The sequence below is a fragment of the Triticum aestivum genome, chromosome 7A (genome assembly GCF_018294505.1).
Source record: "Triticum aestivum cultivar Chinese Spring chromosome 7A, IWGSC CS RefSeq v2.1, whole genome shotgun sequence".
NCBI lineage: Eukaryota > Viridiplantae > Streptophyta > Magnoliopsida > Poales > Poaceae > Triticum > Triticum aestivum.
The window spans coordinates 526,053,140-526,123,717 of NC_057812.1; the positions used below are offsets into that span (position 1 = coordinate 526,053,140).

Here is a 70,578-nt window from a genome sequence, read left to right on the forward strand (position 1 = left end):
GTTGCTATGACTTTGCTATGCTTAATGCTTGCCACTAGGGCCCGAGTGCCATGATTTCAGATCTGAACCTATTATGTTTTCATCAATATATGAGAGTTCTTGATCCTATCTTGCAAGTCTATAGTCACCTATTATGTGTTATGATCCATTAACCCCGAAGTGACAATAATCGGGATACTTACCTGTGATGACCGTAGTTTGAGGAGTTCATGTATTCACTATGTGTTAATGCTTTGGTCCGGTACTCTATTAAAAGGAGACCTTAATATCCCTTAGTTTCCATTAGGACCCCACTGCCACGGGAGGGTAGGACAAAAGATGCCATGCAAGTTCTTTTCCATAAGCACGCGTGACTATATTCGGAATACATGCCTACATTACATTGATGAACTGGAGCTAGTTCTGTGTCACCCTAGGTTATGATTGTTACATGATGAACCACATCTGGCATAATTCTCCATCACTGATCCATTTCCTACGAGCTTTCCATATATTGTTCTTCACTTATTTACTTTTCCGTTGCTATTGTTACAATCACTACAAAATACCAAAAACATTACTTTTGTTATCATTACCTTTTGCTACCGTTACCACTACTATCATATTACTTTGCTACTGAATACTTTGCTGCAGATATTAAGTTTCTAGGTGTGGTTGAATTGACAACTCAGCTGCTAATACTTGATAATATTCTTTGGCTCCCCTTGTGTCGAATCAATAAATTTGGGTTGAATACTCTACCCTCGAAAACTGTTGTGATCCCCTATACTTGTGGGTTATCAAGACCATTTTCTGGCGCCGTTGCGGGGAGCATAGCTCTATCCTTTGAGTCACTTGGGATTTATATCTGCTTATCATTATGAAGAACTTGAAAGATCCAAGAACCAAGATTTATCCCTCAACTACGAGGGGAGGTAAGGAACTGCCATCTAGCTCTGCACTTGATTCACCTTCTCTTTTGAGTAAGCTTGTGACACCTAAACCTGCTTCTGCTATTCGTTCTGATATGTCGCATGTTATTGATGATGCCACTTCTGCTATACATGATACTTATGATGAAACTACTTCTATGCTTGATACTACTGTGCCACTTGGTGAATTTCTTGATGAACAACTTGCTAGGGTTAGAGAGAATGAAAAATATTGAATCTGATAATATTGATGAAAGTGATGATGAAGACTCATCTGTTATTCCCGAGGGTTATGTTTTTGATAAAGAAGCTTCTTTAGCTATTTTAGCTTGCAAAGATAGATACGAGCTCAAGAGGTTATTAGCTAAATGGAAGCAGCAATCTCTTAATGCTAGAATGAAACCTGACCCTGCTTTTGCTACTTCACCTATCTTTGTTACTAATAATGATTGTGAATTCTCTGTTGATCCTGATATAATTACTTTAGTTGAATCTGATCCTTTTCATGGCTATGAATCTGAAACTGTTGTGGCACATCTTACTAAATTAAATGATATAGCCACACTGTTCACTACTGATGAGAGAACTTGTTACTTTTATATCCTTAAAATATTTCCATTCTCATTAAAGGGTGATGCTAAGATATGGTTTAATTCTCTTGATCCTGGTTGTGTGCGTAGTCCCCAGGATATGATTTATTACTTCTCTGCTAAATATTTCCCTGCTCATAAGAAACAAGTTGCTTTAAGGGATATATATAATTTTGTGCAAATTGAAGAAGAGAGTCTCCCACAAGCTTGGGTGAGGCTTCTCAAGCTACTTAATGCTTTGCCTGATCATCCTCTTAAGAAAAATGAAATACTTGATATCTTTTATAATGGACTAACCTATGCTTCCAGAGATCACCTGGATAGTTGTGTTGGTTCTGTTTTCAGGGAAAGAACGCCGGATGAAGCTGAAATTCTATTGAATAATATGTTGACAAATGAAAATAATTGAACACTTCCTGGGCCAACTCCTGAGCCTATTCCTAAACCAACTCCGAAGAAGAGGGGTATTCTATTTCTTAGTCCTGAAGATATGCAAGAGGCAAAGAAATCTATGAAAGAAAAAGGTATTAAAGCTGAAGATGTTAAGAATTTACCTCCTATTGAAGAAATACACGGTCTTAATTTACCGCCTATTGAAGAAACATATGATCTTAATCCTTCTCCTATTAAAGAAATACATGGTCTTGATAACCCGACACAGGTAGTAAAGGTAAATTCTCTCTATAGATATGATAAAGCTGAAATCCCATTTACTAAGTTTGGTAGCCCATGCTTAGATGAGTTTGATAAATTTATGGTTAAGCAAGAAGATTTTAATGCTTATTTTGGCAGACAATTGAAATACAATTCAAATATGCTTGAACACTTGGGTGATTATATGGCTAATGTCAAAGATGAACTTAAACTTATTAGTAAACATGCTTCTATGGTTACCACTCAAGTAGAACAAGTACTCAAAGCTCAAAATGATTTGCTCAATGAATTGAATAGTAAGAATAATGATTATGCCGTTAGAGTGGCTACTAGAACTGGTAGAATGACTCAGGAACCTTTGTATCCTGAAGGCCATCCTAAGAGAATTGAGCGAGATTCTCAGAGAAATAATATAGATGCACCCAGTCCTTCTAAAAGGAAGAAAAAGAAAAATGATAGGACTTTGCATGCTTCTAGTGAACCTGTTATTGAAACACCTGAGAATCCAAACGATATCTCTATCCATGATGCTGAAACACAATCTGGTAATGAACCTGAAACTAGTGATAATGTTAATGATAATGTTCATGATAATGCTCAACCTAGCAATGATAATGATATAGAAATTGAACCTGCTGTTGATCTTGATAACTCACAATCAAATAATCAACGTTATGATAAGAAAGACTTTGTTGGTAGGAAACATGGTAAAGAAAGAGAACCATGGGTTCAGAAACCCATGCCTTTTCCTCCCAAACCATCCAAGAAAAAGGATGATGAGGATTTTGAGCGCTTTGCTGAAATGATTAGACCTATCTTTTTGCGTATGCGATTAACTGATGTGCTCAAAATGAATCCTTATGCTAAGTATATGAAAGATATTGTTACAAATAAAAGAAAGATACCAAAAGCTGAAATTTCCACCATGCTTGCTAATTATAATTTTAAGGGTGGGATACCAAAGAAACTTGGAGATCCAGGAGTGCCCACTATACCATGCTCCATTAAAAGAAACTATGTTAAAACTGCTTTATGTGATCTTGGAGCCGGTGTTAGTGTTATGCCTCTCTCTTTATATCATAGACTTGATTTGAATAAGTTGACACCTACTGAAATATCTTTGCAAATGGCTGATAAATCAACTGCTATATCTGTCGGTATTTGTGAGGATGTGCCTGTTGTAGTTGCAAACGTTACAATTTTAACGGACTTTGTTATTCTTGATATTCCCGAGGACGATAGTATGTCTATTATTCTTGGAAGACCCTTTTTGAATACTGCAGGGGCTGTTATTGATTGCACTAAAGGCAATGTCACTTTTCATGTTAATGGTAATGAGCATACGGTACACTTTTCGAGGAAACAACCTCAAGTTCATAGTATCAACTCTATTGGAAAAATCCCATCGATTATATTTGGAGGTTTTGAATTTCCTCTTCCTACTGTCAAGAAGAAATATGATATTCTTATTATTGGGGATGTGCATATCCCCGTTGAGGTAACATAGTGTTATTCGAAATTTCTCCAGTTCCATGTTATTCGGAATGAGTTCGTTAACAAGACTTGATCAACCTTGTTAGTGGATTCCTTTTGATGAGCATGAGATGGATGAAACTAGAAGGCACAACCTTCTGTACCCTCCTTTTACTTTCTTTTTTTATATTAAATAAAATAAAAGTAGTATTTTTCTGTCTGTTATCTGATTTATCCGTGCAATATAAAAATACCCCGAAAATAAAAGTTCTCCAAATGCCCTGAAATTTAAATATGATTTTTTCTAGAATATTTGATAATATTTGGCACTGAGAACACAGCAGGGGGGGTCATCCACCTAGCCACGAGGGTGGAGGGCGCGCCCTACCCCCCTGGGCGCGCCCCCTGCCTCGTGGGCCCACGGTGGCCCTCCTCCACTTATCCTTGCACCCACACACTCCTTATTCCTCCCACAAACACGAATATCCAGTTCATACCCGAGTCCAAGCTCATTTTGCTGCCATTTTCGATCTCCTTGCTCAAAGCACCTCTCACAAAACTGCTTGGGGAGATTGTTCCTTGGTATGTGACTCCTCCATTGGTCCAATTAGTTTTTGTTCTAGTGCTTTATTCATTACAAATTTGTGCTGCTTAGGTGACCCTATTCTTGAGCTTGCATGTCAAATTTATATGGTCAAAAGTAGTTTTGATGCATGATATAGGCTCTAGGCACTTGTAGGAGTAGTTGCTATCAATATTTTTGAGTTTGGTTCACTTTTATTTTGAAGTTACTAAAAATTTCAGAAATTTTTCAGAGGAAGAAATATGTTTAGGAAAATGTATCAAGGTGGCTCTTCAAGGAAACAAGAGCCCAGGCTCGCAATGCGTGATGCTGATGATGAGCCACCAAGAAACGCTCCAGTGCGTCCTTGTGAATGGCCTTTGGAAAATTTTATGGATCGAGCGGGAATTAAGGAAGAATTTAACGCGTATTTGCATAACACTGATCTTGTGAGCTTCGAGGAAGAGAAGTGCAGCCAGTATCACTATCTCACTAGTTCCTTTGTGCGGAGGTTTGAATTTTCATCTTCACGTAATTCTCCAACTGTCCTGTTTGATCTTTATGAAAATTCATACACTATGGACTTAGAGGATTTTACCACTGCTTGCAAACTTCCACAATGGGGTAGTATCAGGGATCCTCACAAATCTGAATTTAGAGATTTTCTTGCTAGTATAACTGTGGGGGAATCTAGAGATATAACACAAGCTACCATAGGGAGCATTCACTTTCCTGCTATACATTATTTTGCTCTCTTCATAGGTAGATGCATTAATGATAAAGATGAGGCATGTCACATGTGTGTCCCTGACCTCAGTATTCCTAGGAGTGTTGTGTTAGGAGATAAATCTTATAATTTGGGAGCCATTGTTGCACGTAGGTTGCATTTTAATAGATTTAATGGAGATTTCTTTTGTAGAATTTATGCAACCCGCATAGCTAATTTTCTTGGTGTAGCCATACGTGAAGATGATATTGAGTTGCCTCCTGCTTATTTGGATTATGAGGCTATGGTTCACCGCCAGTTTGTTGAGAGGAATGAATCACCTATCCAGTATCATGTAATCGAGTTAGTTTTGTTAGGGTTTGATCCCTAGTATCCACTATGTTCTGAGATTGATGTTGCTATGACTTTGCTATGCTTAATGCTTGTCACTAGGGCCCGAGTGCCATGATTTCAGATCTGAACCTATTATGTTTTCATCAATATATGAGAGTTCTTGATCCTATCTTGCAAGTCTATAGTCACCTATTATGTGTTATGATCCGTTAACCCCGAAGTGACAATAATCGGGATACTTACCGGTGATGACTGTAGTTTGAGGAGTTCATGTATTCACTATGTGTTAATGCTTTGGTCCGGTACTCTATTAAAAGGAGGCCTTAATATCCCTTGGTTTCATTAGGACCCCGCTGCCACGGGAGGGTAGGACAAAAGATGCCATGCAAGTTCTTTTCCATAAGCACGCATGACTATATTCGGAATACATGCCTACATTACATTGATGAACTGAAGCTAGTTCTGTGTCACCCTAGGTTATGATTGTTACACGATGAACCGCATCCGGCATAATTCTCCATCACCGATCCATTGCCTACGAGCTTTCCATATATTGTTCTTCACTTATTTACTTTTCTGTTGCTATTGTTACAATCACTACAAAATACCAAAAACATTACTTTTGTTATCATTACCTTTTGCTACCGTTACCACTACTATCATATTACTTTGCTACTAAATACTTTGCTGCAAATATTAAGTTTTCAGGTGTGGTTGAATTGACAACTCAGCTGCTAATACTTGAGAATATTCTTTGGCTCCCCTTGTGTCGGATCAATAAATTTGGGTTGAATACTTTACCCTCGAAAACTGTTGCGATCCCCTATACTTGTGGGTTATCACCCGGCCCGGCGATGGACTCCGAAGATGAGGAGGCGCTCGCGGCGTTGCTGGATGAGGAAGCTGAAGCCGACGCCCAGGAGCAGGAGCATCTTATGGTGCTCGCCGCCCTCGCCGGCCTGCTCGCGAGCAGCGAGAAGCTGCAATGAGGTGGCTCGGCGCTTAGGCGGTTGAAAGCAAAGAACCGACATCGTTTGGAAGGCTACTGCATGCTCTACTCGGACTATTTCGCCGACACTCCATTGCACGGTGAGAAAAAACATTTCGGCGCCATTATCGGATGAGCCGGAAGCTTTTCCTTTGGATTGTGAATTCCATCCGAGAGTTTGACAGCTACTTCAAGTGCAAGAAGGATTGCACCGGCACACCTGGATTCACCTCCATCCAGAAGTGCACGATAGCTATGAGGATGCTGGCATACGGAGCTCCCTGTGATTCACTCGACGACTATGGGCGCTGATACGTCTCCAACGTATCTATAATTTTTGATTGCTCCATGCTATATTATCTACTGTTTTGGACATTATTGGGCTTTATTATCCACTTTTATATTATTTTTGGGACTAACCTATTAACCAGAGGCCCACCCCAGAATTGCTGTTTTTTTGCCTGTTTTAGGGTTTCGAAGAAAAGGAATATCAAACGGAGTCCAAACGGAATGAAACCTTCGGGAACGTGATTTTCTCAACAAACAAGACCCGAGAGACTTGGACCCTACATCAAGAAAGGAAACATAAGGCCACGAGGTAGGGGGGCGCGCCCACCCCCACCAGGTGCGCCTCCACCCTCGTGGGCCCCCTGTTGCTCCACCGACGTACTCCTTCCTCCTATATATATATATATCCACGTACCCCCAAACGATCAGAAACGGAGCCAAAAACCTAATTCCACCACCGCAACTTTCTGTATCCACGAGATCCCATCTTGGGGCCTGTTCCGGAGCTCCGCCGGAGGGGGCATCGATCACGGAGGGCTTCTACATCAACACCATAGCCTCTCCGATGAAGTGTGAGTAGTTTACCTCAGACCTACGGGTCCATAGTTAGTAGCTTGATGGCTTGTTCTCTCTTTATGGATCTCAATACAATGTTCTCCCCCTCTCTTGTGGAGAACTATTCGATGTAATCTTCTTTTTGCGGTGTGTTTGTTGAGACCTATGAATTGTGGGTTTATGATCAAGTCTATCTATGAATAATATTTGAATCTTCTCTGAATTCTTTTATGCATGATTGGTTATCTTTGCAAGTCTCTTCAAATTATCAGTTTGGTTTGGCCTACTAAATTGATCTTTCTTGTAATGGGAGAAGTGCTTAGCTTTGGGTTCAATCTTGCGGTGTCCTTTCCCAGTGACAGTAGGGGCAGCAAGGCACGTATTGTATTATTGCCATCGAGGATAACAAGATGGTTGTTTCTTCATATTGCATGAGTCTATCCCTCTACATCATGTCATCTTGCTTAAGGCGTTACTCTGTTTTTAACTTAATACTCTAGATGCATGCTGGATAGCGGTCGATGAGTGGAGTAATAGTAGTAGATGCAGGCAGGAGTCGGTCTACTTGTCTCGGAGTGATGCCTATATACATGATCATACCTAGATATTCTCATAACTATGCTCAATTCTGTCAATTGCTCAACAGTAATTTGTTCACCGACCGTAGAATACTTATGCTCTCGAGAGAAGCCACTAGTGAAACTTATGGCCCCCGGGTCTATCTTTATCATATTGATCTCTTACTACTTAGTTATTTCCTTTGCTATTTCCTTTGCCTTTATTTTACTTTGCATATTTTATCATAAAAATACCAAAAATATTATCTTATCATATCTATCAGATCTCACTCTCGTAAGTGGCCTTATAGGGATTGACAACCCCTATTTGCGTTGGTTGCGAGGATTTATTTGTTTTGTGCAGGTGCGAGGGACTCGCGGGTAGCCTCCTACTGGATTGATACCTTGGTTCTCAAAAACTGAGGGAAATACTTACGCTACTTTGCTACATCATCCCTTCCTCTTCGGGGAAAACCAACGCAGTGCTCAAGAGGTAGCAGGCGCATGGCCGAGTCCACCAACATAGAGTGTTTCTACAAGTTCTGTCGGGCAGTGGTGGCAGTGTTTGGACCGCAATACTTGAGAATACCCAATGCGGAAGACACTGCTCGGATCCTAGCACAGAATGCAGCAAGAGGATTTTCTAGGATGCTCGGAAGCATCGACTGCATGCATTGGAAATGGAATAATTGCCCATTTGCTTGGCAGGGGTTGTACAAAGGCGCCAAAGGCGGTTGCAGTGTGGTGCTTGAGGCAGTGGCCACACATGACCTCTGGATTTGGCACTCTTTCTTTGGGATGCCAGGAACTCACAATGACATCAACGTCCTGCAGTGCTCCCCAGTCTTTGCCAAGCTTGTTAAAGGTCATTCTCCTCCGGTGAATTTCGAGGTCAATGAACGACAGTACAACAAGGGGTACTATCTAGCTAATGGCATCTATCCGAGATGGTCGACATTTGTGAAGACCATCTCAAACCCTGTGCCAGGAGGCAAGAACGCCTGGTTTGCAAAGATTCGGGAGGCTTGCAGGAAGGATGTCGAGCGGGCATTTGGTGTGCTCCAATCTCGATTTGCTATTGTCCGGTACCCCGCTCAGACCTGGTCGAAAGATCAAATATGGGAGATCATGACTTGTTGTGTCATCTTGCACAACATGATCATTGAGAGCGAGCAGGAAGAGCCAGTGTTTGACACTGAACCATACTACACGCAGGGCCCTCTAGCCGAAGTTGATCACTAGCTACCGGCAACCTGGACTGCCTACCTCAGTATGCGTCAGGAGATCCGAGACCCACAGATGCATCATCAGCTGCAGCAGGATCTGGTGGAGCACCTATGGAGGCTCAAGGGCGAGGCCGGGAATGATGTGTGATGAAACTTGAGTTTTTATTTGTTAAACTATATAATTTGTAGTGAACTATTTGTTGAACACGCCGAAACACGCCGAACTATGTGATGAAACACGCCGAACTATGTGATGAACTAATTGATTTCTATTTGTATGCGAAAATTCACGCTGAAACACGCCAAACCGCACCGAACATGGGCCGATTCACGCAGATATCCGGCCTTTTTGGGGCGAAAGTGGGCTGAATTCGGCGCCTGGGGGCAACCTGGGGGCGACTGGGTGCCGAACCGCCCCCAGCGCCGAGTTTATCGCCGGCGCACCCCCAGGTCGCTCTTTTTCGGTGCACTGGGGGGCCGAACGGCTGGAGATGTTCTTAGGACTTGAATCTTGGTGGGCTGGTGACACCATTGTCCTCCTAACAATCCAACCACATATTGAACAAAGAAAGAAAAAGAATAAAATAAAAAGAACCGGAAAACCAGAAAAAATCAATGGAAACCAAAGAAAAAAAGGGAAGTAACGTCGAAAACTAATGAGAAAAATCAAAAATGAAAAAAAGAAAGCAAAACTCCAAAAAAACCTGAGGAAAATGGGCTACAAACAGTGAAAAAAAACCCAAAAAGAAAATACAACAGAAAAATGAATTCACATCGCACTATAGCGTTGGGCCATCGGTACGGGCGAGACATAGCCGTAGTGGAGGAAAATGTTATGATCCTATGTTTTTTTTAGCAAAATCAACCTTTTCTCTTAAAGTTTAAAGGTCAGACCAAACGCCTTCAGGAAATTTAACAGATGTCAGTCTTTTTTATACTGAATTTACCCTTTTTGGCGTCGGGCTGGTCACAATGGGTAAGAACATAAGCTAGTAACTTACACACTTCCCTAGACTATGTTACTACCTTCATAGTGGGTAGGAACATCTATGTAGTGTCATGCAACGATGTATTTATTAGGTTATAGACTCATTGTTTCTTGGAGTGTGTGATGTTCCGGTAACTTAACTAGTTACCACAAGCACCTCTCTCTTCATTAAATATGTGCCACATAAGCAAAGTTGTATTGGAGTGTGTGATGTTACTCCTAAGTTCCTCCCCATTATGACCAGCCTCACACGCATTGGTGTCGGAAAAAGCTTGGAGTTTGCGCAAAGCAAGTATAATAATGTGAAGTAAATGGGCAAATATGGATTTAAACATTATCTTTTTGCTGAGTTGGAAGAGAGTGAAGAGAAGCGAGATATAGATTTACAGCGGGCTGTAACACATGCTCTAAGAAACTTTGTGAGGGTGGAATGTGGGTCATATGTTAGTAATTCTTTTTACGTAACTAATATACATGTTGACTATCACATTGACTATAGATAGCATGCAATATGTTATAGGCAACAACTGGTTATATTATTAACCATGCTGTCAAATAAAAATCCATAGGTCAATAGCTCGCAAAAATGTTAGTGACAAATTGAAAGAAGGTCAACATCAGCGATAGCGGCGTTGAACCAGAACAATTCATTTTGCAAAAATAAAAAACTATAACAACTCAACTCTGGTGACTATTTTCTTTTAAAACGGAGGCAAAAAATTTGCCTCATATATTAAATTTTTTTTAGAACGAAGGTTCCAGAAGAGCCCGGCTTTGAATTAACAAAGCCAACAACCGGCTAGGATTACAGAGATTACAACCACGAACCACACAAAGAAAAGAAAAAAAAACACAGCAAAGATACAAAGGCGCTGGGAGACAGCTCACATAGCACACAACCAGCTATACCAGATCAACATGAAGCTAATAGCTAGGAGATGCTAGGGACCTCTTGCACACACACAACCAAGGGGAAGGCAGCTGCCAGCTCAAGGCAAGGAAACGACGACGATGAGAGGCAAGCCATTGCCAGAACACCAGGGGCTTGTGGCGAACACAATCAGACAGTGCCATCGTCAAAGAAGGCCCCTGCCTCCTCGCCTGGCTCGAAAGGTGCCGCACCGTTGAGCGATGGACTAGTTCACCCTAGAACCTATCTGAATGGCACCCAAGGAAGCCACAGGAGCGGAACCAGGCGTTCCTCACATGTCGACGGCGACTCACCTAGAGCCAAGCAGCCCCAAAACCGAAGATCGGGCGAGAAAGAGGGTGAGCTGCCAGGATGAAGGGCAACAGCAAGGGCCAAGACCAAAACACAGAAGCTTGACACTCTCGGCGAGCTGGAGGGAAAACCACCGGAGGAGGGGAACCCTATCCCCTCCCTTCCTGGAGATCCACGGCACCGGAGGCCCTCAAAGCCGCACGAAGAGCACCACCATAACAGCACCCCGCACCAGGGAAGGCATGGCTGCCGCTGGAGACTTGCTGTCGCCGCCGCCGCACACCAAACCACACCACACCGAAGCCCGCCGCCCCACTTGTTCCCAAAAACGGCGTCTTCAAGAAGATTACGGCGCCTGGGGCATCGCCGCCGTCCAACAAAGTTTGGGTTTTCACCCAGGAAGCAAGGGGCATGGGATGGGGAGGACAGGACCTGACCGGCGCCTCCAAGGAAGTGAGCGGCGCCCACGGGCGTCGCCGCCGTCGCGCCAGCAAGGCTGGCTAGGGGTTTCCCCCGGTCCTGGAACCCCTCCATCTGCTCCCACCCACCGAAACCAGCCCCCCATGTCGAAGCAGACCGGATCTGGAGGGGGGAGGAGCACGCCGCTGGAGAGGTGGTGTGGAGGCGGCCAGATCTGACACCGCGGAAGCCGGAGCCGACGCCGAGCCCAGACCCGCATCCTTCGGAGATCTCACCGTCCTCACGGTCAAGACAGCTGGCCCACGCCCGCGCCACCAGGAGCCAAAGGGCTGGAGGCGCCACACCAGACGGGCCGCCGCCCCAGATCCCGCAGCCCCCCGCGCGCGAGGCGAGGCAGCGAGGACCCCGCCGCCACCATCATCAGTAGCACACCAAGAAGGCCCGGCGGCTGCCTCTGGTGGCGGCGAGGGGAGATCGAGGAGGAGGGAGGTGCGGCGGCGGGATTCGGATTCGCCCCTCGAGTCGCCTGAGCGGGCGACGCGAGGGAGGGGAGGGGAAGGGGAGTTCACTTTTCTTTTTTCCTCATATATTAATTAAGAGGGAAAATAGTTTTACATTCGACCCTTACAACACCGTATAGTGATTACTCACGAATCATTATTTCCCCTAGCTTCTTTGCCCACGCGGCAACCCATAACTTTACATCTTCCAAAATGTTGTTTAGAAGAATCGGTGGGGCGCGCTCTTGTGCCGGAAGATGCGGGCATTCCTTTTATTCCAAAGCGTCCAAGAGACAAGCATGATGAGTGATGCCATAGCTTTTCTCGGTGGGGTATGCGCGCCAGTTCTATTATCCTACTATTTTTTGACAGACACATCCATATGCCAAGTAGAAGTATCCACATGCGCAAGGTCAAGTTTTTCCGCCACCGAGTTCCAGAGTAGAAGGGTGTACCAACACTTGAAAAAGAGGCGTCTCTCAGTTTCTTGTTTCCTTTTGTAAAAGGGGCAAAAACCACAGTTCTCCCAACATCTCTTGGCCAAGCGGTCGGCGGTCCAAATGCTATCTTGCATGGCCGACCAAGTGAAGAACTTGATCTTCGGCGGCACCCATTTCTTCCATATTATTCGGTCCAGGGAGATAGAACGAAATCCAAAAATTGGACCTGGTAGGCGGAGGCCGCTGAATAAATGCCATCATTAGAGAGCCTCCACACAATATCGGTCCTCAGCAAGATCATCAAGGTGGAAATAAATGATGAGTCCAAAGAGTGAAGAACTCTCGATGTAGTCAGCGGACACGGTGTCCTTGGGCTTGATTCAAAAGATCCAAGCATTATCTTTAAGAGCCTCTCCCACCTTCTTGTTTCTTCTCCTCGAGACCTCAAAGATGAGCGGGCGATGTTCTTGGGCTTACGGCCAAGAAGCCAAGGGGAGTTCCAGAAAGGTGCTCTCGCACTCCGAGGACTATAGTGTTAACACTAGATTTTTAGTTTTGCTCGTGAACACGGTAGGCATTTTTTCTAAGAACAAAACATATGGCGCTGACATAGCCAAATTCAACGCAGTGAGGCTGACGCAAAAGTAGAAGTATTAGATTTGACCAAGGTTTTAAAAAGATCTGTTTAAAAATGGTCAATTTTCTCAATTCTCACACCATTTGCATACTAGCACTTTGAGGTGTACTGGTGCACTAGGGCACCAAAAAAAAGTTGTGAAGAAAATCTGATTTTTATCCCCATAAAATTCTGATTTTTATCCTCCGCTACAAATCTTCAAGCATGTATTTGAGTCACAGCTTGGTACACAAGAACATGCGTCAGCGAATGTAAATTATTTGTCACTCTTCTGTCAGCAATGCGCATTGCATCTGAGGTGTTAACATCTCTGGCATTCTTGCTGCATCTAACTTCCAGCAGGAAGCGGACAGCACCTGAGTCTTCACTCGCTGTCAGTCAAATTGTCAGCTTGTCTCACTCCTTGAGCTTGCCGGTAGGCAGTCGGTCTCACAAAATTTGGCGTGTTTCGATGTGATTATCCCTGTCCTTGTAGCATCAAGTTGCACTGCTTTCATCCGATGTTCGTCGATATCCATCTGAATCTCAAGGAACCTCTCAAAACCCAGCAATTATCGGCGCACGCGATATGCAAATGTTCAGTCAAATCTTCTGTACATGTGCAGCTTATTGAACTGCCACCTTAATAATAATTGATTTGAACTGCCGCCAGATCCTGCTCATTTTTTGTTCATTAACAAATCCTGTTGAAGTCGACAGGTCGTACGTGACCAGCTCGATAATAATCTTCATTTGAAGCCCAGGCAGCTTTCGCGACCCCGCCAAAATAGCAAACATGATACTCGTTGCATTTGGTCCTTGATTAAAATATGGCCACCCTTTGTTGCAACTAATATGCCTGTATTGACCAGGGTATTGAATGTCAAAATCGTTTCATTCTGTTGACCTGTGCACTATCGTTGAGTGTATTTTCAAAGACTAAGGAGTACTAAAAGATTCTTTTTCCCCAAAAAGGGAGACTCAAGGAGGGTGTGCAACTGCAAACCAAAGAGGCCACTACTGAAAGAAAAATCGGGTTAGCGATCGTGTGAAGTCTTTGAGAGTACGCGGCAGAATTTCAAAATACTTGGATAGTGGCCTTGTTAGTTACTAAAAAAGTTCTTCTATTGAAGGAATATCTGATAAGCGATCTCCTGCATATATATTGTCGCATATTTCTTTGGATGGAACACCGAAACAGTATACTCCCTCCATTTTCAAATATTTGAACTAGCAAAACGTCATATATTTGGGAACGGAGGGAGGGAGTACTTATTTGTCAATGATATGAACGCAAAGCTAGCTTGAAGTTATTTTTTGCCACTTGTTATTACGGTTTCTGATCTATAGTCGGCCATGCAACAAAGGTACAATGTTTCAATCAAGGTCGGAATAATTAGTAAGGAATCTTAAGAGTTGAATCAGTATTCAGGCGCAGTTCTTCCAGGTGGCCAACTGCATGAGAATCAAGACAAACACATGATCAAATCTAATAAAGAAACGAAAAAAAGACGGACATGATCGATTAAACCAAAGTACATCTCGTTCGCTGGTTGTCTTGTTTTGGCACCTTCTATGCCCGTCAAATAAAGTAGTTAGTTTAATATCTTTCATGGAAAATTAGGCATGGAAATAATACAATTAACTATTCAGTTCTCTTATGACATGATATAGCTGATTTTCTTTTGAGTAAGCGGCAGAGCTAAAAATTTCTAAGAAGGAATAACATATTAATATCTAGATGATATCTATTACACCCGGCTTCTGCAATGACACTATGTCAAGACCTAGTCAAGATATTAAGGATGCACACAGCCAAAAACGATAGAATTGATATGTTTGGGCTTCTGCTTCATGCCTGTTCAATAGCCCCCCTTTCAAAACATTGGGTGCATTCGGAGATAAAAGTTTGACCAATAATTGCTCCGGTTTAGGAGATACCAAATAACATTCGAAGATAATTTTTCTTGATACTACACTAGTATCAAAAACGCTATTATATTATGAGACGGAAAGAGTATTAGATACTTGTGAAAATGAGGCTAGGGGTGTCAATTTCATGGTCTGTAAACCATACTGTATGAGTCGGGATCAATCTTCTAGCAAAACAAAAACACACTTCGTCTTTTTTTTTCTTTTTTGAGAAAACACACACCTCGTCTTGTGATACGGAGGGAGGCGACACAGCATCAGTGACATCACGGCGCCACAAGGCCCGGATCAACCGGTCGCGCCCGCGGCAGTGTGAATTTGACCACGCAACATGGGCGATGATGACTCGTGTCTTGTTGCGCCCGGCGTCCCGTACCGCGGATTCCCTCGTGGCCGGCGATCAATCAGTTGCCCCCGAGCCGATGCTTCACGTTGCACAGCTGCTCCTACTTCAATTATTTGCGTGGCATGCTGGAAGAACTTGAATAGTCAAACGCCCGGGGCTCATCGGCGATGATGCTGAGACGGATCACTATCCTGAACCCTAATTTTGTGTGCAGGGACCCAGGCTCACGCACGCATTCTGGTTGTTTATACACTTTGGCTGAAGTGTCACAAGCGTACGGGTTTCTCCACGGAGAAAATGGGAAACCAGCGGGAGGTTCCCACGGACCGACGGGACCAGTCCCGGTGCACGTACGTACGATCGCTCCCGAATCCGTTGGGCGCGTTGCTCTACACTCGCACGTTCGTCCGCCCAATCCGCCCACCGTATTCGTGTGGTTTCTTGCACCGGAGCGGCCATGCATGGCGCGTACGGCCATCGAGACCGGATCATCAATCAAGAAATGAAGTAAGTGCCGTACGGTCGGGGAGTGTTCGGCGTGCGTGGCGACGGCGAGATGCGGCGACGGGGCGGCACGTCATTCCGAATCGGTGTTTGGTGACCGATGGTAGAGAGCTACTCCCTCCGTCCGAAAAAGCTTGTCTCTCAAATGAGTGTATCTAGCATCAAATTAGTGCTAGATACATCCATTTGAGAGACAAGATTGGAATAAGCTTTTTCGGACGAAGGAAATACTTATTTTAGGGCCAAACTTGCTTTCAGGCTGGTCCCTCCTCGATCGATGCCGCCATGTGCGTTTGGCCAGCTGCTACGATCCAGATTTGAGGCAGAATCGGACTATTTTCAAGTGATTAATTTTTGCACTGGACAAATAAGATGGTGAGACGCAGCATCGGCTATTTTTATGGAGTGCGTGGATACAACTACAATGATCCAAAAGATCATATTTAACCAATGTTTTTGTTCGGCTAATCAAGCGATTCATGTGCTAGCAAACTATGGTTATTGTAATAAGTCTTCTTATAGTTGGTTGGATGAGCCACCTGAATTTGTTGTTTGTAAGCTCACAAATGATGTAACCTTATTTTGATTTTAATATAGCTAGCTATGATGGTTTTTCCTAAAATAAATACTATTTCTCTATTAACACATAAGTATGTCATTTCAACATGTGATCATGCAGAGAAATATATCCATGTAATAAAATAATATTTACAACTAAACTATTTGTATGTATAGTTCTAGTTCTTATATTATTAGTCCAAATATTTATATTTCATACAAGCAAATTTTGTTGAAATATATTAAAATCAATTTCCGTAGAAATGAATGGAGTATCATCTAATTTATGCAGAAAGAGAGGATGAAAACAAAAACAAAAGGATTGACTTGGAGGAGGAGGAAGACACTAGAAAAATGACCACACATAGTAAATAGTGGCACACGAAAAAAGAAGTCACCACCACAATAAAAACCAATTCTAATTTGACAGGCTTAATCAATTACCATATGAATTTCTACAAGTACAAAGGTCACCAATATTTTTGGGCTCTTTTTAATCTAACAACCGTAACCAAAACTTCGGGTCCACTAAAGCTAATCACAATGAACTTTTTAATGTAACATAGCAGATTGTTTTTAGAGACCATCATACATTTTCTCATCACCAGTTACTTTTGTAGAAAATTGTTTGTGATGGTTTTTAAGACAACATGCCATCACTATATATAAAGCCTATGCCCTCAATTGTAGCCCTATGAGGGTAAAATCTATCAATTTGCCGTAACTTCTTAAGAGCAACCTTTGCAGATTCTCTAAAAAGTCAATATTTAAAACAACTTTAGTAACATTTTTAAAGGCTTTAGAACTAGCGTGCAAAATTGGATTTCCCAAAAATGGTATCCTTTATCAGTTTTCCTCTCCTATTTCCTAGGTGTGTGCACGTAACTAATTGATCTTCAGTTCCGAATAGATATAAATCACATTCTCACCGTTAAGCATCACACACTTTAACAACATTTCCTTAGCCGTCCTCTCTCGCTCAACCGACTCTCCTTGAGTTGGAACCTGCACTCCTCCATGTCAAGCTTGCTCTTCGTGTTCTCGTTCATCTCTCACCATCTCCCCAACTTCTCTTTTTGATTCTTCTCCGCGTAGTCTAGCTTTGGTTGCATAACTTCAGATGCAAAATCCTTCTTAGTCCCGATGAAGTCATCAATCCTCTCTATCAAAGTTGTTGCCTCTCCATCTATCAATTGAATCTTTTGAGGTTTCTTTGGCATATATTTGAATAGTTTTGTATGCTCTCCAATCTATTTTTCTTTTTTGGCCAATGTATTATTGCCACTAAGGATAAAATGGTTGTTTCTTTATCATACTTGGATGATAGTTTTATTGTCTATTATATCATCATGCTTATTACAATGCTCTATTTGCTATGAACTTAATACTTCAAGATGCATGTTGGATAGCAGTCTTGGAGTGGAGTATTAGTTGTAGATCCAGTTGGATAATGATCTATACAGACGTAATGCCGATATGAGATTATTCCATGAAGAATGATCATAGTCAGAAATATAATGTTGCAATTTGATCACTAACCAACTGTAATGATCCAGAGATGCCACTAGTGAACCTATGGCCCGGGGGTCTATCTTCTTATACTGAACACTTTACCAAAAATATTGTTTCCCTGTTGTACTGTTTCTTTTATTTATATTTTTATCTATATATTAGTCCCTACCATACGGTGCAATTTAATCTTGTAGTTAACCAGACAAGAAGCTTGGCAACCTTCTTGATGTGTTGGGGACAAGTTTGTCTTGTGTTTCGTGTGCATGTACCGATGGCTTTGTTTGCTGGAAGAACTCCTTCTGATTCGATAAATCTTAGTTCGCTACTGAAGGAAATACTTATTGCTAGGTTACTTCACACTTGCACTTGGGGGTTACCCAACCACTCTTACGAGAGAGCAAGCAGTGATCATCGCCGACATGGACGTGTCTGCTCCAGATGCGACCGAGTTCGCGTCCTTTCTGCCGCTGAGAAGGAAGGTGCCATCCGCCCCGGTCGTGACTGACTCTGCTCGGCCGAACGATTTTTCGGGGTTTCTGGATGGCTGGGTGCAATTAGAGGCGTTCAAGATGGTGTACGACTCATCGCAACTGTAACGAGCGGGGACAACTCTAGGAACCGCTAACTCTGAGCCTGCCCAAGTCCTATTTGGTGAAATAGCGGAGTAGGACACAATACAGTTTTTGCCCCTCTTTGCATTGATCCGTCCCCCTTTTTCCGTATGCCATCGAACCAACTTAGGGATACGTATGTCATTGAATTAATTTACCGATGCATAGAATGTTTTTGTTGCATACATCATTAATTAGTGATCATGACCATTTTAGGAGGCTATCACGATGGGCATGATCAATGACAATCAAGAGTCTATGCATTACGACTTTGGGGATATCAACTATGTATGATATTAAGCAAATATCGGCCAGTCGCAACCAGAAAAAGAAGACACCCATGTAAGAGGTCTAGAATTCTCATCCAAGGAGGATGTTTTGTTGTGTGAAGCTTTTTGACCACAAGCATTGACTCTATATGCGCAAAAGGAGCGGATGTATTAGGAGGGGAAAGGGTGAACAAAAAATTGCTGCTTTGGAAGGAGATGATTGACTTGGAGATGTATGAGCCATATGTCAAATAGGAGCTCGAGAAGGCAAAGACTTTTGCGTTAATTGAGCTCGAGAAAGAGAGTCCGCAGCCAGCCCGGGACACGGAGGCGAGGATCGTGTTGGCCGACGCTTCCCTGTTTGATCTAGAAGGCAAAAAGTGGCTTGAGGTGAAGAAGTAGATCAACACACGAATGTGAATGAGTCATTATTGTATCACCTATTTATGAATTGTCATACTTTTTTTCGGCATATGTGAAATTGTTGAATTGCGCTTGAGTTTGCTTTGTTGCATGATTGAATTGACGATGAATTTGTGCTATATGATGGACGCACATGTATTTGCATTTGGATGTGGTTGTCCCAGAGAATAAATGAGGAGCCATCCAACGCTGTCCGGGCATTCCCCCGGACGCGTCCATGGATGTTTAGGGGGGCAGATTAGGTTGTAGATGCTCTTACAACCTCAAATTTTAATTTACCCGCAAGAAAATTGATTAACTAAGCAAGTGTTACATTTATTAGGATTGAATAACTTGATTAAGGGGATCTGCTTTATTGGTTGGTTGAAGCATACTACTGCTACACCAAGCCAATCTAAAACACAATGTTTGACCTCTCCGTGTTAAAGTTGGCAGCTTTGTTGGAACCAAAAACGACCGTGGAAAGGCCTAGTCCGTGCATTTCCAGCGTCCTACGATGTGAACAAATAAACAAAAAGGGGAGTAAATGTTAGGATAGCATACGCGCGTGTACGGCTCACCCCCTGTATATATAGTAGGGCAGGCTCTTCTCTCTGATTGTCATTCACTCGTTCTGGTTCTGGACAGCCACACCACCTACCCATCCTCCCAGCCAGAGGCACGGCACAGCTAGAGGGAGGTGAGGGAGGAAGGGGGAGAGGGACGATCGAGCACTGCACTGACGGAGGGATGACCAAGGACGTGGAGATGGCGGCGCGGAACGGCGGCAACGGCGCCGTCGCCGGCGAGGCCTACTACCCCTCTCCCCCGGCGCAGGGCGGCGACGCCGACGTGGACGACGACGGCAAGCAGCGGCGCACAGGTAAGCAGCATCATGCTCAGCTCAGCTACTCACCTCCTTCAACTCGGGTCGCTGCAAAATTGCACGCCTATCATGTGCCCAGTTCAGCTTCAGCTAGCTTTTCATGGCGCCAAAACCCTACCGCCGGCCGGCGCGGTTGATTTTCTGTTCTTGTGCTATCGCCACGACACGGTCGTGCTGTGCGGCGGTCGCCGCCGTCAGTCGCCGCTGCCGAGCTGGGAAGCATGTGCTGCGCTGTCTTTGTTGGCACTATGGAGTTCGGGTGCGGATTTGCCTCCCGCCGTGGGGGACCGCACGCGAGGCTACTCTCCGCTCGTGTTCAGCGAAGGCGGAAGGCGGAGAGAAACCACCGGGAAGTTTAGGTACTACAGTAGCTGTTTTCTTGTTTGTTTTCGCGGTGGGCGGAAGAAACTATCATGCTCGCATGCCACTGCCATTGGGCCCTGGGCCTGATCGGTCAAACGTGTTTACGCACGGTCACCATGTGCCCTACTGCTCGCAAGGGTTGGACGGCTGTCGCCTCACGTCGGTCTCTTTGGTCTCGTTCCATTCCAAATCGGAGGCTTGTGACCTACACCAGATCAGATAGAGAGGAAGAAGAATGCAAAAAAGAAAAGAAAAAAAGAACAAGCATATCGTCTGACGTGCACGTCCCAGCTAGATTTGTCCCGGCACCAATATTTTTCTACCAATTATTAGCTCAAATCAAGCAGAGACGAGTCCACATGGTCGCACGCATGGGTCGCATGTGGGTCGCACGGTCAAACTCGGCCGGAGAGAAACGGCGCACCTGTTCACTGTGCATGGCTATCCTACTGCTGCTGCCCCTACCCCTACCCCTATGCACGGTGAACAGCTGTGCCTCTACTCCGTTCCCGTAACAGCAGCGTGTCTCACCGTAATAGCGCTAGCTAATCAATCAATTTACTGGGGAGAAACGTGAACTCTTTGCCGTTGTCAGCATCCGGGCGCGCGGGGAGGGTAGCGTGGATGCTCCATATGGAATTTACAGGCGCGCATCTCTGACTGACCTGCGATTGCCCTACCGCCACTTTACAGATTCCTTGACCAGCACGTGTTGGAGGAAAATTAGTATCCCCCCTCAGCTAGCTACCCTTTTTGACGAGAGGAGAGGCGCTGGTAGTAGGCCAGGACAGCGCCGCCCCTGAACGCTGAAGCCACCGGCGTACGTCGACGGTCAGACCGAACGACTGACCCCTGATTGCTCATTCTGCGTGCTAACCTGTCAATCTCACCAACTCGGCGAAAGCCCCCGTTCGGGGCCGGCACTCTTCCCGGTGGTGGTTTCTTGCCCGGCGGAATCTGTTTCCCTCACGCGATGTACTGCTGCTTAAACTGAGCCAGGCCGTATCAGTGTCGCACGGGTCAAGTTTCCCTTTCAGTCGATTCCCTTGGACAGTTCTATGTGGGAATGGAAGTAATATTACTTGCACGCATCCCATGCGAGCAACACACGGAGGCGATATGAGCTTTGACGCAAAATCTGACCCATGGCGTTTGGAAGCACGTCGTACGGCTTGGGCGTGGAGCCACGGATCATATCCTTTCGATCCCTTCAACGCAGCAGATTGTACTATGGCCTATGGGTAAGTATGGAGTAGTAGGACTAGGACTAGGACTAGGACTAGGAGCGGGAAAAAGACGGGCTTGCTTTTGTCGTTTGACTCGAGAAGCTCGTCAGAGACACGGCATGGCCGCCCGAGAGGGACGCGGAGTCTGCGCGGATGAGCTCACCGATGCGATCCGATCGATGCGCCGTAGGGCAGCCGTCTCTGACCTTCGGGCGGGCGCTCGCCTCTACGCGGCCCCGCTACCAAACCATGACTATATGTATGGCCTCTTCCTAGTTTCTACGTAGTAGCTAGGCTTTTTATGGCCTGGTTTAGAGGAATTTCATAGAAACTCTAGAAGATAGGATTCTTATAGTATTTTTTTTCTTTAGAGCCCTTTGGTTCATAGGAATGGATTCTTATTCTTACATAGGATTAGTTCCTATCCTTCACATTTCATACGAAAATAAAAAAGAGCCTAGACTCAATGAAAAAATTCTTTTGGTGTCAATCAAATGATATCTTGTTTCTTATTCCCACTCATACGATTTAAGATACATGCCATCTCATTTTCTACAAGATTCCTATTCCTATGATAACCCTATCCTATGAACCAAAAGAGGCCTTTAATATCCTCTCCTCCTAGCTACCATGAGAGAAAAAAGGAGTCAATATCGTATCCTGGAGTTGACCGGCCAAAAGCAAACGCAGATCATCAAGGGACATTCATGAGGCCCTGTCTTGACATTTTCTTGTCTCTAGGAGTAGGTTCTATGTAGTACTGCCTCCGTCCTGGTTTATTGGCCTTTATTATAATCTGTGTCAAATTTTAATCATAAATTTAACTAACAAAATATTCATGTTTGTTATAAAAAATTATGTCATTGAAAACTATGTTTAAAGACGAATCCAACGATATTATTTTTGTTGACATGCATTAAAATTTTGTCAGTTAAGTCTTTAGTTAAAAATTTGCACAAACTACAAAGGAGACTAATAAATCAAGACGGAGGTAGTAGGCTGCTATCATCTTTTGATCATATACAAATAGAAATAGGAAAGCGTAACATTATAGCGCAAAGTTACACACAATTTTACTCAGGTAGTAGTATGATGTGAGGCCTCACCTACATGCATCTTTGATTCAAAGGGATTTCGAAGTGTAATCCTTGGGTTGTTTTATTTATACCATTGAAACTCATATTTTAAAATCACTTTTGCGTGTCATTCCATAGTATTTTAAAATCACTTTATTGACTCCAACAACTCAGAAAGGTTATCCTGTTTTTGCATTGATCAATCAAACATCCTTTCAACCATGTATGATACAAGATGACACGAAACTGCAATTCTACATATCTATTGCTTGGGTTACACAACCTTGTGAACGAAAGGAGCCCTAAGTATTTTTTTATTCTTCTCAAGGTCAGGATTTCCTTTTGACATTTAAGAAGATAACATTGGAAAGTTAGACCTTTTGAAAATGTAGGCACACATGGGTTGAAGATATACACATGTCACCTCATTTGTTCTTTTAAGATCTTGTGATTGTGAGAAAATAGAATTGTTTGACTTGTTCAATTAAGTTCAACTTTGAACTTGCAAATTTTTTGGCAAGAATTTTTTTTTGTACTCTTCCCTTGAAGGGTTGTTTTTATTTTTAGACTAGTTTTAGTTTTAATTAAGGTTTATTTGTTTATTACTCGAAATTAAATCAAGGATCCTGGTGGAATTATTTTTTCTAAAATTAATACATCAATATACAAAAATAGTATTCATACTTACCATGCGCAAAATATTACTTTTTTGTAATTTTGTTTACTAGTGGTTTGGATGGATATATATTCATCCAAAAGGCCAGTCGCTAATATGCAAGTATTAGCAATATTTGACGCTTTTTTATATATAGGAGTATCACATTATGTTACTGATTGGACCCTTTATTTATGTTCTCTGTTTGATCCACACACAAGTGAATGGTTTTTCTGTCGAGGCGGAGCCATGGCCCATGGCCAGGCTACGCCAAGGGCTGCACAATTTCAGTAGCATTTACTAATAGTTTTGTGATATTCCTAAGAGATCTGTGCATAAATTTGATCCTAGGCCTGGGGTTACAACCATAGTATCCCCATGCCTCTCTTGTGCCCCGATCACAATAGGTTCATGGAAAATGTTGGTGTGTTCGTGATATCCTGCAAGAGTTTGTCCACCTCTATGTCTTGAGAATTACTCATCCCAAGATAATGTTTTGGTAGTTAAATTGCCAGAAAATGTTGAGCACGCAAATTACTAGATGAAGCATAAACATGCAAATTTCAGCTAAAATCATGTCCGTTTGTGCGCTGTTCTAGGAAACAAGTTACATACGGTTGCAATATGTTTGAGACTATCATACTATTTCCTTCATAAAGCACACAAAAATGGCACAAGTTGGGTCAAAATTGTTAGGTTCATACATCTTGCAACAATGTATACATTATTATGATTTTTTCATGACTTCTAACTGACATTTCCACACTGCTAGAATACGTTACTCTGTAGTCTGTAGTGCAAATCATCGTTATATTTTTCCTTGCGAACTTTGGTTGATTTTTGTTAGTGCTAGAAGTTATCAAAATGCAGAGTGTTTAAACTGAAACCGTAAAGTTTCAGCAGCAATTACGACGACCGAACAGTACTAGAACTTCCAAGATGGTTTCCTGCAGCAACTGACTGACAGCCAATATGTTGAGCAGGGACGGTATGGACAGCGAGCGCGCACATCATCACCGCCGTCATCGGCTCCGGCGTGCTCTCCCTCGCCTGGGCAACGGCGCAGCTGGGCTGGGTCGTCGGGCCGATCACCCTGATGCTCTTCGCGGCGATCACCTACTACACCTCCGGCCTCCTCGCGGACTGCTACCGCACCGGCGATCCGCTCACCGGGAAGAGGAACTACACCTACATGGACGCCGTCGCATCCTACTTGAGTAAGTCTCGTGTCCCTCTCCTGGAATGCAACCCAACTGACCACCGAGGAGCTTCTTCCTGAATCCAGATTTGAAGACGCATGGCAGGACTAACTGTGCTGGTGTGTGCTGCTTTGTGCGTGCAGGTCGCTGGCAAGTGTGGGCCTGTGGCGTTTTCCAGTACGTCAACTTGGTCGGGACTGCAATCGGGTACACGATCACAGCGTCCATCAGCGCGGCGTAAGTCGATTCATCATCATCTGAAAAGGTTTCAATGTCTCGTCCGAGATTTTTCGCGTGTTGAGTGACCGGATGATCCATCCACGAACAGTGCTATAAACAAGGCCAACTGCTTCCACAAGAACGGCCGGGCGGCGGACTGCGGCGTGTACGACTCCATGTACATGGTGGTGTTCGGGGTCGTCCAGATCTTCTTCTCCCAGGTGCCCAACTTCCACGACCTTTGGTGGCTCTCCATCCTCGCCGCCGTCATGTCTTTCACCTACGCCTCCATCGCCGTCGGCCTCTCCCTGGCGCAGACCATATCGGGCCCGACCGGCAAGGCCACCCTGACCGGCACCGAGGTTGGCGTGGACGTCGATTCGGCCCAGAAGATCTGGCTCGCGTTCCAGGCGCTCGGCGACATCGCCTTCGCCTACTCCTATTCCATGATCCTCATAGAAATCCAGGTGAGCAACCGCTGCATGGGGAAGTCCTCCCGAGGTTGACGATGTGCTGCTTCGGTACAAGGCTGAAAGAATGAACCTGTTGTACGTAGGACACGGTGAGGTCTCCGCCGGCGGAGAACAAGACGATGAAGAAGGCGACCCTGGTGGGGGTGTCCACCACGACGGCCTTCTACATGCTGTGCGGCTGCCTGGGCTACGCGGCGTTCGGCAACGGCGCCAAGGGGAACATCCTCACCGGCTTCGGCTTCTACGAGCCCTACTGGCTCATCGACTTCGCCAACGTGTGCATCGTGGTGCACCTGGTGGGCGCCTACCAGGTGTTCTGCCAGCCCATCTTCGCCGCTGTCGAGACCTTCGCCGCGGCCACCTGGCCCAACGCCGGGTTCATCACCCGCGAGCACCGCGTCGCCGCCGGCAACGGCAAGCGGCTCGGCTTCAACCTCAACCTCTTCAGGCTGACGTGGAGGACGGCGTTCGTGATGGTGAGCACGCTGCTGGCCATCCTCATGCCCTTCTTCAACGACATCCTCGGCTTCCTGGGCGCCATCGGCTTCTGGCCGCTCACCGTCTACTTCCCCGTGGAGATGTACATCCGGCAGCGCGGGATACCGAGGTACACGACGAGGTGGGTGGCGCTGCAGACGCTCAGCTTCCTCTGCTTCCTGGTGTCGCTCGCCGCGGCGGTCGCGTCCATCGAGGGCGTCACGGAGTCGCTCAAGAACTACGTCCCGTTCAAGACCAAGTCGTGAGGATGGGAGTTTTTGCATGCTGTCAAATAATTGGCCGTCGACAATGCTTGTTTGTGTGTGATGGGAAACCATCGTCGGCTGGGTGCGTCGGTGGGGGGTTTATCCCGTGTTACGTACGCCCGGCTGTGTTGCTCAGAAACTCGAGGAAGGGAGAGATGTATAGATCACCCTATATCCTACAGGCTGCAGATGTTGGTCCTCACTTTATGTACAGAAACTTGAGCTCACACAAAAACTGGAAATGTTTAACCGGAACGAAGACTTTATCTAACTAGTAAGGATGCACGTGCACGAACGTCTCAATAAACATGTGTATTTTGAAACAACAACATGTATGAATTTAAATGAAATGCACACAAGTATTAATTCAGTCTTTATGCGCCAAACATATAACGATGCGCTTAACATGAGTAAAGAAATATACATAGTTGGACTCAAATTCTGATAACCTGCCATTTTTTTTTGGAGCCGAAACCGTAGTAATTTTCATTAATTAACTAAATATAGTACACATATTACAAATCATGCCCAAAACTAGTGGGTCAACCGATGCCCTTTCTATGAAACATCAAAACGATTACAGGTGCCGTGTTATCCAATTACTGATCAACGTGGCCTTCTCTTGCTTAGCTATAATACTGATAATCTGTAGGCTTTCTCTCAGATAGAATTTTCAAGAATCTAGGTGTATTGGTGCCCTTCTGAAAATCTTATCGTTCCTTGTCAGCCAGATGCTCCAGCACCCCGTAATAACAATCTCCATTGCAATGTCTGCAGGTAGTTGACCCAGAGTGAGGAGTATTTCATCATAGGTAGAGATGCCTCTGTCTTTGAAGGTAGTGATTGAATTCCAACATGTCCAAGCAAACTGACAGTCCCAAAATAGCTGGATAGTAGTCTCTTCAGTGCCATCCCCACATAAGGCGCAACTGTAATCCTCAAGATACATACTTCTGCGGTGTAGCATATTTCTAGTACTAATCTTGTCATGAAGGAGCCAGAAGAAGATTTTATGTCTGAGTCTGCATGCCGTTTTCCAAAGCATCTTAAAGATGATGTGAGCTGTGCTTGGTCCCATGAGTACTTTGTAAATTTCATGGAGGAAAATTTCATAGAACTACCACTAGCAGACCAGTAATCTCTATCAGTTGTGATTGCTCTGCTCATGATGATCCCTTCAATGTCATTGAACTGGTTAAAAGCTTGTAGAGATAATGGTCTGTGGAACAGTTGACTGAGGTCTTCTAGATGTTGCACATTTCCCAGAGTGATTTCTTTGTTGATTGCAAATGAGTAGAGCTCTGGATATTGAGTTTGCAGTGGGGTGACTTGCCAATTATCTGCCCAAAATCTTATAGTGTCTCTAGTGCCAGCTTTACAAACATGTAGTTGCCTGAAAGTTGGAAGAAGCTTGAGAATTGCTTTCCACCAAAAGGATCCAATCATTCTTTCTCCACGTAATGAGTTTTGGTAGTATGTTTCCCAGATAATATTCACCCATGGAATATCAGCTCTGTTGAAGAATTTATGCAGAGATTTCATGAACAGAGTTTTATTATGGGTGTGCAAATTAAGAACTCCAAGGCCTCCATGGGATTTTGGTTTGCATACTTGTTCCCATGAGATAAGTGCAGCACCTCTGTCCTATGTACCATATTTCCTCCAGAAACATTTCATAAGGTAGGAATTTATTTGCTTAATCACAGTCTTTGGAATCATCAGAGTGCACATGAAGAAGGTTGGCATGCTGGTAAAAACTGACTTGATGAGAGTAAGTTTATCCCCAGTGGAGAGCAAAGTGGAGCATCCCAGAAGCCTGTTTTCAATCCTCTTTAACATAGGCACAAAATCTTCAATTTTTGGTTTGACAATGCAGAGAGGCAGACCAAGGTAAGTGTGGGGAAGATTACCAATCTTACAGCCCATCAGATTTGATAACTCTTGCATCTTCTCAGGAGGAGTGTTGATAGAGACCATAGTGGATTTAGAGTAGTTGATCTTAAGCCTAGTGTAGTCTGCATAGTAATTAAGCAAATTTTTGATTTGTTGAGCCTGCCTGTTGTCTGCATGAACCAACAAAATGGTATCATCTGCATACTGGATAATAGGATAATCTGGGCTAGAGTTGTGTCTCAATGGGGGGCTGACAATAGAATTGTGCATTGCTTCATTGATCATGGACTGAAGAACATCTGCAGAAATGAAAAATATAAAAGGAGTGAGAGGATCTCCTTGCCTCACACCTTTTTGTACAGAGAAATTGTTTTCTAGGGATCCCATTAAGTAAAATAGAGGAAAACCCAGTACCATAAATCATCTTAATCCACTTAATCCATTTGGCTCCAAAGCTGAGGGAAATACTTACTCTACTTTGCTGCATCACCCTTTCCTCTTCAAGGAAAAAACCAACGCAAGCTCAAGAGGTAGCATACCCCTACTTTGTCACTGGGTGAAATCACGCAAGATTGAACCCAAAGCTAAGCACCTCTCCCATTGCAAGAAAAACCAATCTAGTTGGCCAAACCAAACCGATAATTCGTAGAGAAATACAAAGATATCAAATCATGCATATAAGAGTTCAGAGAAGATTCAAATAATATGCATAGATAAGCTGATCATAAATCCACAATTCATCGAATCTCGACAAACACACCGCAAAATAAGATTACATCGGATAGATCTCCAAGAACTGAAGGAAATATGCCCTAGAGGCAATAATAAAGTTGTCATTTATATTTCCTTATATCATGATAAATGTTTATTATTCATAGGGATGGCACCCGCAGGGTATGGGTACGGGTAGAGCTACCCGATACCCTTACCCGTCCGCCCTGAGTTTACCCATCACCCATACCCATACCCGTCAAGGGTACAATTTTTTCCCATACCCGTCACCCGATAGGGTATATGGGTACCCGCGGGTAAAAATACCCGCGTTTACAACACATCAATTGAGTAGAAAATAGTTGTAAAAAGCAGCATATAATCATAAATTATTAATAGGAACACATTTTAAACAACAATGTACAACAACATATTGTAACAACAACATATTCTCATAAACAAAAATACTTGCCTATAAAGTGACGTATAAAAATGTTAAACAAGAACACATAATCATAAATAACAACACATATGCATACACTTTAAGTTAACGAAATCATGATAAATTATAGAGATAATTTGAATATACATTAGACTTTTTAACTAGCGTGATTAGGAGGGGAAATGAATACATTGGGATATTAACGGAAACCCACCTGTCAACATTTTAGATGGGTACATGGGTATGCGGGCATGGGTTATACGATCCCATACCCGTGCCCTATCTACCCGATGGGTATGCTATTTTCCCATTTAAGTACCCATGGGTAATTTTCTGTCCCATACCCTTACCCTAATAGGGTTTTTACCCACAGGGTACGCGGGTAATGGGTACCCATTGCCATCCTTAATTATTAATGCTAGAATTGTATTAACCGGAAACTTAGTACATGTGTGAATACATAGACAAACAGAGTGTCACTAGTTTGCCTCTACTTGACTAGCTCATTCAATCGATGATGGTTATGTTTCCTAACCATAGACATGAGTTGTCATTTGATTAACGAGATCACATCATTAGAGAATGATGTGATTGACTTGACCCATCCGTTAGCTTAGCACGACGATCGTTTAGTTTGTTGCTATTGCTTTCTCCATAACTATACATGTTCCTATGACTATGAGATCATGCAACTCCCGAATACCGGAGGAACACTTTGTGTGCTACCAAACGTCACAACGTAACTGAGTGATTATAAAGGTGCTCTACAGGTGTCTCCGATGGTGTTTGTTGAGTTGGCATGGATCAAGATTAGGATTTGTCACTCCGATTGTCGGAGAGGTATCTCTGGGCCCTCTCGGTAATGTACATCACAATAAGCCTTGCAAGCAATGTAGCTAATGAGTTAGTTACGGATGTAGCATTACGGAATGAGTAAAGAGATTTACCAGTAACGAGATTGAACTAGGTATTGAGACACCGACGACCGAATCTCGGGCAAGTAACATACCGATGACAAAGGGAACAACCTATACCGTTATGCGGTTTGACCGATAAAGATCTTCGTAGAATATGTAGGAGCCAATATGAGCATCCAGGTTCCGCTATTGGTTATTGACCGGAGACATGTCTCGGTCATATCTACATAGTTCTCAAACCGTAGGGTCCGCACGCTTAACGTTCGGTGACGATCGGCATTACGAGTTTATGTGTTTTGATGTACCGAAGGTAGTTCGGAGTCCCGGATTTGATCACGGACATGACGACGAGTCTCGAAATGGTCGAGACGTAAAGATCGATATATTGGAAGCCTATGTTTGGACATCGGAATGGTTTCGGGTGAAATCGGGAGTATACCGGAGCACCGGGAGGTTACCGGAACCCCCCGGGAGGTATATGGGCCTTAGTGGAAAAGAGGGAGAAGAAGCAAAGGAGAGGGCGCGCCCCCAAGCCCAATCCGAATTGGGAGGGGGGTCGGGCCCCCTTTCCTTCCTTCTTCCCTCTCCTTCCTTCTCTCCTAATGCCAACAAAGGGAAGGGGGGGGGATCCTACTCCCGGTGGGAGTAGGACTCTTTTGGGCATGCCTAGAGAGGCCGTCCCCTCCTCCACTCCTTTATATACATGGGAGGGGGGCACCCCATGGACACACAAGTTGATCATTGATCTTTTAGCCGTGTGCGGTGCCCCCCTCCACCATAATCCACATCGGTCATATCGTAGTGGTGCTTACGTGAAGCCCTGTTCCGGTAGCAACATCATCACCGTCATCACGCCGTCGTGCTGACGAAACTCTGCCTCGAAGCTCTACTGGATCATGAGTTCGCGGGATGTCACCGAGCTGAACATGTGCAGATCACGGAGGTGTCGTACCTTCGGTGCTAGATTGGTCGATCGTGAAGACGTATGACTACATCAACCGCATTGTCATAACGCTTTCGCTTACGGTCTACGAGGGTATGTAGACGATACTCCCCCCTCTCATTGCTATGCATCACCATGATCTTGCATGTGCGTAGGAATTTTTTTGAAATTACTGCGTTCGCCAACAGTGGCATCCGAGCCAGGTTTATGCGTAGATGTTATATGCACGAGTAAAACACAAAGGAGTGGGTCCCATGCTATTGTTCCGTTGAATTTTAATGCGTTCCTAAAGAAAGCTAAGTTGAAAGATGATGGTAGAAACTACGCGGACTAGGTCCGTAACTTGAGGATTGTCCTCATTGCTGCATAGAAGAATTACGTCCTGGAAGCACCGCTAGGTGACAAATCCGCTGCAGGAGCAACACCAGATGTTATGAACACCTGGCAGAGCAAAGCTGATGAATACTCGATAGTTCAGTGTGCCATGCTTTACGGCTTAGATCCGGGACTTCAACGACGTTTTGAACATCATGGAGCATATGAGATGTTCTAGGAATTGAAGTTAATATTTCAAGCAAATGCCCGAATTGAGAGATATGAAGTCTCCAATGAGTTCTATAGCTGCAAAATGGAGGAGAATAGTTCTGTCAGTGAACATATACTCAGAATGTCTATGGTGATGCACACGCAAGATCATATACTCAGAAGTTAATATTTCAAGCTGTTGGGGAACACAGTAATTTCAAAAAAATTCCTACGCACACGAAAGATCATGGTGATGCATAGCAACGAGACAAGAGAGTGTTGTCCACGTACCCTCGTAGACCGTAAGAGGGAGCGTTATGACAACGCGGTTGATGTAGTCGTATGCCTTCAAGATCGACCGATCCTAGTACCGAAAGTACAACACCTCCACGATCTGCACACGTTCGGCTCGGTGACGTCCCACGAACTCACGATCCAGCAGAGTGTCGAGGGAGAGCTTCGTCAACACGACATGTGACGACGGTGATGATGATGCAACCGAAACAGGGCTTTGCCTAAGCACCGCTATGATATGACCGAGGTGGATTATGGTGGAGGGGGGAACCGCACATGGCTAAGAGATCAATGATCAACTTGTGTGTCCATGGGGTGCCCCTGGCCACGTATATAAAGGATGGAGGGAAGAGGAGACCGGCACTCATAGGGCGCGCCCAAAGTGTGGAGTCCTACTAGGACTCCCTAGTCCTAGTAGGATTCCACCTCCCACATGGAATAGGAAAAAGGGAAGGAAGAAGGAGAAGGAAGGAAGGGGGCGCCCCCTTTCCCTAGTCCAATTCGGACCAGTTCATGGGGAAGGGGCGCGGCCACCCTTGAGGCCTTTCTCTCCTTTCCCGTATGGCCCATTAAGGCCCAATACGAATTCCCGTAACTCTCCGGTACTTCGAAAACTACCCGAATCACTCGGAACCTTTCCGATGTACGAATATAGCCTTCCAATATATCTATCTTTACGTCTCGATCATTTCGAGACTCCTCGTCATGTCCCCGATCTCATCCGGGACTCCGAACAAAATTAGTTCATCAAATCACATAACTCATAATACAAATCGTCATAGAACATTAAGCGTGCCTACATGTTCGAGAACTATGTAGACATGACCGAGACTCATCTCCAGTCAATAACCAATAGCGGAACCTGGATGCTCATATTGGTTCCTACATATTCTATGAAGATCTTTATCGGTCAAAACCGCATAACGATATACGTTGTTCCCTTTGTCATCGGTATGTTACTTGCCCGAGATTTGATCGTCGATATCCTCATACCTAGTTCAATCTCGTTACCGGCAAGTCTCTTTACTCGTTCCGTAATGCATCATCCCGCAATTAACTCATTAGTCACAATGCTTGCAAGGCTTAGAGTGATGTGCATTATCGAGTGGGCCCAGAGATACCTCTCCGATACACAGAGTGACAAATCCTAATCTCGATCTATGCCAACTCAACAAACACCATCGGAGACACCTATAGAGGATCTTTATAATCACCCAGTTACGTTGTGACGTTTGATAGCACACAAGGTGTTCCTCTGGTATTCGGGAGTTGCATAATCTCATAGTTAGAGGAACATGTATAAGTTATGAAGAAAGCAGTAGCAATAAAACTAAACGATCATTATGCTAAGATAATGGATGGGTCTTGTCCATCACATCATTATCTAATGATATGATCCCGTTCATCAAATAACAACACATGTCCATGGCTGGCAAAATTAACCATCTTTGATTAACGAGCTAGTCAAGTAGAGGCATACTAGGAACACTCTGTTTGTCTATGTATTCACACATGTACTAAATTTCCAGTTAATACAATTCTAGCATGAATAATAAACATTTATCATGACATAAGGAAATATAAATAATAACTTTATTATTGTCTCTAGGGCATATTTCCTTCAGTCTCCCACTTACACTAGAGTCAATGATCTAGTTCACATCGTCATGTGATTTTAACACCAATAGTTCACATCTTTATGTGATTAGTTCACATCTCCATGTGACTAACACCCAAAGGGTTTACTAGAGTAAATAATATAGTTCACATTGCTATGTGATTAACACCCACAGAGTGATCATGTTTTGCTTGTGAGAGAATTTTAGTCAACGGGTCTGCCACATTTAGAGCCGTATGTATTTTGCAAATTTTCTATGTCTACAATGCTTTGCACGGAGCTACTCTAGCTAATTGCTCCCACTTTCGATATGTATCTAGATCGAGTCTTAGAGTCATCTAGATCGGTGTCAAAGCTTGCATCGATGTAACTCTTTATGATGAACTCTTTGTCACCTCCATAACCGAGAAACGTTTCCTTATTCCACTAAGGATATTTTTGACCGCTCTCTAGTGATCCACTCCTGGATCACTATTGTACCCTCTTGCCAAACTTATGGTGAGGTGCACAATAGGTCTGGTACATAGCATAGCATACTTTATAGAACCTATAACTGAGGCATAGGGAATGACTTTTCATTCTCTTTCTATTTTCTGTCGTGGTCGGGTTTTGAGTCTTTACTCAACTTCACACCTTGCAACACAGGCAAGAACTCCTTCTTTGACTTTTCCATTTTGAACTACTTCAAAATCTTGTCAAGTATGTACTCATTGAAAATATATCAAGTGTCTTGATCTATCTCTATAGATCTTGATGCTCAATATGTAAGTAGCTTCATCGATGTCTTTCTTTGGAAAACTCTTTTCAAACACTCCTTTATGCTTTCCAGAAAATTCTACATTATTTCCGATCAACAATATGCCATTCACATATACTTATCAGAAATGCTATAGTGCTCCCACTCACTTTCTAGTAAATACATGCTTCACTGCAAGTCTGTATAAAACCATATGGTTTGATCACTTTATCAAAGCATATATTCCAACTACGAGATGCTTGCATCATTCCATAGATGGATCGCTGGAGCTTGCTCACTTTGTTAGCACCTTTAGGATTGACAAAACCTTCTGGTTGCATCATATACAACTCTTCTTTAAGAAATCCATTAAGGAATGCAGTTTCGACATCCATTTGCCAGATCTCATAAAATGCGGCAACTGCTAACATGATTCGGACAGACTTTTAAGCATCGATACGAGTGAGAAAATCTCATCGTAGTCAACACCTTGATCTTGTCAAAAACATTTTGCGACAATTCGAGCTTTATAGATAGTAACACTACTATCAGCGTCCGTCTTCCTCTTGAAAATCCATTTATTCTTAATGGCTCACCGATCAACGGGCAAGTCAATCAAAGTCCATACTTTGTTCTAATACATGGATCTCATCTCAGATTTCATGGCTTCAAGCCATTTTGTGGAATCTGGGTTCATCATCGCTTCCTCATAGTTCGTAGGTTCATCATGGTCAAGTAACATGACCTCCAGAACAGGATTACCGTACCACTCTGGTGCGGAACGTATTCTGGTTGACCTACGAGGTTCGGTAGTAACTTGATCTGAAGTTTCATGATCATCATCATTAACCTCACTAATTGGTGTAGTAATCACTAGAACTGATTTCTGTGATGAACTACTTTCCAATTCGGGAGAAGGTACAATTACCTCACCAAGTTTTACATTCCTCCCAATCACTTCTTTCAAGAGAAACTTCTTCTCTAGAAAGGATCCATTCTTAGCAACAAATATCTTGCCTTCGGATCTGTGATAGAAGGTGTACCCAACAGTTTCTTTTGGGTATCCTATGAAGACGCACTACTCCGATTTGGGTTCGAGCTTATCAGTTCGAAACTTTTTCATATAAGCATTGCAACCCCAAACTTTAAGAAACGACAGCTTTGGTTTCTTAAGCCAAACCATAGTTCATATGGTGTCATCTCAACGGATTAGATGGTGCCCTATTTAACGTGAATGCAGTTGTCTCTAATGCATAACCCCAAAACGATAGTGAATGCAACAGTCTCTAATGCATAACCCCAAAACGATAGTGGTAACACCATATGAATATGATTTGATCATGTTTATCGCATTACGGTTATTCATTTAAAGTCAGAGAATAATTTTTGTTCTGTTTACATGAATAAAACCTTCAATGGTCATACACCCAAGGTGAATGGTTTATTGAATCTCGATCGTAGTGATACATATACTCATAATATTGAAGCCAAAAGATGCAAAGTTAATAATAATAGTGCAACTTATTTGTGGCACTAACTCCATGCTGATGGACTTTCGGAATCACTTGATTATAAATCACTTGATGCTTGCGAACCATGCCTCATGGGCAAGATGACTAAGAATCCGTTCTCTGAAACAATGAAGCGAGCAACTGACTTATTGGAAATAATATATACTCATGTATGCGATACGATAAGTGTTGAGGCTCGCGGCAGATATCATTATTTTCTCACCTTCACAGATGATTTGAGCAGATATGGGTGTATCTACTTATGAAACATAAGTCTGAAACATTTGAAAAGTTCAAAGAATTTTAGAGTGAAGTGGAAAATCATCGTAACAAAAAAAATCAAGTTTCTACGATCTGATCGTGGAGGCGAATATTTGAGTTATGAGTTTGGACTTCATTCGAAACAATGCAGAATAGTTTCACAACTCACACCACCTGAAACACCACAGCGTAATGGTGTGTCCGAATGTCGTAATCGTACCTTACTAGATATGGTGCGATCTATGATGTCTCTCACTGATTTACCGCTATCATTTCGGGGTTACACTTTAGAGACAGCTGCATTCACATTAAATAGGTGAAACGTCTCCAACGTATCTATAATTTCTGATTATTCCATGCTATTATCAACCTTGGATGTTTTATATGCATTTATATGCTATTTTATATGATTTTTGGTACTAACCTATTAACCTAGAGCCCGGTGCCACTTTCTGTTTTTCCTTGTTTTTGAGTTTTGCAGAAAAGGAATACCAAACGGAGTCCAATTGAAATGCCAATTTTTGACAATTTTTATGGACCAAAAGAAGACCCCGGAGTAAAAGAGTTGGGCCAGGAGAGTCCCGGGCTGTCCACGAGGGTGGGGGGCGCGCCCAACCGCCAGGCGCGTGGGCCTGCCTCGTGGACGACTCAGGCACCTTCTTGACGTGAGATCGACCCAAAAATTCCTACAAATACAAAAACCTCCAGAAAATAACCTATATCGGGAGTTCCGCCGCCAGAAGCCTCCGTAGCCACTGAAAACCAATCTAGACCCGTTCTGGCACCCTGCCGGAGGGGGGAATCCCTCTCCGATGGCCATCTTCATCATCCCGGCACTCTCCATGACGAGGAGGGAGTAGTTCACCCTCGGGGCTGAGGGTATGTACCAATAGCTATGTGTTTGATCTCTCTCTCTCTCTCTCTCGTGTTCTTGAGGTGGTACGAACTTGATGTATCGCGAGCTTTGCTATTATATTTGGATCTTATGATGTTTCTCCCCCACTACTCTCTTGTGATGAATTGAGTTTTCCCTTTGAAGTTATCTTATCGGATTGAGTCTTTAGGGATTTGAGAACACTTGATGTATGTCTTGCATGTGCTTATCTGTGGTGACAATGAGATATCACGTGATCCACTTGATGTATGTTTTGGTGATCAACTTGCGAGTTCCGTGACCTCGTGAACTTCTGCATAGTGGTTGTCACACGTTTTTGTCTTGACTCTCCAGTAGAAACTTCGGGGCACTCTTTGAAGTTCTTTGTGTTGGTTGAATAGATGAATCTGAGATTGTGTGATGCATATCGTATAATCATACCCACGGATACTTGAGGTGAAATTGGAGTATCTAGGTGACATTAGGGTTTTGGTTGATTTGTGTCTGAAGGTGTTATTCTAGTACGAACTCTTGAATAGATCGATCAGAAAGAATAACTTTGAGGTGGTTTCGTACCCTACCATAATCTCTTCGTTTGTTCTCTGCTATTAGTGACTTTGGAGTGACTCTTTGTTGCATGTTGAGGAATAGTTATATGATCCAATTATGTTATTATTGTTGAGAGAACCTGCACTAGTGAAAGTATGAACCCTAGGCCTTATTTCCTAGCATTGCAATACCGTTTGTGCTCATTTTTACCACCTGCTACCTTTATGTTTTTATATTTTCAGATTACAAAACCTATATCTACCATCCATGTTGCACTTGTATCATCATCTCTTCGCCGAACTAGTGCACCTATACAATTTACCATTGTATTGGGTGTGTTGGGGGCACAAGAGACTCTTTGTTATTTGGTTGCATGGTTGTTTGAGAGAGACCATCTTCATCCTACGCCTCCCACGGATTGATAAACCTTAGTTCATCCACTTGAGGGAAATTTGCAACTGTCCTACAAACCTCTGCACTTGGAGGCCCAACAACGTCTACAAGAAGAAGGTTGTGTAGTAGACATCATGCTCTTTTATGGCGCCGTTGTCGGGGAGGTTAGCGCTTGAAGGTATATCTTTAGATCTTGCAATCGAATCTTTTAGTTTCTTGTTTTATCACTAGTTTAATCTATAAAATAAAACTACAAAAAATGGAATTAAGGAAGCCTCATATGCTTCATCTTTTTAATGTCTTTCGTGAGAATAAGGATTCCGATAATTGTGCTCAAGTGCTAGAAGAAGAATGCATTAGAATGTTTGGCACTAAATATTTGAATGATGAGCATGATTGCAATGTTGTTAGTATGAATTCTTTGAATATCCATGATGCTAATGATATGCAAAGCCACAAGCTTGGGGATGCTATGTTTGATGAAGATGATATTTTTTGTCCCTCAAGTTTTGATGAGCAAATTTATATTGACGATAGAATGCCTCCTATTTATGATGATTATATTGATGAAAGTGGGTTTGGAAGAGTGTCAACTTTAGTAAGTAATGATGCGACTATTTTGGAGGGTGTTGAATCTTATTTTGATAATTATGAAAGTGGGTTTGGAGAGGTCATGACTTTAGCTAATGTTAGTCCCACTATTTTGGAAGAGTGTCAACTTTGCATGCTTGTAGATCATGAAAAGAATGCTTTATGTGATATTTATATTGTTGAATTTATTCATGATGCTACTGAAAATTATTATGAGGGAGGAACATATGTTTGTAGGAATTGCAACAATATCAAGTTTCCTCTCTATGTGCTTAAAATCTTGAAGTTATGCTTGTTTTGCTTTCCTATGCAAGTTGATTCTTGTTCCCACAAGTTGTTTGCTCACAAATCCCTATGCATAGGAAGTGGGTTAGGCTTAAATGTGCTAGTTATATTCTTCATGATGCTCTCTTTATGTTTCAATTCTTATCTTTTATGTGAGCATCATTAAAATCATCATGCTTAGCTAGGGGCGTTAAACGATAGTGCTTGTTGGGAGGCAACCCAATTTTATTTTTGTTCCTTGATTTTTGTTCCTATTTATTAATAAATAATTTATATAGCCTCTGTTATGATTGAGTTTGTATGTTTTAGTTAGTGTTTGTGCCAAGTAGAACCTTTGGGAAGACTTGGGGAAAGTCTTTGCGATATTGCTGTAAAAAAACAGAAACTTTAGCACTCACGAGATTTGCTGCCATTTTTTACTGGAGAGTACTATTTAGTTAATTATTTTTTCAGATGATTAATAGATAAATTCCTCACGTCCATAAAATTATTATATAATTTTTGGGGTTCGATAAGTATTCGAAACTTACATATTACTACAGACTATTATGTTTTTGACAGATTCTGTTTTTCGTGTTTTGTTTGCTTATTTTGATGAATCTATGGCTAGTAATAGAGTTTATGAACCATAGAAATGTTGGAATACAGTAGGTTTAACACCAAGATAAATAAATAACGAGTTCATTACAGTACCTTGAAGTGGTGGTTTCTTTTCTTTTACTAATGGAGCTCACGAGATTTTCTTTTAAGTTTTGTGTTGTGAAGTTTTCAAGTTTTGGGTAAAGATTTGATGGATTATGGAACAAGGAGTGGAAAGAGCCTAAGCTTGGGGATGCCCAAGGCACCCCAAGGTAAAATCCAAGGACAACCAAAAGCCTAAGCTTGGGGATGCCCCGGAAGGCATCCCCTCTTTCGTCTTCGTACATCCGTAACTTTACTTGGAGCTATATTTTTATTCGCCACATGATATGTGTTTTGCTTGGAGTGTCTTGTATGATTTGAGTCTTTGCTTTTTAGTTTACCACAATCATCCTTGCTGTACACACCTTTTGGGAGACACACGCATGAATTGGAATTTATTATAATACTCTATGTGCTTCACTTATATCTTTTGAGTTGGATAATTTTTGCTCTAGTGGTTCACTTATATCTTTTAGAGCACGGCGGTGGTTCTATTTTATAGAAATAATTGATCTCTCATGCTTCACTTATATCATTCCGAGAGTCCTTTAGAGCAGCATGGTAATTTACTTTGGTTATAAATTTTAAATGCTAAGAGAAGTTGGATGATTGATAGTTGTTTTGAGGTATAAAGGTGGTAATATTAGAGGTGTGCTAGTTGAGTAATTGTGAAATTGATGAATACTTGTGTTGAAGTTGGCAGTTCCTGTAGCATGCACATATGGTAAACGTTTTGTGAAAAATTTGAAGTATGGGGTGTTCTTTGATTGCTTTCCTTATGAGTGGCGATCGCGGACGAGCGATGGTCTTTTCCTACCAATCTATCCCCCTAGGAGCATGCGCATAGTGCTTGGTTTTCATGACTCGTAGATTTTTGCAATAAGTATGTGAGTTCTTTATGACTAATGTTGAGTCCATGGATTATACGCACTCTCACCCTTCTATCATTTCTAGCCTCTTCGGTACCGTGCATTGCCCTTTCTCACCTTGAGAGTTGGTGCAAACTTCGCCGGTGCATCCAAACCCCGTGATATGATACACTCTATCACACATAAGCCTCCTTATATCTTCCTCAAAACAGCCACCATACCTACCTATTATGGCATTTCCATAGCCATTCCGCGATATATTTCCATGCAACTTTCCACCGTTCCATTTATTATGACACGCATCATCATTGTCATATTGATTTGCATGGTCATGTAGTTGACATCGTATTTGTGGCAAAGCCACCATGCTTAATTTTTCATACATGTCACTCTTAATTCATCGCAATCCTGGTACACCATCGGAGGCATTCACATAGAGTCATATTTCGTTCTAAGTATCGAGTTGTAATTCTTGAGTTGTAAGTAAATAAAAGTGTGATGATCATCATTAGAGCATTGTCCCATGTGAGGAAAGGATGATGGAGACTATGATTCCCCCACAAGTCGGGATGAGACTCTGGACAAAAAATAAAAAGTAATAATAAAAAAAGAGTCCATAAAAAAGAGAAAAGAAGGCCCAAAAAAGGAGAGAATAGAGAAAAAGAGAGAAGGGACAATGTTACTATCCTCTTTCCACACTTGTGCTTCAAAGTAGCACCATGATCTTCATGATAGAGAATCTCTTATTTTGTCACTTTCATATACTAGTGGGAATTTTTCATTATAGAACTTGGCTTGTATATTCCAATGATGGGATTCCTCAAATGCCCTAGGTCTTCGCGAGCAAGCAAGTTGGATGCACACCCACTTAGTTTCTTTCATGAGCTTTCATATATTTATAGCTCTAGTGCATCCGTTGCGTGGCAATCCCTACTACTTGCATTGACATCAATCGGTGGATATCTCCATAGCCCATTGATTAGCCGCGTCAATGTGAGAGTTTCTCCCTTTTTGTCTTCTCACACAACCTCAATCATCATATTCTATTCCATCCATAGTGCTATGTCCATGGCTCGCGCTCATATATTGCGTAAAAGTTGAAAGAGTTTGAAAAGGCTAAGTATGAAACAATTGCTTGGCTTGTCATGGGGATTGTGCATGATGAGAGCATTTTGTGTGACAAAAATGACGCATGGCCAAACTATATGATTTTGTAGGGATAAGCTTTCTTTGGCTATGTTATTTTGATAAGACATAATTGCTTGGTTAGTATGCTTGAAGTATTATTATTTTTATGTTAATATTAAACTTTTGTCTTGATCTTATGGATCTGAATATTCTTGCCACAATAAAGAGAATTACATGGATACATATGTTAGGTAGCATTCCACATCAAAAATTCTATTTTTATTATTTATCTACTCAAGGACGAGCAGGTATTAAGCTTGGGGATGCTTGATACGTCTCCAACGTATTTATAATTTTAGATTGTTCCATGCTATTATATTATCAACCTTGGATGTTTTATATGCATTTATATGCTATTTTATATGATTTGTGGGACTAACCTATTAACCTAGAGCCCAGTGCCAGTTTCTGTTTTTTCCTTGTTTTTGAGTTTTGCAGAAAAGGAATACCAGACGGAGTCCAATTGACGTGCCAATTTTGACGATTTTTATGGACCAAAAGAAGACCCCGGCGTAAAAGAGTTGGGCCAGCAGAGTCCCGGGCCGTCCACAAGGGTGGGGGCGCGCCCAGCCCCAGGCGCGTGGGCCTGCCTCGTGGCGACTCGGGCACCTTCTTGATGTATGACCGACGCCAAAAAATCCTATAAATGCAGAATCCTCCAGAAAATAAGCTAGATCGGGAGTTCCGCCGCCAGAAGCCTCTGTAGCCATCGAAAACCAATCTAGACCCGTTCTGGCACCCTGCCAGAGGGGGGAATCCCTCTCCGATGGCCATCTTCATCATCCCGGCACTCTCCATGACGAGGAGGGAGTAGTTCACCGTCAGGGCTGAGGGTATGTACCAGTAGCTATGTGTTTGATCTCTCTCTCTCTCTCTCTCGTGTTCTTGAGGTGGTACGATCTTCATGTATCGCGAGCTTTGCTATTATATTAGGATCTTATGATGTTTCTCCCCCTCTACTTTCCTGTGATGAATTGAGTTTTCCCTTTGAAGTTATCTTATCGGATTGAGTCTTTAAGGATTTGAGAACAGTTGACGTATGTCTTGCATGTGCTTATCTATGGTGACAATGAGATATCACGTGATCCACTTGATGTATGTTTTGGCGATCAACTTGCGAGTTCCATGACCTCGTGAACTTATGCATAGGGGTTGTCACACGTTTTCGTCTTGACTCTTCCGTAGAAACTTTGGGGCACTCTTTGAAGTTCTTTGTGTTGGTTGAATAGATGAATCTGAGATTGTGTGATGCATATCATATAATCTTACCAACGGATACTTGAGGTGACATTGGAGTATCTAGGTGACATTAGGGTTTTGGTTGATTTGTGTCTTAACGTGTTATTCTAGTACGAACTCTTGAATAGATCGATCAAAAAAAATAACTTTGAGGTGGTTTCATACCCTACCATAATCTCTTCGTTTGTTCTCCGCTATTAGTTACTTTGGAGTGACTCTTTGTTGCATGTTGAGGGATAGTTATATGATCCAATGATGTTATTATTGTTGAGAGAACTTGCACTAGTGAAAGTATGAACCCTAGGCCTTATTTCCTAGCATTGCAATACCGCTTGTGCTCATTTTTACCACCTGCTACCTTGCTGTTTTCATATTTTCATATTACAAAAACCTATATCTACCATCCATGTTGCACTTGTATCACCATCTCTTCACCGAACTAGTGCACCTATGCAATTTACCATTGTATTGGGTGTGTTGGGGACACAAGAGACTCTTTGTTATTTGGTTGCAGGGTTGTTTGAGAGAGACCATCTTCATCCTACGCCTCCCACGGATTGATAAACCTTAGGTCATCCACTTGAGGGAAATTTGATACTTCCCTACAAACCTCTGCACTTGGAGGCCCAACAACGTCTACAAGAAGAAGGTTGTGTAGTAGACATCAAGCTCTTTTCTGGCGCCGTTGCCGGGGAGGTTAGCGCTTGAAGGTATATCTTTAGATCTTGCAATCGAACCTTTTTAGTCTCTTGTTTTATCACTAGTTTAATCTATAAAATAAAACTACAAAAATGGAATTAAGGATGCCTCATATGCTTCATCTTTTTAATGTCTTTCATGAGAATAAGGATTCTGATAATTGTGCTCAAGTGCTAGAAGAAGAATGCATTAGAATGTTTGGCACTAAATATTTGAATGATGAGCCTGATTGCAATGTTGTTAGTATGAATTCTTTGAATATCCATGATGCTAATGATATTCAAAGCCACAAGCTTGGGGATGCTATGTTTGATGAAGATGATATTCTTTGTCCCCCAAGTTTTGATGAGCAAATTTATTTTGACGATAGAACGCCTCCTATTTATGATGATTATATTGATGAAAGTGGGCTTGGAAGAGTGTCAACTTTAGGAAGTAATGATGCCACTATTTTGGAGGGTGTTGAGTCTTATTGTGATAATTATGAAAGTGGGTTTGGAGAGGTCATGACTTTAGTTAATGTTAATCCCACTATTTTGGAAGAGTGTCAACTTTGCATGCTTGTAGATCATGAAAAGAATGCTTTATGTGATAGTTATATTGTTGAATTTATTCATGATGCTACTGAAAATTATGACGATGGAGGAACATATGCTTGTAGGAATTGCAATAATATCAAGTTTCCTCTCTATGTGCTTAAAATCTTGAAGTTATGCTTGTTTTGCTTTCCTATGCAAGTTGATTCTTGTTCCCACAAGTTGTTTGCTCACAAAATCCCTATGCATAGGAAATGGGTTAGGCCTAAATGTGCTAGTTATATTCTTCATGATGCTCACTTTATGTTTCAATTCTTATCTTTTATGTGAGCATCATTGAAATCATCATGCTTAGCTAGGGGCTTTAAACGATAGCGCTTGTTGGAAGGCAACCCTATTTATTTTTGTTCCTTGCTTTTTGTTCCTGTTTATTAATAATAATTTATCTAGCCTCTGTTATGATTGAGTTTTATGTTTTAATTAGTGTTTGTTCCAAGTAGAACCTTTGGGAAGACTTGGGGAAAGTCTTTGCGATCTTGCTGTAAAAAACAGACACTTTAGCGCTCACAAGATGTGCTGCCATTTTTTACTGAAGAGTGCTATTTAGTTAATTCTTTTTTCAGATGATTAATAGATAAATTACGCACGTCCATCAATTTATTTTAGAATTTTTGGGGTTCCATAAGTATTCGAAACTTACATATTACTACAGACTGTTCTGTTTTTGACAGATTCTGTTTTTCGTGTGTTGTTTGCTTATTTTGATGAATCTATGGCTAGTAATAGAGTTTATGAACCATGGAAAAGTTGGAGTACAGTAGGTTTAACACCAATATAAATAAATAATGAGTTCATTACAGTACCTTGAAGTGGTGGTTTCTTTTTGTTTACTAACCGAGCTCACGAGATTTTCTTTTAAGTTTTGTGTTGTGAAGTTTTCAAGTTTTGGGTAAAGATTTGATGGATTATGGAAAAAGGAGTGGCAAGAGCCTAAGCTTAGGGATGCCCAAGGCACCCCAAGGTAAAATCCAAGGACAACCAAAAGCCTAAGCTTGGGGATGCCCTGGAAGGCATCCCCTCTTTCGTCTTCGTCCATCCGTAACTTTACTTGGAGCTATATTTTTATTCGCCACATGATATGTGTTTTCCTTAGAGCGTCTTGTCTGATTTGAGTCTTTGCTTTTTAGTTTACCACAATCATCCTTGCTGTATACACATTTTGGTAGAGACACACATGAATTGGAATTTATTATAATACTCTATGTGCTTCACTTATATCTTTTGAGTTGGATAATTTTTGCTCTAGTGGTTCGCTTATATCTTTTAGAGCATGGCGGTGGTTTTATTTTATAGAAATAATTGATCTCTCATGATTCACTTGTATTATTCTGAGAGTCCTTTGGAGCAGCATGGTAATTTACTTTGGTTATAAATTTTAAATGCTAAGGGAAGTTGGATGCTTGATAGTTGTTTTGAGATATAAAGGTGGCAATATTAGAGGTGTGCTAGTTGAGTAATTGTGAAATTGATGAATACTTGTGTTGAAGTTAGCAAGTCCCGTAGCATGCACGTATGGTAAACGTTGTGTGACAAATTTGAAGCATGGGGTGTTCTTTGATTGCTTTCCTTATGAGTGGCAGTCGGGGACGAGCGATGGTCTTTTCCTACCAATCTATCCCCCTAGGAGCATGCGCGTAGTGCTTGGTTTTGATGACTTGTAGATTTTTGCAATAAGTATGTGAGTTCTTTATGACTAATGTTGAGTCCATGGATTATACGCACTCTCACCCTTCCATCATTGCTAGCCTCTTCGGTACCGTGCATTGCCCTTTCTCACCTTGAGAGTTGGTGCAAACTTCGCCAGTGCATCGAAACCCCGTGATATGATACACTCTATCACACATAAGCCTCCTTATATCTTCCTCAAAACAACCACCATACCTACCTATTATGGCATTTCCATAGCCATTCCAAGATATATTTTCGTGCAACTTTCCACCGTTTCATTTATTATGACACGCATCATCATTGTCATATTGTTTTGCATGATCATGTAGTTGACATCCTATTTATGGCAAAGCCACCATGCTTAATTTTTCATACATGTCACTCTTGATTCATAGCAATCCCGGTACACCGCCGGAGGCATTCACATAGAGTCATATTTTGTTCTAACTATCGAGTTGTAATTCTTGAGTTGTAAGTAAATAAAAGTGTGATGATCATCATTAGAGCATTGTCCCATGTGAGGAAAGGATGATGGAGACTATGATTCCCTCACAAGTCAGGATGAGAATCCGGACGAAAAATAAAAATTAATAATAAAAAAGAGGCAATGAAAAAAGAGAAAAGAAGGCCCAAACAAAAAAGGGAGAAGAGAGAAAAATAGAGAAGGGATAATGTTACTATCCTTTTTCCACACTTGTGCTTCAAAGTAGCACCATGATCTTCATGATAGAGAGTCTCTTATTTTGTCACTTTCATATACTAGTGGGAATTTTTTATTATAGAACTTGACTTGTATATTCCAATGATGGGCTTCCTCAAATGCCCTAGGTCTTCGTGAGCAAGCAAGTTGGATGCACACCCACTTAGTTTATTTGATGATCTTTCATATATTTATAGCTCTACTGCATCCGTTGCATGGCAATCCCTACTCCTTGCATTGACATCAATTGGTGGGCATCTCCATAGCCCATTGATTAGCCATGTCAATGTGAGACTTTATCCCTTTTTGTCTTATCACACAACCTCAATCATCATATTCTATTCCACCCATAGTGCTATGTCCATGGCTCGCGCTCATATATTGCGTAAAAGTTGAAAGAGTTTGAAAAGGCTAAGTATGAAACAATTGCTTGGCGCTTCATCAGGGTTGTTCATGATGAGAGCATTTTGTGTGACGAAAATGAAGCATGGCCAAACTATATGATTTTGTAGGGATAAGCTTTCTTTGGCTATGTTATTTTGATAAGACATAATTGCTTGGTTAGTATGCTTGAACTATTATTATTTTCATGTCAATATTAAACTTTTGTCTTGAATCTTATGGATCTGAATATTCTTGCCACAATAAAGAGAATTACATGGATAAATATGTTAGGTAGCATTCCACATCAAAAATTCTGTTTTTATCATTTACCTACTGGAGGACGAGTAGGAATTAAGCTTGGGGATGCTTGATACGTCTCCAACGTATCTATAATTTTTGATTGTTCCATGCTATTATATTATCAACCTTGGATGTTTTATATGCATTTATATGCTATTTTATATGATTTTTGGGACTAACCTATTAACCTAGAGCCCAGTGCCAGTTTCTGTTTTTTCCTTGTTTTTTAGTTTTGCAGAAAAAGAATACCAAACGGAGTCCAATTGACGTGCCAATTTTTGCCGATTTTTTATGGACCAAAAGAAAACCCCGGAGTAAAAGAGTTGGGCCAGCAGAGTCCCGGGCCGTCCACGAGGGTGGGGGTGCGCCCACCCCCAGGCGCGTGGGCCTGCCTCGTGGACGACTCGGGCACCTTCTTGACATGAGACCGACGCCAAAAATTCCTATAAGTATAGAAACCTCCAGAAAATAAGCTAGATCGGGAGTTCCGCCGCCAGAAGCCTCTATAGCCACCGAAAACCAATCTAGACCTGTTCCGGCACCCTGCTGGAGGGGGGAATCCCTCTCCAGTGGCCATCTTCATCATCCCTGCACTCTCCATGACGAGGAGGGAGTAGTTCACCGTCGGCGCCGAGGGTATGTACCAGTAGCTATGTGTTTGATCTCTCTCTCTCTCTCTCTCTCGTGTTCTTGAGGTGGTACGATCTTGATGTATCGCGCGCTATGCTATTATATTTGGATCTTATGATGTTTCTCCCCCTCTACTCTCTTGTGATGAATTGAGTTTTCCCTTTGAAGTTATCTTAACGGATTGAGTCTTCAAGGATTTGAGAACACTTGATGTATGTCTTGCATGTGCTTATCTATGGTGACAATGAGATATCACGTGATCCACTTGATGTATGTTTTGGTGATCAACTTGTGAGTTCCGTGACCTCGTGAACTTATGCATAGGGGTTGTCACACGTTTTCGTCTTGACTCTCCGGTAGAAAGTTTGGGGCACTCTTTGAAGTTCTTTGTGTTGGTTGAATAGATGAACCTGAGATTGTGTGATGCATATCGTATAATCATACCCACGGATACTTGAGTTGAAATTGGAGTGTCTAGGTGACATTAGGGTTTTGGTTGATTTGTGTCTTAACGTGTTATTCTAGTACGAACTCTTGAATAGATCGATCAGAAAGAATAACTTTGAGGTGGTTTCGTACCCTACCATAATCTCTTCGTGTGTTCTCCGCTATTAGTGACTTTGGAGTGACTCTTTGTTGCATGTTGAGGGATAGTTATATGATCCAATTATTTTATTATTGTTGAGAGAACTTGCACTAGTGAAAGTATGAACCCTAGGCCTTATTACCTAGCATTGCAATACCGTTTGTGCTCATTTTTACCACCTGCTACCTTGCTGTTTTTATATTTTCAGATTACAAAAACCTATATCTACCATCCATATTGCACTTGTATCATCATCTCTTCGCCGAACTGGTGCACCTATACAATTTAGCATTGTATTGGGTGTGTTGGGGACACAAGAGACTCTTTGTTATTTGGTTGCAGGGTTGTTTGAGAGAGACCATCTTCATCCTACGCCTCCCACGGATTGATAAACCTTAGGTCATCCACTTGAGGGAAATTTGCTACTGTCCTACAAACCTCTGCACTTGGAGGCCCAACAACGTCTACAATAAGAAGGTCGTGTAGTAGACATCAAGCTCTTTTCTGGCGCCGTTGCCGGGGAGGTTAGCGCTTGAAGGTATATCTTTAGATCTTGCAATCGAATCTTTTAGTTTCTTGTTTTATCACTAGTTTAATCTATAAAATAAAACTACAAAAAATGGAATTAAGGATGCCTCATATCCTTCATCTTTTTAATGTCTTTCGTGAGAATAAGGATTCCGATAATTGTGCTCAAGTGCCAGCCGAAGAATGCATTATAATGTTTGGCACTAAATATTTGAATGATGAGCATGAAGGAAATATGCCCTAGAGGCAATAATAAAGTTATTATTTATTCCTTATATCATGATAAATGTTTATTATTCATGCTAGAATTGTATTAACCGGAAACATAATACATGTGTGAATACATAGACAAACAGAGTGTCACTAGTATGCCTCTACTTGACTAGCTCGTTGATCAAAGATGGTTATGTTTCCTAACCATAGACATGAGTTGTCATTTGATTAATGGGATCACATCATTAGGAGAATGATGTGATTGACTTGACCCATTCCGTTAGCTTAGCACTTGATCGTTTATTTTGTTGCTATTGCTTTCTTCATGACTTATACATGTTCCTATGACTATGAGATTATGAAACTCCCGTTTACTAGAGGAACACTTTGTGTGATACCAAACATCACAACGTAACTGGGTGATTATAAAGGTGCTCTACAGGTGTCTCCGAAGGTACTTGTTGGGTTGGCGTATTTCGAGATTAGGATTTGTCACTCCGATTGTCGGAGAGATATCTCTGGGCCCTCTCGGTAATGCACATCACTTAAGCCTTGCAAGCATTGCAACTAATGAGTTAGTTGTGGAATGATGTATTACGGAACGAGTAAAGAGACTTGCCAATAACGAGATTGAACTAGGTATTGAGATACCGACGATCGAATCTCGGGCAAGTAACATACCGATGACAAAGGGAACAACATATGTAGTTATGCGGTCTGACCGATAAAGATCTTCGTAGAATATGTGGGAGCCAATATGAGCATCCAGGTTCCACTATTGGTTATTGATTGGAGACGTGTCTCGGTCATGTCTACATAGTTCTCGAACCCGTAGGGTTCGCACGCTTAACGTTTCGATGACAGTTATATTATGAGTTTATATGTTTTGATGTACCGAAGGTTGTTCGGAGTCCCGGATGTGATCACGGACATGACGAGGAGTCTCGAAATGGTAGAGACATGAAGATTGATATATTGGGAGCCTATGTTTGGATATCGGAAGTTTTCCGGGTGAAATCGGGATTTTACCGGAGTACCGGGAGGTTACCGGAACCCCCCGGGAGGTTAATGGGCCTTAGTGGGCCTTCATAGAGAAGAGGAGAGGCGGCCAGGGCTGGGCTGTGCGCCCCTCCCCCCTAGTCCGAATAGGACAAGGAGAGGGGGGCAGCGCCCCCCCTTCCTTCCTCTCTCCCTCCTCTTTCCCCCTCCCAAGTCCTAATCCAACTAGGAAAGGGGGGAGGGAGTCCTACTCCCGATGGGAGTAGGACTCCTCCTGGCGCGCCCTCTCTCCTGGCCGGCCGCAACCCCCTTGCTCCTTTATATACGGGGGCAGGGGGGCACCCTAGATACACAACAATTGATCAGTTGATCTTTTAGCCGTGTGCGGTGCCCCCCTCCACCACAGTCCACCTCGATAATACTGTAGCGGTGCTTAGGCGAAGCCCTGCATCGGTAGAACATCATCATCATCACCACACCGTCGTGCTGACGAAACTCTCCCTCAACACTCGGCTGGATGAGAGTTCGAGGGACGTCATCGGGCTGAACGTGTGCAGAACTCGGAGGTGCCGTGCGTTCGGTACTTGATCGGTCGGATCGTGAAGACGTATGACTACATCAACCGCGTTGTGCTAACGCTTCCGCTTTCGGTCTACGAGGGTACGTGGACAACACTCTCCCCTCTCGTTGCTATGCATCACCATGATCTTGCGTGTGCGTAGGAATTTTTTTGAAATTACTACGTTACCCAACAGTGGCATCCGAGCCAGGTTTTATGCATTGATGTAATATGAACGAGTAGAACACAAGTGAGTTGTGGGCGATATATGTCATACTTCTTACTAGCATGTCACACTTAGGTTCAACAATATTGTTGGATGAAGCGGCCCGGACCGACATTACGCGTACGCTTATGCGAGACAGGTTTTACCGCCGTGCTATGCACACAGGTGACTAGCGGGTGTCAGTTTCTCCAACTTTAGTTCAACCGAGTGTGGCTACGCCCGGTCCTTGAGAAGGTTAAAACAACACTAACTTGACAAACTATCGTTGTGGTTTTGATGCGTAGATAAGAACGGTTCTTTCTTAGCCCGTAGCAGCCACGTAAAACTTACAACAACAAAGTAGAGGACATCTAACTTGTTTTTGCAGGGCATGTTCTGATGTGATATGGTCAAGACGTAATCAGATATAAGTTGTTGTATAACATGATCATGTTTTGTTGAAGTTATCGGCAACTGGCAGAAGCCTTATGGGTGTCTCTTTATTGCATAAGATGCAAGCGCCAAATAATTGCTTTACTTTATCGCTATGCGATAGCAATAGTTGGCGAGACGACCATGTGACGACACATTGATATAGATCAAGATGATGGAGATCATGGTGTCATGCCGGTGACGATGGAAATCATGACGATGCTTTGGAGATGGAGATCAAAGGCACAAGATGATGATGGCCATATCATGTCACATATTTTGATTTCATGTGATGTTTATCTTTTATACATCTTATTTTTCTTAGTTCGACGGTAGCTTTATAAGATGATCTCTCACTAATTACCAAGGTACAAGTGTTCTCCCTGAGTATGCTCCATTGCGAAAGTTCTTCGTGCTGAGACACCACGTGATGATCGGGTGTGATAGGCTCTACGTTCAAATACAACGGGTGCAAAACATTTGCACATGCAGAATACTCAGGTTAAACTTGACGAGCCTAGCATATAACAGATATGGCCTCGGAACACTGAGTCCGAAAGGTCGAGCGTGCATCATATAGTAGATATGATCAACATAGTGATGTTCACCATTGAAACTACTCCATCTCACGTGATGACCGAACATGGTTTAGTTGATATGGATCACATGATCACTTAGAGGACTAGAGGGATGTCTATATAAGTGGGAGTTCTTAAGTAATATGATTAATTGAACTTAAATTTATCATGAACTTAGTCCTGGTAGTATTAGCATATCTATGTTGTAGATCAATAGCTCGCGTTTAGCTCCCCTGTTTTATTTTTGATATGTTCCTAGAGAAAACTAAGTTGAAAGATGTTAGTAGAAATGATGCGGATTGGATTTGTGATCTGAGGTTTATCCTCATTGCTGCACAGAAGAATTATGTCCTTGATGCACCGCTAGGGGACAAACCTATTGCAGGAGCAGATGCAGATGTTATGAACGTTTGGCTAGCTCAATATGATGACTACTTGATAGTTTAGTTCACCATGCTTAAACGACTTAGAATCGGGACTTCAAAGACGTTTTGAACATCATGGACCATATGAGATGTTCCAGGAGTTGAAGTTAATATTTCAAGCAAATACCCGAGTTGAGAGATATGAAGTCTCCAACAAGTTCTATAGCTAAAAGATGGAGGAGAATAGCTCAAGCAGTGAGCATGTGCTTAGATTGTCTGGGTACTACAATCGCTTGAATCAAGTGGGAGTTAATCTTCCAGATAAAATAGTGATTGAAAGAATTCTCTAGTCACCATCACAAGTTATTAGAACTTCATGATGAACTATAATATGCAAGGGATAACGGAAACGATTCCCAAGCTCTTCGTGATGCTGAAATCGACGAAGGTAGAAATCAAGAAAAGCATCAAGTGTTGATGGTAAACAAAACCATTAGTTTCAAGCAAAGGGACAAAGGGAAGAAAGGGGAACTTCAAGAAGAACGGCAAACAAGTTGCTGCTCAAGTGAAAAAACCCAAGTCTGGACCTAAGCCTGAAACTGAGTGCTTCTACTGCAAAGGGACTGGTCACTGGAAACGGAACTACCCCAATTAATTGGCAGATAAGAAGGATGGAAAAGTGAACATAGGTATATTTGATATACATTTTATTGATGTGTACTTTACTAGTGTTTATGTAAGTGCATCTAGTGCCCCTTAGTGATTTTGGTGTATTGAAGACTTATAGGTTAAGGGACTAATGCGTTTGTGAGTGTACACAGGTCTATAAGTCTATGAGGAGTTTGATATTTACAGGAAAAGTCGACCCCTAAAAATGAATATCTTCGACTGAAGATTTTGGTATTTCTGAAGACTTTCATGAAGACTTTGAAAGTGAAGAAATTGGTGTGTCCGTGAAGACTTGATATTCATGCGAGGAATATGAAGCTTGAAGACTTTCGTTTTCATAGTTTTGCTTTTTCTCTTTCTTGAGTCATAGGAAACAACGTACTATTAAAGGGGGTCGAGGAAATACTAAGGAAAAATTTCCATGTGATGCTCAACTCAAAATCCTACACCTACCAATCCCTTCGAGTGAAGCCAATGGAAATCTCATACAGTTCAGTCAATTTCTTCAGTGACAGAGACGAAGTTCTTCTGGTCTCTGAAGAATTTTTCCTGACTGAGGAGTTAGGAATTCGCCAGTGCGGATTGCCTACACAGTGAGGAACATGATAGCCCTGAGGATTTTGCTACTCAAAATTCCGACCGTGGCTGTGCTATGCGCCAGCTGTCCCAAAATATCCATCCACCTAACGGTCATATCATTGAAGGGCATTTATGTCTTATCATGTCGGGCTGCTCCCTAGGCTATAAATAGCCGCCCCCTACAACCACTAGCTGGTTGGCTGCTCCGAGAGAAACTGACACTTGTCATTTGAGAGCAACCCATCCTCTGAGGACTTTGAGCGAAAATCATCAAGTGAGGAAAAACCAAAAACCCAAAACCCAAACACCTACAAACCCCAAGTGATTGAGCATCACTGAAGAGATTGATCTTGAGTGGATCCGACGCTTGTTACCTTTGAAGACTGTGCTTCTTCCAGACGGTTAGGCGTCATGGCCTAGAGCATCCAAGAGGAATTGTGGATCGCCGAGTGACCGAGCTTGTGAAGGTTTGGAAGTCGCCTGAAGACTTACCACGAGTGATTGGGTGAGGTCTGTGTGACCTTAGTTCAAGGAGAATACGGTGAGGACTGGGTGTCCTAAGCTACATGTTCAGGACTGGGTGTCCTGAGCTACGTGTCCTCGAGTTTAAATACTCAGCCACTCCAACCAGACGTACAACTAAGACATCAGTTGGAACTGGTCTACCAAATCATTGTCTTCACCAAGCTTACTGGTTCTATTCCCTCAACTCTTTCATTTCCTCATAACTGTGTTGTGTGTTTGTTCATATCTGTGTTTGAAGACTTTGACTGAAGACTTTCTCAATTTCCTCAGTTCAATTTCTTCAGTCTGTTTGTCTTCATCCTGTGTTATCCTGTGATTATGCTTCCTGTACTCTGTGCCTGTCTTCATTTCATCATGATGACTATCGGTGTCAAAACTGGCGGATTTCGGGTAGGGGGTCCCGAACTGTGCGTCTAGGCCGGATGGTAACAGGAGACAAGGGACACGAAGTTTTACCCAGGTTCGGGCCCTCTCAATGGAGGTAAAACCCTACGTCCTGCTTGATTAATATTGATGATATGGGTAGTACAAGAGTAGATCTACCACGAGATCGAGGAGGCTAAACCCTAGAAGCTAGCCTATGGTATGATTGTTGATGTGTATGTTGTCCTACGGACTAAAACCCTCCGGTTTATATAGACACCGGGTAGGGTTAGGGTAACATAGAGTCGGTTACAATGGTAGGAGATCTTCATATCCGTATCGCCAAGCTTGCCTTCCACGCCAAGGACGCGGGACAGAGTCTTCAATCTTGTATATTCATAGTCCAGGAGTCTGGCTGAAGGTATAGTCCGGCTATCCGAACACCCCCTAATCCAGGACTCCCTCAGTAGCCCCCGAACCAGGCTTCAATGACGATGAGTCCGGCGCGCAGATTGTCTTCGGCATTGCAAGGCGGGTTCTCCTCCAAATTCCGTGTACCTGCTTGAATAAAGTCCGGTTTCTTGCAGATGTTGCACTCCTTGGCTTCTACGCCCAACAATGGCCGCTTCCCACGTGTCAAACAAATATGAAAAGTCTGAGTGTTTTTACATTCACACCCCTAGCCGCGTAAATGAGCTGCCCTATTTAAGGGGACGAGGATTTAGATCCAATCCACACCTTCTCCCCTCCATGAGTGTTCGTCAGAGCGCATCCGACAAAGGTCCATTCCACCATGGCCAGCCGTCGCAACGCCTCCCCTCGCCCTTCCAGCCCTAAGCCTGGACATTGGGGGAGATGTTCCACCCCACATAGTGAGCTAGTGACGCTCCAGACCAAGGGATTCCCCCCCGGCCTATATGGTCCCAGTTCGAGCCGCTCTCGCCGTCTACAACGGCGGAGAGCAAGCAGAGAATGCCCCTAATCCCTCCAAAGGAGAGCGGGTGTGTCTTGTCCCTTACTTAATAAAGGGGCTCGGATTTCCAATCCACCCATTTCTCCGGGGGCTGCTGGAGTTCTACAGCCTCCAGCTACACCATCTCACGCCTGCCTCAGTATTGCATATCGCGGGCTTTGTAGCCCTCTGCGAGCTGTTCTTGGGTGTTGAAGCTCACTTCAGACTGTGGAAGGAGCTATTTTGCCTCGTGCCCCGTTCCAAGAAGGGGTCAATGTATCAAGTGGGCGGAGTCGAAGTGTGGCGCATCGCCGGGACCGGATATCTTTCCGGAACCCCAAAGAAGGCGTCCGAAGACTGGCCCTCGGAATGGTTCTATATAGAAGACGTCCCGCTGCCGGATCCTGTCCGGATCGGCGTCCCTGAATTCAACAGTGCTCCCTTAAAGAAGCGCCTAAGCTGGCGCCCACGGAGCCCTAGAGGGAAAGTGACAGGGACATCATTTACCTGATGGGCCGAATAAGATTGTTAGCCCATTCTGGACTAACCATGATCGGGGTTATGGCCGAATGCATTATGCGGGGGGTGCAGCCGCTTCAGTATAGAAGCCACCCCATGTGGGACTTCAACGGGGAGGACGATGCCACTCGCTACGGTCGTAAGGGGCTGGATTCAGCTGCCGCTCTACTACAGATCTTGTCCACTTCGTATAAGGGAGAAGAGGAGGAATTTCTCCGCGTCAACCCTCAAGGTGGATTCTCCATGCACAATCCCCCGAGCTGGATAAGCGGCCGTATTTACTTGTCCATCTATTTTGTATTCCCATTGTTAAATATTCAGTCTGATGACTTTAACGCAGGAACTGCGCCGGGCTGTTAAGGAAATAAGCAGCCCTCCTCCACAACCCGAGGACCCAGGACGGTCCCTCGACCCGGCCTCTCAAGAGGATCCGGACATATCAGTGGAGCTGATTGATGGAGTGTTCCATCAATTGAGCGAGGACAACGCCTTGGTGGCCATTACAGCCGATTACCCAGGGCTAATCCTGACGCCCCAGGTACCTGAGATCGAAGTCCCAGTACCCCGAATAGGTGTCCGCCCACTTGTGTTCAGTTTCCTGATTCCAACCGAACTTTGCAGGGGAGGTTTTTAAGGCGAAAGGCCGAACCTATGGCGACAAGCCAACAAGGGGCCGTAGGGCCCCGTGGGCCGAAAAGAAGTGCAGTCCGGACCGAGGCATCAGCGCAAAGGTATGGCGCGCCCCCTTATCCCAGGTGTTATACCTTCGAGGCACATTGACACCCGTGCCTTCTTCAGGATAAAGAGACCTCGCTGGACTATACCCGGAGAGGCTGCCAATCGCGCCTCCACCAGCCAGGCTCCAAGGCCTAGTCCAGAGGCGGAGGCGAACGTAAGGCGCGCGCCGGACGCTCCTCCGATGGAGGATGTGGACGGGTTGTCTGCCACCAACTCTGAGGTGGAGAGTGCCATGAACCACAGGCGTCGCTGGACAATTCTTCGCGATGCTTGTTTCTCCCAAGGGGCGTTAGATGCCATCAATTCGGGAGATGCGCACCTCCGTGCCGCTCAAAATAGTCTAGCCAGAGCCACGGAGCAATATGTAAAAGACATACGTGTAAGAAAATTTTGGTAATTATATAGATAGCAGTAGCCCCCAAGACTTGAAACAGTTAGAATAACTGATTTAAGGATCATTTGATATGCACGTTCTTACAGAAAAGAATTCCCTACTGTCCAAGGAGCTGGAAGAGTGCAAAGCCCAACTGGAGGCCGCACTAGCCGCGGTAGGGGAGCCTAAGGAGACCCCCCTCTCGTAATATACACTTTGAAAGATAAGTATTTTGTGAAGCACGACTTTGGTGCGAATCTGACAAATGAAATTGCAGATGGCACCGGATCGAATCCGGAAAGGCAACACCTCCTACGCCAGCTAAAGGCTGGTGAGAGGGTGCTGCTAAAGGTGATGGGGGAGAAGAACAATCTCCAAGATGCCAACACCAAGCTGGGCGTCAAACTGAAAGACGTTCGTGCCCAGCTGTCAGACTCTGTGAAGGAGAATCAGCGGCTTCAGCGCGACATATTTAGTAAGTGCTTGAACGAACCTTTTGAAATAAAGTTCGGCAGGGAAGTCGACTAACAGAGCAATGTCTGTAGGTGTGCTAACAGGTCGTCCTGCAGAGGAGATGCCCGGTTCTACGGGTGATCTTCTTCCCGAGCTCTCGCAACTGCTCGATCGAGCTCGGCAGGCGATGCAAGGTGTCGCCCAGGCCCTGTGGCCATCCGTCTCCATGCCCGAAGGTCTTGGAGAGCTTGCGGAGAAGCTAAAGGGAGCACGGCGGCGCTTCTGATTGTGGAAGATATCAGCCTACCGCCAAGGCGCTAGGGAGGCCTGGGCCATGGTGAAGACGCGGTACGCAAAGGCTGACCCCAACCACATGACCGAGGTCGGTCTTGTAGGGCCTGATGGGAAGGAGATCCCTGTAAGCTTAGTATACGGCCAAGTAGAGTTGGCCGCAAAGTATTCCTAGCAGGACTGTAAATTAGACAGCCCGTTAGATGGTATTGAAGAGGAATACAACCAGTCAAAATGACTATGTAATTTAATTGACATTTATAATGCCTTCTAGCCGGATTGTAGATCATTTGTCATGGCCGACCTTTTCTCTTCAGCCTCGGGACCTGACGGTCCAGAGTGTGTCTGAATTCCCATGCGGTTATATAGGAACTGGGGAATGCATGGAGACCAGGCGTAGGGGTCATTAGGGCGTGAACAGACAAGTGCCCGACTAGGTATGTTATATTACATGGTTAGTAAGAAACATCTTCCAGGGAGAATAGTTCCGTTAGGGGTTCCTTTCCCTGGGAGGCATGCCCTAAGGTGCATGTCCATGCTGTGAAAAGAAACGCAGGAAAAACATCTGGGGGCGTATAGATAAAAAGATCATCTTTAGTTCACTGACCGAATATTCCCTCAAGAACGCTAGCTTTCGGCTTCACCCAGTCTGAGGTACACGTCCGGCTGACCCGGCAGTAACAATCGCAGAGGTGCTCCCTTTACCACCTAGCCGAACAATCGGGAACGTAGGGGTAAGCACAGGAGCCAGGCAACCCAGCTTGGCCAAAACTTAAGTCATATCGATGCATATAATGGTGAATAAAAGGTACATGCGGAAGTGTGACACATGTGTTGGGCATGAAGCCCGTATGAATAAGCTTCTGTTTAAAGAAGCCCCCAGGTTTAATGAGCGCGGATAGCGCGTCACTTTATGAGCCTTTAGAGGCTATAAGAGAGAGAGAGAGAGAGAGAGAGAGAGAGAGAGAGAGAGAGAAGAGAAATGTAAGACAGAAAATATAAAAAACGGACAGAGGAAGGAGATGAACACAGAGTCCGGCGCTAGGCATAGAATCTTCGGAGATGGGCTGCGTTCCATGGGTTTGGCTCGAGTCGGTTATCCGATGCATCCCGCAGGCGGTACGCTCCACCAGTCAGGACTTGGTCAATTATGAAGGGACCTTCCCACTTGGGCTTGAGTTTGTCATTTTTCTTGTCCGGTAGTCGTAGAACTAATTCGCCAACGTTGTAATTTTTGGCCCGTACTTCTCTACTTTGGTATCTTCGAGCCTGTTGTTGATAAAATGCGGAACGGGCTTTTGCCACGTCACGCTCCTCCTCCAATGCGTCCAAGCTGTCCTGCCGATCGAGCTCGGCTTCTCTTTCTTCGTACATGCGCACTCGAGGTGAGTCATGAATTATGTCGCAAGGCAAAACTGCCTCTGCGCCGTACACCATAAAGAATGGTGTGTATCCGGTGGTGCGATTCGGCATGGTCCGCAGCCCCCAGAGTACGGAGTCGAGCTCCTCTACCCAGTGCGTGTTAGATTCCTTAAGGGACCGCACTAATCTGGGTTTGATGCCGCTCATGATAAGACCATTTGCACGTTCGACCTGGCCGTTAGTTTGTGGGTGATAGACGGAAGCATAATCGAGCTTGATGCTCATGTTTTTGCACCAGAGTTTTACCTCGTCGGCCGTGAAGTTCGTGCCGTTATCAGTGATGATGCTGTGGGGGACGCCGTAACGGTGTACAACCCCGGATATGAAGTCTATCACCAGTCCGGATTCGGCCGTCTTAACAGGCTTGGCTTCTATCCATTTGGTGAACTTATCCACCATGACCAGTAAGTATTTTTGCTTGTGGGTTCCGCCTTTAAGGGGTCCAACCATGTCAAGCCCCCAGACCACGAAGGGCCAAGTAATGGGGATGGTTTGGAGGGCGTTGGGTGGCATATGGCTTTGGTTTGCAAAGACCTGGCAACCGGTGCATCGTTGGACTAAGTCCTGAGCGTCTGCCCGGGCCGTCGGCCAATAAAAGCCTGTACGGAAGGCCTTGCTTACAAGGGACCGAGCTGCGGCGTGATGACCGCCGAGTCCGGCATGAATTTCGGCCAGGAGATTCTGCCCCTCCTCTTCGGAGATGCACCTTTGAAGGACTCCGGTAGTGCTTTTCTTATAAAGCTCTCCCTCGTGGACTTTGTAGGCCTTGGATCGCCGCACTATGCAGTGTGCCTCATTTTGGTCTTCGGGGAGTTCCTGCCTAGTAAGGTAGGCGAGGAATGGTTCAGTCCACGGGGCGATGATGGCTATTATTACGTGGGCTAAAGGTGTTATTTCATTAGCAGAGCCTCCGATTGTGTCAGAATGGTCGGTGTCGGGCAGTGCGGTTGGGTCCGGGCTGTTATTGTTCGGCTCCCCTTCCCATGCTACGGATGGCTTGAACAGCCTTTCCAAGAAGATGTTGGGGGGTACTAAATCGCGTTTTGCGCCGATGCGTGCCAGGACATCTGCCGCCTGATTATTTTCCCGGGCTATATGGTGAAATTCAAGCCCCTCGAACCGAGCTGACATTTTTAGGACGGCGTTGCGGTATGCTGCCATTTTTGGATCCTTGGCATCGAAGTCTCCATTTATTTGGGATATTGCGAGGTTCGAGTCCCCGCGTACCTCTAGGTGTTGGATGCCCATGGATACTGCCATCCAGAGACCATGTAAAAGGGCCTCATATTCAGCTGCATTGTTGGAGTTCGTGTACATAATCTGTAGTACGTATTGAACTGTGTCTCCTGTGGGAGACGTCAAAACAACGCCAGCCCCCAGTCCGGCCAACATATTGGAGCCGTCGAAATGCATGATCCAATTTGAATATGTGCCGTACTCTTTAGGGAGTTCAGCCTCCGTCCATTCTGCGACGAAGTCAGCCAAGACTTGTGACTTGATGGCTCATCGTGGCTTATAAGTTATGTCAAACGGGAGGAGCTCGATGGCCCATTTCGCAATCCGGCCCGTTGCGTCACGGTTGTTTATAATATCGTTAAGTGGTACTTCCGAGGCTACTGTCATTGAACACTCTTGAAAGTAGTGTCGTAGCTTCCGGGATGCCATGAATACCGCGTACGCAATCTTTTGATAATGCGGGTACCGTGATTTGCATGGAGTGAGGACAGTGGACACATAATAGACCGACTTTTGAAGGGGGAATTTGTGTCCGTCCGCTTCTCGTTCAACGACGAGCACTACGCTTACAACCTGATGTGTTGCTGCAATGTATAATAGCATTGGTTCGCCAATGTTTGGCGCGGCCAGGACTGGGTTTGTTGCCAGTATGGCTTCTATTTCGTCGAGTCCGGCCGTGGCTGCGTCCGTCCATTTGAAGTGTTCGGTGCGCCGAAGGAGGCAGTAAAGGGGTAGGGCCTTTTCTCCTAAGCGGGAGATGAAGCGGCTTAGAGCCGCCACGCATCCGGTTACCTTTTGTATTTGTTTGAGGTCCTTTGGGATATCCAGTTGCGACAGAGCTCGGATCTTGGCTGGATTTGCTTCAATTCCTCTACCAGATACAATGAAGCCCAAGAGCTTTCCGGCTGGAACGCCGAAAACGCATTTTTCCGGGTTGAGCTTGATGTCGTATGTTCGGAGGTTATCAAATGTGAGCCTCAAGTCGTCTACTAGAGATTCAACGTGTCTTGTTTTGATGACCACATCATCTACATATGCCTCCACTGTTTTGCCGATCTGGCTTGCCAGACATGTTTGAATCATGCGCTGATATGTTGCGCCGGCGTTTTTGAGCCCGAAGGGCATCGTGTTAAAGCAGAATGGCCGTATGGTGTGATAAATGCCGTTGCGGCTTGGTCTGGTTCTGCCATCTTGATTTGATGGTAGCCATAATATGCGTCGAGGAAACACAACGAATCGTGTCCTGCGGTAGCGTCGATAATTTGATCGATGCGGGGGAGGGGGAAGGGATCCTTTGGGCAAGCCTTGTTAAGGTCTTTAAAATCAACACACAGGCGCTAGGATTTGTCCTTCTTTGGTACCATCACCAGGTTTGCTAGCCAGTCTGGATGTTTTATATCTCTGATGAATCCGGCCTCCAATAGCTTTGCTAGCTCCTCTCCCATGGCCTGTCTCTTAGGTTCGGAAAAACGCCGAAGAGCCTGTTTGACATGTTTGAATCCTGTTTGGATATTTAAGTTGTGCTCGGCCAGCCTGCGTGGGATTCCTGGCATGTCTGAAGGGTGCCAGGCGAAAATGTCCCAGTTCTCTTGTAGGAACTCTCGCAATGTGGCGTCGACATCAGGGTTTAACTGTGCCCCGATGGAAGCTGTTTTATTGGGGTCCGTTGGATGGACCTGGAATTTGACTATTTCGTTCGCCGGTTTAAAGGAGGTGGACTTGGATCTTTTGTCGAGTACCACATCGTCCCTATTCACCGTAGAGAGCAGCGCAGTCAGCTCCTCAGCCGCTAGGGCTTCGGATAGTGCCTCGAGGGCCAGTGCGGCTGTCTTGTTTTCGGCACGGAGTGCTATGTCCGGATCACTAGCGAGAGTGATGATCCCGTTAGGCCCGGGCATCTTGAGCTTCATGTACCCATAATGGGATATTGCTTGGAAGATTGTAAACGCTTCCCGCCCTAGCAGAGCGTGATAACCGCTGCTGAACGGGGCCACCTGGAACGTGACCTCTTCGGACCTGTAATTATCCGGCGTGCCGAACACCACATCTAGTGTCATTTTTCCTGTACAGCGTGCTTCCCGACTGGGGATTATTCCTCTAAAGGTTGTGCTGCTTCACTCAGTGCGGTTCTAGTCTATTTCCATTTTTTGAAGAGTCTCATCATAAATGAGGTTCAATCCGCTGCCGCCATCCATGAGTACCTTGGTAAGACGAAAGCCGTCCACTATTGGACTGAGGACCAATGCGGCTGGTGCTCGGGCTGTTCGGAATTTAGGTTCATCACTGGCGTTAAAGGTAATAGCCGTGTCACTCCATGGGTTTATTGTTGCTACTTGGTAGACTTCGACAAGGCTGTGGAGTGTCCTTTTTCGCATATTATTTGATGCAAAAGTCTCGAAGACTATTAATGTCGTATTGGTGTCTCTAGGGTGGCTTTCTGTGGCCTCTGGAATTAGGAGATTTTCGCCAATTTTGGCCACCTGCCGGAGTATCCAACATGCTCTGAGGCTGTGAGTTGGTGTGGTGTCCTCTGTACTGTGAATTTTACAGGGTCCATTAAGCCACCCTTCCAGTACGGTTCCATGCCCTGTAGAGGGTTTTTGCTTTTTGGTGCTTGACCCGGGTGACTGGTGATGATGCACCCTTTTATTTCGGACTGGGTTTGTATTCAGGGCCGGATTGTCCCAAAATTTTATTTCGATTTTCCAGGCGCTTTCCATTGCACAGTACTTTTGTACAATGGACGCCAAGTCAGCGAAGCGTGTAATATCACGGCGACCTATGGCATTGAGTATTCCCTTGTCCGTGCAATTATTGCAGAAGATTGAGATTGCGTCTTCCTCGCGGCAGTCCCTTAGCCTATTCTTAACCAGGAGGAATCTGGCCCAGTAATGATGTACTGTTTCATCGGGTTCTTGCCTGATTTTGGATAGATCGCTTATGTTGGGGTGGGCGGGTGGAATTAAATCCGAAGCCTCACCCCATCTAAGGCTCAGAGGCCGAGGAATTTCTGAACTCGAAAATTTGGATTCCTGGATGTTGTCTAATGAATCCAACCCGTCGCCTGACTCTAAGTTCAGGTCTTGAGTGATATCCTCCCCTCTGTGGGTATCCGGCTTGGAGGGATCAGGAATCCGGACGTAGCGAGTCCTTAAGATAGATGAAGGGTCACCGCACTGTCCCTCTACCACGGCAACGTGATGGGTGACTTGGGGAGAGTTAATCTCTCTCAGATCGGTTTTAGGCCCAATCTAGTCGTAATCCGTAGCGACTCCTAGGGCGGCGAAGCGATCCAAGAGCTCGTTTATGGAGGAAAGCTCCATTGGATCTAACTGCTCGGCGAGTTCCTAGCTGACATGAAGATTGTTTTCGATTGCTCGAGAGGTCATCATTGGCGCAGAAGCCGAACAGGTGGTCATGAGAAAGCCACCTAACCGGAGGGTTTGGCCGACAGCCAAAGCTCCCTTAGCAACGGTGCCGTCTTTAAATATGGGGCGAGGCATCCTTCCTGATGGCGACGACACAAAGGAACTCTCAATGAAAGCACCAATGTCGGTGTCAAAACCGGCGGATCTCGGGCAGGGGGTCCCGAACTGTGCGTCTAGGCCGGATGGTAACAGGAGACAAGGGACACGAAGTTTTACCCAGGTTCAGGCCCTCTCGATGGAGGTAAAACCCTACGTCCTGCTTGATTAATATTGATGATATGGGTAGTACAAGAGTAGATCTACCACGAGATCGAGCAGGCTAAACCCTAGAAGCTAGCCTATGGTATGATTGTTGATGTGTATGTTGTCCTACGGACTAAAACCCTCCGGTTTATATAGACACCGGGTAGGGTTAGGGTTACATAGAGTCGGTTACAATGGTAGGATATCTTCATATCCGTATCGCCAAGCTTTCCTTCCACGCCAAGGAAAGTCCCTTCCGGACGCGGGACGGATTCTTCAATCTTGTATCTTCATAGTCCAGGAGTCCGGCTATCCGAACACCCCCTAATCCAGGACTCCCTCAATGACTATGCTTGTATTCTGTTATGTTTACTTTTGAGTACTTATTCCGCTGCTAGTAGTTCTTTGCTAAGGAATTTCCTCACCGGCAAATTCCTTAGTGAAGAATTTCATAAAAATCGCCTATTCACCCCCTCTAGTCGATATAACGCACTTTCAATTGGTATCAGAGCAAGGTACTCCCTTGTTCTGTGTGATTTTGGTTTAACCGCCTGGAGTTTTAGTTATGTCGACCGCAGGTATGATCAAGGTCTCTTCTGGGTGTCCTACCTTCGATGGGACGGACTACCCCTACTGGAAGAATAAGATGCGAATGCATCTTGAAGCAATTGATAACGATCTCTGGTATGTTGTGGAAAATGGTGTTCCCTCAGTCACACCTTCTCCGAATGCTGCTGATGTGAAGAGATTCAAGCAACTCGACTCTCAAGCGAAGAATATCATATGTGGCCATCTGAGCAAAGGACAGTATGGCAGAGTGAGCGCTTTGGAGACAGCTAAGCTTATCTGGGACAGGTTGTCCAAAGTGAATGAAGGAGTCTCAACTCAGCATGACTCTCGAGTTGATGTTCTTCGCAATCTCTTCAACCGCTTCAAAAGACTCGACAATGAAAATGTTCAACAAACCTTCAATCGCCTCACTGACATCTCAAATGAGCTTCAAGCACTTGGTGCCACTGACATCATCGGCCATGAGGTGGTGAAGAAATTGCTGAGATCGCTTAATTCCTCATTTGACACTCTGGCATTGATGATACAAGAACGTGCTGATTACAAGTCACTTGATCCTGCTGATATTCTCGAGAGGCTAAATACTCATGAGTTCCAACTTGCTGAAAAGAGATATCTCTATGGTTCAAGCTATGGCAGATCACGTGCACTAAAGGCCAAGGCAGTATCTGAGTCCGAAGATGAAGACTCTGGTAGCAGCCTTGGTGATCCTGAAGAACTGAGCCATGATCTGGCTCTGCTCGTGAAGAAGTTCCAAAAGTTCTCAAGGCGTGGTCGCCTTGGAAGACCCTCAAGGAGCAATGATTCCTCATCAAGTGACTACAAGAGGAGGCTCTGCCACAAATGGAAGAAGCCTGGACATTACATTCAAGACTGTCCTCAATGGGAAAAGGAATCAAAGAAGAAGAAATACAAGGATTACAGTTCTGATGATGCGAAGAAAAAGAAGAAAGCCTCAAAATCCTCATCATCAAAATCCTCAAAGCCTTCATATCACAAGAAGAGCAGCTCCAAGAAGGCCAGGGCATTCATTGGCAAGGAAATGGACTCTGAGGCTAAATCTGAAGAAAATGAGGAAGAGGAGTCATCTGAGGAGTCCGAATCCGGAGTGGTGAGCCTAGCTCTCGCTACTGCATTCGTTAGCAAGTCTATCTTCAACACTAAAGAAAATAACCTCACCAACAAAGCTGATGAAGGGGATGATGACTATGCTCCCACCTACTGCTTCATGGCAAAGGGTGCCAAGGTACTCAAATATACCTCATCTGAATCAAGTGAGAATGAATCTGATGAAAATCTTAAGCCCAGGTATTCTAAACTTGCTAAGATTGCTGTAAAACAATGAAGGGCTTTAGAAAAGGTTCAGAACATGCTAGACAAAAGTGATGATATGTTGGGTGAAGAAATGGATCGCACTAAAGCCCTGACTGAAAATCTTCAGAGATTTCAGACTAGGCTTGACAATCTTCAAAGTCATCATAACACTCTCTTATCCGATCATGAGAAGCTTTCTTATGAATTTCTTCAAAGAAAGCAAGACCTTGAGAAGCTAAGAGTGAGTTATGAAGATCTTCAGAAGGAGCGCGATTCATTACTTGCTCAACAAATCAGCGCTTCTTAGGAAGAATTTGTTCCTCCATGCTTGAAGTGCATTGAACGTGAATCTGCTAATTCTTCACCTGAATGTTCAAATGCTGCTAATGTTTCAAATTCTTCACATGCCTCTGCTATCACTAATTCCTCATCTGAGGACATTGCTAGTATCATTGACAATGCAGGGTTGAAGGAATTGTACACGACAGGCATGTACAAAAGCCTCAAAGGGCATCAGGCTCTTTGTGATGTGCTTAAAAAGCAGATCCTCAACAGGAACCCTAGGAAAGAGGGTATCGCCTTTGAGAGGAAACTCAATGCTGATGGTACATATTGGAAGCCTGAGCAGTACCCCAAAACCACATGGGTTGCTGCAAAGGGACCTCTAGTTGATCCATCTAACTTATCTGGATTTGCATGTGAATCTCCTCATTCTGATGATGAGTCAATTGACTCCAACTAAAACTGTTCAAAAATCAGAATGGTGAAGTATTTGCTAGATATATTGGCACTAACTGCAGGAACGGCTCCCCTATGAAGAAAATATGGGTTCTCAAAAGATGCCTTGAAAATCTTCAGGTGAATGTCATCATGACGCCACCTGTGAAGAATAGGAACCCCAGATCAAATTCTTCATATGGACCAAATTCTTCATATGGATTCAAGTCCTCATACGGACCAAATTCCTCATATGGATCAAAGTCCTCATATGAACATCATCGTGCTAACCCGTATGTTTCGCAGGGAAGATCTAAGGATTATGGATATGTGCATTATTCTTCAACTCATTATGTCCATAAGTCCTCAAAGAATTTCTCTGCATACTCTTATGCTTACTCTAACCCCTCTTATGTGAAACGAAATGGACTGGCTTCTATGCCATCCTTCTCGTATGGAGCTCGCAGAATGATGAACTCTTTGCCACCCCTACAGATGTGGGTGGTGAAGAAAAATAACTAATCTCTTCTACAGGGTCAGGTCTCCAGACGTACGTAATCGTCTGAAGAATTTGCTGGAGACCTGAGCATGCCTGATAGGACACATGCTAATCATGAAGAAATGAACTTTCATTTCTCACGTCCTCATATTGCTTTATCAGCTCTTTTACTTGATGAAATTGATCTGATGAATTGATGTCATATTCTTCACTGATGAAGTATATGAGTTTGTAAGCTGCACTAATTCATCTGCAGGATGATCAACCCAAAGCCACTGAGTGGGTCCTCGATAGTGAATGTACAAACCACATGACTGGTGACAAGAATCTATTGATGGATGCTCCATTATCTCCGTTGCATCTGAAGCATATCATCTTTGCTGACAAAGGCAAAAGTCAGGTATTGGGTCTAGGTAAGGTTGCGATTACAAAGGATCGACACATGGACAAAGTCATGCTTGTTGAGTCCTTAGGATACAACCTTATGTTTGTCTCAATGCTTTGTGATCTTGATATGGTGTTGTCTTTGGCAAGTACCGTTGTGTTGTGTTTATGGAAGCTAACAATTCCAAAGTCTTCGAAGGCTTTAGGAGAGGAGACCTGTATATTGTTGATTTCTCTATAGGACCACAACCAGTCGTGTGCTTACTTGCAAAAGCTTCAGAAGGCTGGCTCTGGCATCGACGACTTGGTCATGCAGGCATGAGGAATTTGCACACACTTGCGAAGAAGAAGCATGTCATTGGCATCGAGAATGTCAAATTCCTCAAGGATCACCTATGCGGAGCCTGTGAAGCTGGGAAGATGACCAAGGCCAAGCATCCAGCAAAGACTATCATCACCACCACTCGCCCATTTGAATTGCTTCACATGGATCTCTTTGGTCCTAATCATTATTCTGCTATTTCAAATGAAGCATCTCAATATGGCTTTGTTATTGTTGATGATTATTCTCGTTACACATGGGTACACCTTGTTACTTACAAACATGAAGTGCAGGAAGTCTTCAAACGATTTTCCTCGAGGGCTTCAACCAACTTTGGTGTGAAGATCAAGCACATCAGAAGTGACAATGGCATAGAGTTCAAGAATTCTAGTCTCGATGACTATCTTGACGAACTTGGTGTTACTCATGAGTTATCTGCTCCTTACACTCCTCAGCAGAATGGCGTCGTGGAGCGCAAGAACAGGACTCTTGCTGAGATGGCTTGCACTATGCTTGATGAATACAAAATGCCTCGTCGTTTCTGGACTGAGGCAATTGATACTGCATGCCACATCATCAACAGAGTATATCTTCACAAATTCTTCAAAAAGACTGCCTATGAACTCCTCACTGATAAGAAACCCAATGTAAGTTATTTCAAAGTCTTCGGTGTTAAATGTTGGATTAGAGATCCTCATCACAACTCAAAATTTGCACCGAAAGCACATGAAGGTTTTATGCTTGGTTATGGAAAGGACTCGCACACCTACAGAGTCTTCAACAACGTTCTTTACAAAGTTGTTGAAACTGTAGATGTGCGGTTCGATGAAACTAATGGCTCGCAAAGAGAGCACCTACCTACTGTGATAGATGAACCAGCACCTGAGGAAACTATCAAGTTCAAGGCTAATGAGGATGTCATTCCTACTGAAGAATCTGCTGAAGAATTCATTCCAGAACATGAAGAACATTGAACTAATACACCTGAAGAAAATGCTGAAGAAAATGGTGCTGAAGAAAACGCTGATCAAACTCTTCAACGACAACCAGCTCATCCTCGCATTACAAAAGAAGTGCAAGTTGAAAAAATCATCAATGACATCAAAGCGCCAGGTCCTCTCACACGCTCAAAAGCTTCACATTTGTCTAACTTTTGTGGGCACTATGCTTTTGTCTCTATTACAGAGCCGACTAAGGTAGATGAAGCATTTCTGGAGCCTGAGTGGATTCAGGCCATGCAAGAGGAATTACATCAGTTCGAGCTCAACAATGTCTGGGAACTGGTCAAACGTCCAGATCCTCGCAAGCACAATATCATCGGCACAAAGTGGATCTACCGCAACAAGCAAGATGAAAATGGCCTTGTGGTGAGGAATAAGGCACGACTTGTAGCTCAAGGCTACACACAGGTTGAAGGAATTGATTTCGATGAAACTTTTGCACATGTTGCTAGACTTGAGGCTATTCGCATATTACTTGCTTATGCTAACCATCATGATATCACTTTATATCAAATGGATGTCAAAAGTGCATTCCTCAATGGTAAGCTTGAGGAAGAAGTATATGTTGCTCAACCCCCAGGTTTTGAAGATCCAAAGAATCCTGACAAAGTCTTCAGACTCAACAAGGCCCTCTATGGCCTCAAGCAGGCCCCACGGGCTTGGTATGATACCTTGAAGGAACTCTTCATGAAGAAAGGCTTCAAACCCGGTTCACTCGACCCTACTCTTTTCACTAAATCTTATGATGGTGAATTGTTTGTGTGCCAAATATATGTTGATGATATTATCTTTGGATGTACTGACCAACGATATAGTGATGAATTTTCCTATATGATGAGTGAAGAATATCAAATGTCTAGGATGGGAGAGTTGAAATTCTTCTTAGGTCTTCAAATTCGTCAACACAATGGCATATTCATATCTCAGGAGAAATACCTCAAGGTTGTACTGAGGAAATTTGGCATGCAAGATTGCAAAGGCGTCAAAATTCCTATGCCCACAAATGGCCATCTGTGCACTGATGAAAATGGTATTGACTTCGATCATAAGGTATACCACTCCATGATAGGTTCCTTATTGTACTTATGTGCATCTAGGCCAGATATAATGCTTAGTGTTTGCATGTGTGCCCGATTTCAAGCTACACCGAAGGAATCACACCATAAGGCTGTGAAGCATATTCTTCGATATCTAGCTCACACGCCAACACTTGGATTATGGTACCCCAAGGGCTCGGCTTTTGATGTCATTGGATATTCTGACTCTGACTATGCTAGTGATCGTGTCGACCGCAAGTCAACATCTGGTACATGTCATTTCCTCGGACGATCTTTGGTCTGTTGGTCCTCGAAGAAATAGAACTGCGTATCACTATCTACTGCTGAAGCTGAGTACATTGCCGCTGGTTCTTGCTGTGCCCAATTGCTATGGATGAAGCAAACTCTCAAGGACTACAGCGTCAACATGAAGAATGTGCCTCTCTTCTGTGACAATGAGAGTGCCATCAAGATTGCTCACAACCCAGTTCTGCACTCGAAGACAAAGCACATTCATATTCGTCATCATTTTTTTCGTGATCATGTGTTGAAGGGCGACATTTCTATTGAGCATGTGAAGACTGAAGAACAGCTAGTCGATATCTTCACAAAGCCCTTGGATGAGAAGAGATTTAGCAAGTTGCGGTGTGAGCTAAATATCCTAGAATCTTCGAATGTTCTTGGAAAAGGATGCTCATCCTAACACTTATGCAAAATTGATGACTTAGATGTGCAACACATGAAGAAACGTTTTTCTTCAATCAATGAAGAATAACACTCTTAGTGTGAAGAAATTAATGAAGAATTTGATTCTCAGAACCCTACGATAATTGTACGCGGTGTCTGAAATCATCATTCTTATACGGTGGGTCACGCCACCACTAAAAGTTGAAATTCCTCAAATTATTCATATTCTTCAACTTTGCATAGTCTTCACCGGTTCCGTCGTTTTTCTTC

The 70,578-nt window shown here is 43.7% G+C and overlaps 1 protein-coding gene across 1 annotated transcript; it reads left to right on the forward strand.

The window, feature by feature from the left end:
• The first annotated feature begins 19,782 nt into the window (after positions 1 to 19,782).
• On the forward strand, positions 19,783 to 26,295 carry LOC123147982 (amino acid permease 3). The gene is made up of 5 exons (XM_044567318.1): positions 19,783 to 20,067; positions 24,374 to 24,607; positions 24,733 to 24,826; positions 24,918 to 25,275; positions 25,365 to 26,295. The coding sequence occupies exons 1-5, from the start codon at positions 19,935 to 19,937 to the stop codon at positions 26,022 to 26,024; spliced, it is 1,479 nt and encodes a 492-aa protein (XP_044423253.1). The 5' UTR covers positions 19,783 to 19,934; the 3' UTR covers positions 26,025 to 26,295.
• Positions 26,296 to 70,578: the final 44,283 nt, after the last annotated feature.

What these genes read in the sequence shown, in the direction of transcription:
- LOC123147982 (XM_044567318.1), top strand. Translation starts at nt 19,935, where the DNA reads ATGACCAAGGACGTGGAGATGGCGGCGCGGAACGGCGGCAACGGCGCC. An exon ending in CGCCGTCGCATCCTACTTGA is followed by an intron (nt 24,608 to 24,732) that starts GTAAGTCTCGTG and finishes TTGTGCGTGCAG; the next exon opens with GTCGCTGGCAAGTGTGGGCC. An exon ending in ACAGCGTCCATCAGCGCGGC is followed by an intron (nt 24,827 to 24,917) that starts GTAAGTCGATTC and finishes ATCCACGAACAG; the next exon opens with TGCTATAAACAAGGCCAACT.